At 42.0% G+C, this 59,463-nt stretch overlaps 4 protein-coding genes and 2 non-coding genes across 6 annotated transcripts; 4 read left to right on the top strand and 2 right to left on the bottom strand.

Annotated features, from left to right (window-relative positions):
• The first annotated feature begins 5,546 nt into the window (after positions 1 to 5,546).
• On the top strand, positions 5,547 to 5,618 carry BDB00DRAFT_t113. Its single transcript has one exon. It is a non-coding gene; the product is annotated as a tRNA-Asp (tRNA).
• A 4,355-nt stretch (positions 5,619 to 9,973) lies between these two features.
• On the top strand, positions 9,974 to 10,046 carry BDB00DRAFT_t114. The gene has a single exon. It is a non-coding gene; the product is annotated as a tRNA-Ala (tRNA).
• Positions 10,047 to 17,467: 7,421 nt separating this feature from the next.
• BDB00DRAFT_878252 (uncharacterized protein) lies at positions 17,468 to 18,680 on the top strand (the record flags this gene model as incomplete). The annotated part of the gene is made up of 2 exons (XM_053127713.1): positions 17,468 to 17,991; positions 18,107 to 18,680. 2 exons carry the CDS (start codon positions 17,468 to 17,470, stop codon positions 18,678 to 18,680), a joined length of 1,098 nt encoding a protein of 365 aa, XP_052973944.1.
• A 6-nt stretch (positions 18,681 to 18,686) lies between these two features.
• Positions 18,687 to 18,836, top strand: BDB00DRAFT_773996 (uncharacterized protein; the record flags this gene model as incomplete). Its single annotated transcript, XM_053120127.1, has 1 exon — positions 18,687 to 18,836. A coding segment is annotated over one exon (150 nt), but the record flags the coding sequence as incomplete, so codon positions are not given.
• Positions 18,837 to 23,088: 4,252 nt separating this feature from the next.
• BDB00DRAFT_852490 (uncharacterized protein) lies at positions 23,089 to 23,746 on the bottom strand. Its single transcript, XM_053125571.1, has 4 exons — positions 23,666 to 23,746; positions 23,429 to 23,588; positions 23,249 to 23,392; positions 23,089 to 23,189 (listed from the first exon to the last, which is right to left on the bottom strand). The coding sequence occupies exons 2-3, from the start codon at positions 23,583 to 23,585 to the stop codon at positions 23,322 to 23,324; spliced, it is 228 nt and encodes a 75-aa protein (XP_052973942.1). The 5' UTR covers positions 23,586 to 23,588; positions 23,666 to 23,746; the 3' UTR covers positions 23,089 to 23,189; positions 23,249 to 23,321.
• An 8,459-nt stretch (positions 23,747 to 32,205) lies between these two features.
• BDB00DRAFT_942803 (uncharacterized protein) lies at positions 32,206 to 33,278 on the bottom strand (the record flags this gene model as incomplete). Its single annotated transcript, XM_053129416.1, has 2 exons — positions 32,206 to 33,139; positions 33,176 to 33,278. 2 exons carry the CDS (start codon positions 33,276 to 33,278, stop codon positions 32,496 to 32,498), a joined length of 747 nt encoding a protein of 248 aa, XP_052973941.1. The 3' UTR covers positions 32,206 to 32,495.
• Positions 33,279 to 59,463: the final 26,185 nt, after the last annotated feature.

Raw genomic sequence — 59,463 nt, 5'->3', positions numbered from 1 at the left:
AAACCTTGCGGTCGTGTCCTCATTGATATTGTCGACTACTACCGCAACAGGCCACCTCGTCAAATAGTCCACCGCAACCAGGAGATACTTGTCTTGTTTGTTTTCGTACTTGATTGGGCCAACAGCATCACAGCCTACCATGTAGAAAGGATTGGACGGCGTGTCGATCGGCCTACCCGTATTGTAGCAAGTTCTTCTTGCCCGAGCGCGGAATTGACATGACTCACACGACTGTACGATGGAGCGCACCTTCTCAAATAACCCTGGACCCGTATATGCCATTTTAACTCGACGCCAAGTGTTGTTTATACCAAAATGACCTTCTGCATGGACCGCTCGAATAACCTCGCTGACTACACCTTCATGTAATAGTTCTTCACCTCGTACCTGAGGACTTTCAGTTCGTCGATATAGCCGCCCATCTACCATCATGTATTTGGCCGCATGAAATCTAATCTTGCGCTTGACCACTTCGGTGCTATCCAAGGGGTACCTCTTCCGCGAAAGGTAATGTACTAAGGCCAAATAAAACAGGTAATCCATACTGATAAATTCAGGAAGCTCCACCAGACAGCGTGACGCGTTACGAGACCAGAGACAAGGATGAACCGCCCAGAGTATAAGGTTTTTTTTTTGTGAGATAAAAGTGAGAGAGAGATGATATGATATCTTTATTCTGCTTTTCAGAAGACATGCTTATATATAAGAGAGAAAAAAAAAAAAAGGTACCAAAGTATCGGAAAGGGCATAAGTACTACATTGCTAAATGGAGAATAAGAAGAGAGTTGTTGTCCGACATAATTGATAAAAGGAATGACGAGATCGTTATTTTCCGGAAGGAAACAGAGGAAGAAAAGGAAAGGAGAATATACTGAAGCTAATATGAAAGGGGAATTAGAGTATATTAATAATAATAGGGCGGAAAGACTACAGCAGGCGGGACAAGGCATCGGCCGGATTTTCCTGTCCACGCATATACTCGATCATAAAATCGTATCCGAGCAAGGCGGCTGCCCATCTTTGAATTTTCGGATTTGGCGCCTTCTCATGCGGACCAAAGATAAACTGGAGACAAGAGTGATCCGTGCGCGCCAAGAAATGCCGTCCAGCAAGAAGGTGTCGAAACTTCTCGACTGCCCAAACCAAAGCCAACGCCTCGATGTGTGTTGCTGCATACGATTTTTCTGGCCCACGTACTACGCACGAAGCGTATGCAATGACGGTTTCTTCGCCGCCTTCGATTGGCTTTTGTGACAGGATGGCCGACAAACCGTGGGACGACGCATCAGTAGTGAGGATCTGCTGCTGGTCAGGGTCGGGGAACGAAAGTACAGGTGGCTTCGTCAGTACTTGCTCGAGCGACGCGTATGCTCGTTGTTGCTCTTCTCCCCAAACAAAATCGTTTTTCTTTTGCAGTAGTCTTGTCAATGGTTCTGCCAGCTTTGCGTAATCGGCCACGAAACGACGATAATAACCTGCCATACCCAGAAATGAACGTACTCTACCACGGTCCTTGGGTGCCGCCATTGCCAACGTCTTTTCAATATTTTTAGGACTTGGCTCTAAACCCGCAGACGACACAACGTGGCCCAGATACTCGACTCGCCTTTGCGCAAACACGCACTTTTCTCGCCGCAGCCGCAAATTCACCGCACGACACGCATCGAAGACCAGACGTAGATGTTTCAAATGCTGCTCGTAGGACCGGCTGTACACGACAACATCGTCAATAAAAACCCGGACGAAGTCTCCAATGTACGAGGAAAGCAGTGTAGTCATAGTACGTTGGAAGGTACTCGGCGCCGAGGCCAATCCAAAGGGCATTACTTTGAAAACGAATGTGCCGGTAGCACATGTAAAACCTGATTTTTCCACGGAATCCTCGGCAAGGGGAATTTGCCAATATCCTTGTGCGGCATCCAGCGTTGAAAACCACGACGCACCACCCAACGAGTTCAACAAATCATCGATTTGCGGTAACGGATAGGTCTCGAGGACACTCTGCTTGTTCAACCGCCGGTAGTCGATAACCATGCGGAGGCGCCTCCTTTCTTATGTACGAAGAATACTGGTGACGTCCACTTCCCCATTGATGGTCGGATTAAACTAAGGTCAAGCATCTTCTTCAACTCTTCGCGCAGGTAACAGTCTTCTTTCTAGGACAAACGGAAAGGTTTCGATCGGACAGGGACTTCGCTAGTGGTCAGGATATGATGTTCTACTCCTACTACTCGACCTAATCCACTATTCTCATAGAATACATCCGATAAAACGTCAATCATTCCTTGTATCTCCGATGGCGGCTCCTCTGGTTCTTCCTGATCCGACTCGGCCTTGTCCAGGTTACCCAGCTCCTTGACGTAATACTTCAGTGACATATCGTCGTTGGCCTGCACAGCACCACTCGCGCCAGTCTCGTCACTTGAGCCATCCGCGCCTACCGCGACAGCAAAAATTTCCTTAGCTTCGCCAAGTCCGTCATTGGCAGATAAGTTTTTCTTGATGGGGGGATCAGTTTGTAATTCCATGTAGCCACATCCTTTCTAGGTTGGGATGATCAGGGTTGATTCTTCGATTTTAGGAACGATGCCATACGCCCTAAACCACATCATACCCAAAAGACAGAGGTCACGGTTGTTCTTCGTCTTGGTGATGCACATATGTCCGGGCCACAGCTTCCCCGCCACACGAACCGGCACGCTCACCACGATCTCGCCAGTACGATCGGATTCCTCGTCCAGACCAGCCAACGCCAAACGATCACCACTTCCTTCGAGACCTAGCCTTCTTGCCAACGACTGGCTGATCACCGAGACAGCCGTACCCGAGTTGAAAACTGCTTTAACCACCTAGCCATTGATAACGACCGGCCTACGCAATGGAATGCTGCTTTGCATGGTACATAAATCATATGGGTAGTTGTATATCGTATCTTCTGATTCATATCCATCGAGGTCATCGCTTAGGCTTGCTTCGTTGCTTGATGACACCTCTGACCAAGTACTGTCCCAGTCTGTATCCGATCCGCCATTGCCACTAGCGCTGCTACAACTATCATCATCGCCAAAAGTATCGTCATCACCGCCAGTTTCGCCATCACCATCGCCATCGTAGCCATACGCCTCTCCAGCTGCCACCGCATGAATCATCGCCGACGGACCCGTCGCGATCGTCTTGTTGCCTCAACCATGTAAAAACTTGAGCCCATCACGGACGTCCGCGTACGCCTTCTTATCCAAGGCCAACCAATGAGCAAGGCTCAAACCAGAATCAACTTGCTTCAGCCGCTCCTAGATGTCTACTTGGTCGAGCTCAATCGGTAACTTGCGCGGGGGTTGCCGTTTCCTTGGCGCCTTGACTGCCTTCTCTTTGCTACTGCTGGTCCCGCCATTCTCGCCGCTCTTATTGTTGCCGCTGCTACTGCTGTTGGGTTGGAGGATGGGCAAATTCAATGGCGCTATCACATTCTTGCCTTTCTTGTCTGCCCGAGCGTTCGATACCAACGATGTTTCCGACGCACCGCGCTTCTGTCCAACGGCATAGACATCGACCGCCTCCACCATGTGCACGCCAGACTTGCCTTGACCCGCTGCAACGCCAGACGACGACGGAACCTTGTTTTCTTCATTATGTCTTATTGGGGGATGGGAATTCGATTGGACGACAGTGTTCCTGCCTACTGCCGCCCGTTGCCATTTCCCTGGTCCTTATGTATGAGACTTGGACACTGCGTCGATATATGGCCTTCTTGGTTACAGTTCCAACATTTGGGTGGGGGCCCTTAGTGGGTATTTGGGAGGGGTTCTTCTGTACTGCTGCGAGGGTCCAAGTTGTAATTGTAAGGCATGCAGACTTTCCGCCACTTGCGTCAACAATGTGTGTGTTTGCGACACCGAATCCTCTGGCGCCAAACTTAAAGGTGCCGCCCTGCCTGACGAAGCCACGCTGCTACCCACCACCTTGACTTCAAACTTTCTTCTTGATGCCACACCACTCGCCACCGAGACATCCAGGCTGCATAAATACTTGCTCCTTGCATTCTTGATGCATATTGCCTTATCTACCGCCACTTTCCATGACGTTGCCACCGCTGATTCTTCCATGCGAAATGTGATTTCTAGATCAATAGGTTGGATGAAATAATGGACTTGGTATGACTTCTCAGCTAACCCAACTAGAGAAAACAGCTCCTGCAACTTATATGCAACATCCTCGACAGTTTCGCCTTAGTCTTGCTTTACGCGTTCGATTTTCGCCCACCATGTCTCTCGATGTTCGGCTGAAATAAACCGCACCTTAAACGCCTCTTTGAATGTTTCCCATGTAACGATGCTATCTTCGAGCGGCACCTACCAGAGTTCAGCTTGCCCCTTCAGATGCGAGGCCGCGACGAGCAACACCTCAGCGTCGGACAGGTTGCCTCGTTGCCAGAGACGTCGAACTTGGCGAAGCCACACCATCGGATTCTCGCCCGAACCGGAACCAGAGAAAGAGCCAGGCGACGAGATAAACTTAAATATCTTATTGTTTACGGAATCGGTTTCATTCATTGTTTTTGATGCACGACACGGTCTTGTTCTTCAAATGATAATCCCAGTTGACCCCCCAAATTGACACGTGTGGTGTTTGGAAAAGGACAAAAGGTAGTATATAAAAAGGGGAAAAGGTAGAAAGGGTTCAGAAGAATAGGGTTGATATGCGGTAAAATACAAATAGACAGAATTCAGAAAATAAAAAGGAATCAGGGGTATGATGAACGCGAAATACAAATACACAGATACACGATTACAATAATGGCAAGTTCCACTTCCGATGTCAATTGTCAATCCACGAATATATGTCTGAAAACGCTTCATCTTTATTTTATCATGGGGTTAATCCCCTTTTATACACCTTGTCAACTAGGCGCACTCGGCCGAGAACGACGCCAGGCACAGAGGACACCGATCTCTATCAGGTAGTTTGGACGGAGTAGAAGACGGAAAAATAGGGAAATGGATATAGCAATGTCTATACGACGGATGGAAACATAAGAGAGGGAGTACGACGGAAAATAAGAGGGGCCATGAAATTACAGGGTCATGGTAACAAGGTGAGGGTAACGAGGGAAAAGGAAATGGAGAATAATATAAACTGCACAGGGCAGGTAGCATGAGTATGTGAGAGAGTATAATACGGAAAATAAGGACGGATAGTATAAGGGACAGGTCCCATTAAAAGAAGCATAAAGAAGAAATAATATTCGGCGCCTATGGCCGGCACGATTTAGAGTTGAAGGAATGTAAAATGATGCGAGAGGAAATGACACTAAGGGAAATAAGAAAAATAAAGGGAACTGACAGAAAGGGAAAAAGAAGTATGATAATCCCCGGATGGGGGGTGCGAGAAGAATTGTGGGGAGTTGGGGGGGAACCTGTGGATCGGATGACCATCACCGGCAGAAAGATCCGCCACCAAAATCGCCCATGATTGGCTGAAGCCAGAATTCGTTCGTCGGCAATGAATGAGGCCTAAAAGCTCCACACACTTCGTGTCACAATGCATTATCTCGGATAGTATAGTGGTCAGTATCCCCGCCTGTCACGCGGGAGACCCGGGTTCAATTCCCGGTCCGAGAGAATAATGTAACAATATTAGCTAGATATCTCATTTTTAACTATTGTTATGTGTCGTGCTACTTTTTGGCAGATCAGTCCATAGCCAATGAGAAGAGAGAGGAACAAAAGGGAAACAAAAGAATAAAGAGAAGATGATTGATACTATTTATTGTTTGTGATGAGGAGGGATATTTATATGTTTTGTCTAAGCTACTGCAGTAATGATGGATGATAATATAGTATACAATTGTGTTAACAACGATGACAAAGAGTAGCTATGCAGTAGTGTGAGCTGAGTAATGATGTAATAGTCGACTGTGCGACGAGAGGAAGAAGTTATAGCTGCGGATTGTGTGACTAAAGAAGTATTCCACCAAACGGGGGCAAGAGAGCCAAAAAAGGTAAAAGGAATTACTAGCCATTTCTGGCTACGACAATATCCTCTCCCTAGATTGTTGTTCATCCTCGAACAATACAGCAACATGACCAGTAGCTTGGAGGTATCGGCGTTCAGCAGCACAGGCAGCAGTGGGATCATATCATAGATCTGACGAAACTATAGAATTTACATGGATGGGACGTAACCAGTCAGTATGGACCCAGGAGGAATACGTTTGGCCATGCAGGTCTTGTAACTAGTAAATATTGGTCGCTAGGTTGGTATCAATGATCTTGAATGGATCCTTCCAGTTGAACTCCAGGCTTAACTTATTTTCATGACACATGAGAATGTGGTCGCCCACGGAAAATTATTGGGGTTTCAAGATGGCATCCCAATGGGCATTATCCTTGGCAGCATATTCTTATAGGCGGCTAGCAGCAAGAGCGCGTGCCTCATACAAGCAACGAACTTCAGGTACACCGCACAAAAAACCAAATGTCAAGTGGTTGGAAAACAGCTTGACATGTGGTGGCAAGCTATTGGGGTACTAAGTAAAAAATTAACCAGGTTGCATAGACTAAATTCAGTAGATATGCACTATTTGCCTGATCTGCATTTAAGGCTATACTATACCAGTAAATGAAAAGCGCGCTAATGCATGAGTGTGTTAAGAGCAATGCTATGGTTTTGGTTACTTTGCTTTCAGGAATTAGATGATAGGGGGTCACATCCGCACCTTTTTTTTACAATTTCATCTTACCCATGTAAACATCCCCTATAAACAGGGCTTGCAGCAGCAACTCTGTCCCCGATTCTATGCAAAATGACACATCTTACCGCTCTTCAGGTTGAAGAAAAGCTTGTATAATATTGTATGCTGTATATGTATCTACATTATATATATTTTTTAAAATGACGTTTATCTATGAGCACAACGCAATAATGCGGTGGATGTATAAACATAATATGTAACACAGTATAGAAGGATTTCTTGATCCTGTAGCAACAGGAGTAAAGAAACGAAAACTAACTACTTCAGAAGCCATTAAGGGACAACCGCAGGGGTGACTTTTAGAAAAGAAAAAAAATAAAAAAAGGAATTGTCTCAAATTGTTGTTCTTTGTCTAATTTGCATTCCCATCATAGTTTATAATCTAGAAAGGTCGAATGCTTTTGTCTGCAATGTACCAGAAGTAGCAATCTCAGTTCTCGCAAGGTTACTCATATACAACGAGAGCAGCACATTAAGTATGCTGTAAATTCTGCTAGAGAAAGAATATCGCACAATGGTATATTAATTTTCCAAGTGTTGACATTATTGTAGTAACCAGTTGATTCATGAATACAGTAAGCACCATCTATCATAGCCACTTTTGAAGGCGAACAGCCTTTCCTGTCTGAAGCATCAGATAACATGGATATTGCCGAAATGGAAGTTGGTGATGACATTCCAAATGAGCCTTCCACTTCCCGTTCTCTTAGTATGTCGAGATAATTGATTGATAATAGCAAGAGGATAAGGTAACTTATTATTAGGCGTATAGCTATTCATGATATTGATGCTGTTGAGTCATCTCCTTCTTCCTCTCCTGGTATGTTGAGATAATTAAAGGATAATGTCAAGGAAGTGCATATATGATTTATTGCTGAATGGTTGGATGGTATATAGTAGCTACTGCTGGTCATCGTTTGTCGTTCTCTGACGAGGAACATTGTCTTTGGAGTGGAGGAAAACAGAGACAGTACTGGCGGCAATGATCGTTTGCTTAATGTCGAGGATGTTGAATGGGAGGTCAAAGCAGACAATGTGAATGTAGATGAGACAGCCAGCATTGACGAACAAGGTGTGTGCCGTTTTTTAAAAGCCCATTTTTATTTCACTCATTCAAAGTTTCTCATACCTTTCTGAAGATGCTGCTTACCTTCATCCACAAACAACTGTGCTTCCAGGATATTCTCATCCCTGCGTTCTTGTCCTTGCTTTCTTTGTTCTGTTCTAGTTGCACTTCCTCTCTGAGCGAATGTCGAGCACACTTATCGAGTTCTGTGTAATCCTGCTCGTACTTCCACTTCCATCTTCTGACCGTCTTCCTCTCTCTCTTGCCACATTGCGCCATATCACCACCATCGCTACCCAAATCGATTCTTTACGACGTTATGGAAGCACAAGCACACCGAGTTTTTGTCAACAACCGGTAAAAAAAAATCAAGACCATATGCATTATAGGTCAGCTCCATAGGAGTAAAGAAGCACGATCACGTCGAGGTGCTCATGCACAGGTTGTTGTACCAGTCAGGGGATTGAGGCGAGCCTATATCTTAGCCATGCAAGATTGAGTACTTCTTTCGCCATGAGTTGAGAGTCAACAGCTAGCTGAAAGAGCACATTTTTGCTTATATTAAATGTTGCAGCATTTACAGCAGCAATGAGCCGCTCTTTGTTGATAGTTACCTAGAGACATTGCGAAGTCACTTTCTTGCTGAGGACATGGACTGCATCGTGCTGGTTCATCGTCTATATAGGCAGATGGCAGTTGTAAAGTATGGTAATCAAACACGTGCCAGTGGTAGAACTGTTGTAATTCCGTTGCCGAACAAGATGTTGGCATAAATCCAACAGTAGGAGCAGTGCCGCAAATCTTTATTGGGTTGAGGATAGTTCTATCTGGTGCTTGATCAGGGTCATTTTTTCTTTTGGTATTACAGCTACTGTAGTTATATTCCGCATCGATCTATCTCTCTATTTATCACACCTCTTTCTATTTCTTTTCACTTTACTTCCTCCCTTCTTGATGCAACACACCACTCTCTCAAAAATTCGTAATTACAGGTTCATGAAGCACTTTTTACTCTTGTCGTGGTCAAACTACTTTCAACATTTATTGCTTTATCTAATACTACTTTATTTTGGGTATTCTTATAGCTCTGGACGCGATCATCTGTTCTCCTATCCAACAGTGTAGGCGGCGTCATCATAGGACAAAGATTGTAAGTTCTTCATTCTTTCTATCTTATACTCTTCTTTTTTTTGGTCTTTTTGACTAACAGCCTTATAACCACCTTACTACCACTGCTGCTACGATCTCCTGTGCCAAACATCTAACTGGATCCTCTATACACTTGCTCAATCTCACGTCATTCCTAGTGTTGCTGTGATGGTGGTCAGTGCTGCCACACTTTATATGGCGCTTTTAGAAAAATGTAACACTTCTATATTCACTTTGACCTAGTTGTAGTACGAACTTTTTGAGTGGATCGTTGGTCATCAACACACACAGCATTGTTGCGATTCACTCTTGTATTTTTTAGCCCCTTTACCAGCTAAAGATTGTATGCATATTCACACACACACACACACACATAGAAGGCTCTCTCTGCTTTTGCTTTTATATTTTTTGCTCCCGTAATTTTGTTTTGCTACTTTAGTAATATTGAAATAAATAAAATTCGGTTGCTTATAACCATACCATCATAATCATCACTAGTATATAAAAGTTGATACCTACTGCGGTCATTTTATTCGTTTGGTATATGCACAAAAAATAACATGCTAAGATATGCTATGCAGACCTCTGTCAGCTTAATACAGCTCTAGTATGGAAAATAAGAACGAATAGAAATATAAGGGATGGGTCCCATTAAAAGAAGCATAAAGAAGAAATAATATTCAGCGCCTATGGCTGGCACGATTTAGAGTTGAAGGAACATAAAATGACGCGAGAGGAAATGACAGAATTATTTACAGAAAAAGAGCTAAGGGAAATAAGAAAAATAAAGGGAACTGATAGAAAGGGAAAAAGAAGTATGATAATCCCCGGATTAGGGGTGTGAGAAGAATTATGGGGAGTTAAGGGGGGGAACCTGTGGATCAGATGACCATCGCCGGCAGAAAGATCCGCCACCGAAATCGCCTATGATTGGTTGAAGCCAGAATTCGTTTGTCGGAAATGAATGCGGCCGGAACACTCCACATACTTCGTGCCAATAATATATTGGGGATGTAGCTCAAATGGTAGAGCGCTCGCTTAGCATGCGAGAGGTACTGAGATCGATGCTCAGCTTCTCCAGTTACTACTGAGCTTGTTCAATTAGCTGTAACATTTAGTTTTGTGATTAAGTGTCGAATTCTTTTGGCAGGTCAGTTCTGTAGCCAATAGAAAGAGAGTGTAAAAGATGACTTCGAAGATGATCCTTTATTGTATATACTGAGGAAGGGTATTTATATGTTTTGTCTAAAGTAATACGAAAATGATGAATACTACGATGAATGCAAGATATAGTGGATAACGTATATAAGGTCGGCTGTGCGACAGAAGAAGATAGAAAGAATAGCTGTAGCTAATGTTGGATAGTGGATTGAGCTCTAGCGAGTGAATGGAAGAATTAGGAAGAAGTAGCTATAGAATAACAGCGAAGGGATGATTGAGTTACAATATGAAGGAACAGAAACAGGTAGAAGAAATGGCTATGAAATACAGCATTTTGCATTTGAAACTATAAAATTTCTAGGGGGCGTAATATAGAGATGAACACTGGTGCGAAATACTGTATTTGATTCGTTGGAGAATAGAAATGATTTGTGATAAACAGACTCTCCCTGGTGAGAAATTAAGGGCGTCTAATGGCTCACTTCCTTTTTTTCCATGGGCGATGGATGCTGTCTAAGAACGCATCAGGCTTATTTTCATAGTATGAATCAATCTTATTCATCACAACAAAATTTCATTAAACAGAGGTCTTGCCTCACAGCTAACTTCCTTTTCCCAGTGGGCGATGGAGGGCATTCAACAGCGCACCGCGCTTACTTCCCTGACACCAATCGAGCTTTTCCATCCATAACAACAAGACATTCAATAAACAGCGTGACATGTTCCACTAGTACGCAGCCAATTTTTAGAGCTTCAAATCTATTTTGTGACAAGGCTTTCTGAATCTACAGTAGATCAATTCCTTCCTGCATCTCATTCTTTTTTTTTTCGTTCAACAGGTAAACTCGCATTGCTGGCCATACCAGCTGTACTGCTATAGTTCAAGCATGAAGACTGAAAATTTTAGCAAGTACACAAGTGATGTATATGACCTGATGCATTTCATCATAGAATTTATTCATTAGCTGGTGAGAGTGATTGCTCTGTAACAACTGCACACTGTACAAAATGTTCTAATAGGTGGACAGATCATTTTTCTCTGGTATGGCCTACTCGAACATTGTAGCAAGCTAAAATCACTTTTAATACGAAGCTTCCCGAAGCAGGCGTGCTGTATGTAGCACCTTTGAGTGGTGAATTTATTATGTGGAAGGAAGATAGGAAGTCTGAGAGTGAGGATCTCTGATTTATATGTAGAATCAACTCTACTACAGCAGAAGAGTGATAATACGAACGTGATTTACTGTAACCAACGTCCACGTCTAGCTACACTATCGTTCTAACGGCATAATTATACTGTTCCAAAGCGTGTTTTATATAATCTTAAGGGTGAAATGTATTGGTATTACAGTAAAAGTAGTAAAAGGAAGAGGACTAAAATCAGGGCTATACCTATATAATAGACTGCTTTGCTAGGCATGCAGGAAAGTAGGATTGCGAGTGATCGACCCAGTGTTGGCAATTGGTTTCGGTCACTGTAAATGCTGCTTTTTCGATTCGTCCAATAAGGTCATCTTCAGTTGTCAGCGGTTTTTTTGTAACATGGCCCTTGATCTTTGACCAGCATTCTTCGATGGGATTTAAAAATGGTGAATATGTAGGGACAAAAATTATGCGATGGCCGCCTCTTTCAATTGCTTCTTCGATCTTGTCCCACTTGTGGATCCTTGCGTTGTCCATAACTAGGCACATGTTTCGAAAGCCCAACTCCTCCAGAATGTCCACCAAATCGTTAATGAAATCCAAAAAATGATCGCGTGTTGTACCATGGGCTGTTCTTTTTTGTTTACGAGATGACTCTGGTGTCGTTTACTTGTATTCTTCTGGTGGTGCATGCCTTGAAAGCAATATAACGCCTTTGCTCGACATAGCGCCAATAATACTGACGTTGATGGATCGCAGTGCTGGGACAGCAACAGCTGCTGGAGTGCCTATCTTTGACCAAGCTGAAGGACGTGCGTATGCCTTCGAGAACCCACACTCGTCAATGAAGACACAATTTGTACTATAAGCGATTCCCTAGGTTTTTAGGTCAGCAACAAAGGCAGCTCGCTCGTCAAGGCCCCTGGTGGAATTACAGTCGGCAGGTATTCTTTTAGTGCGCTTCAAGGAGTATTTGAGTTTTTCTGTAATATGCCGATATACAGCACTTTCACTAATAGTAAGATCTTCAATATAATTTAAGCGATGTAGACTATGCAACAAGTTTACTTATACATTCCGTTGATATTTTGCTAACAAACCATTAAAAGTACTGTATAGTTTTCATGCACGTCCTTCACAGCTATAGTGGGACACTGGTCAATCTTGGCTTTGATAAAAGCGGAATGTAGGCCGTTCAGCTTCTTGTTGTTTCCTCGTTCAACATCGGTTGCTGGTAGATATCCAGGGAGCACCTTTCTGTCGTTTGCTGCTTCCTTTATGATGTTGTATGCCGACGCTTGTACAATACCAGCCTTTGCAGCAGCTGTACGAACCGGATCACCTCGGTCGATATGGAGATTGACGAGTTGACCGACTTGGCGTGCAGAATATTTATAACGCGTCCATGTATAGTTGACTGGCTCTGAAGTCATGATGATATCGTCGTCAAATGTTGGTGCTTCATCGATGTCCATGTTACCAGCTTCGCCTGCGTCACCATCCTCAGGGACAACAGTCATCCTGTACACGGTACGAACACATAAATCTGCCTCGGTTTCTGGGCCGTCGCGCACGTAGTAATCACCATCTGGTTGATAGTGATACATAGTGATAGTAGACTGTGAATCAGTAGCGACGGTGGCAGGTTGTTCTTGTTGCATGTTGTGATCCTTAATATTAACGATAACGAGTTGTTTAGAAAAATAGATAGAAGTGAAGAGTTGTGTATGTTCAAATGAGAAAAAGAGAGACTATATATATCAACTATAAAAAGTGCAAGCCACTTTGGCCAAGAACATAGCGTTGGCCATGTAAATAAGCCAGTAATGTGTATATGGTATGCACCTACCAGTCACTTGCAGCAAAATTGAACTTCTATGTAGTAGTTCATCTGCAGTAATAGGATCACGTTCGTATCATTTCATGGTCACTATCTTAATTTGTTGCCACTAGGAACAATGAGAATAATTGGATGAATATATTTTGTTACAGTGCTATTAGAACACATACACACTCAATCTAAAAATACAACAGCGTATTTTATAGAGGGAAAATCATAAATAGTATATGGGTATTGATCACAATTATATACATGGGTGGCACAAGCAGCGTTGTGCTGCAAGTGCTACATGCGCACAGACATGGTCGTTAAATATGAGTCTAAAAATTTCTGGAAGACTTTTACAACTATGGATAATAGAGATATGTACATCATAATAAATAAGATTAAGATGGAAGCCATAAAATATAAACAGATCATCAATCAAAGGGGGTGCTCAGATGGTATGAAAAAGGGGGTGATAGATTTGCTACATACACTGTCTATGCCATACTGTTTTTGTTACCTTACGATTTTCATGATTTGATACTAGGGGTCGCAATTGGATGGGTCGGGTCGGGTCAAGGGTCTGACCCGTTGACCCACAGGTCAAGAAAACACTGACCCGACCCGACCCGTTTAACCTGACGGGTCAAAACTCGATTGACGGGTCACTACTGATTTTGATTTGGTGACAAAGGAGGTGTCAATCAACCTAAGCTTGAGCACTGGAAGTGCAAAACTACATGTATACAGAGCTCTCTAAGATGATGGCACGCAAATTCCTAGCACTGCTAGCAATATCTACGTTTTGTGTGATTATTCTTAAAGGTAAAGGGTTTGTGCTATAACAAAAGAAATCGTTTGCGCTCACATGCATTAAAGAAAGCATAATGGTTAAAGTGTGGTTAAAAATCGACTTCCTTTAAATGCCCCTAATCCTTTTCCCTTTTCCCTTTTCTTTTTATTTCTTCCTTCTTCTTTCATTTCTCTTTTCTTAATTCCTTCTACGTCTTTTGTCAAATCTCGTCTCTCACTGCCACTCTCTATTGTCTATTCTCATTGTACTATTGCTACTTCTTTACTACTATTACATATATTGCTTATAGCTTACTTATCTTACACTTTTGAATATAAAATATAATCCCACAATGAAAAAGAATATAAGTACGTTTTATGTTACAGTTCTATAGCAGACATATTGACAACTACATCTTTAATATAATGATCCTTTCGAACAAGAAAATTGACTACTTGAATACAAGTACCTCATAGATATCATATGTATACACGGGTCACAACGGGTCAACGGGTTGGGTCAAGGGTTAGACGGGTTGACCCGCCGGTCAGAAAAGCATCAACCCGACCCGTTGACCCGTCCTCAACCCGCGGGTCGGTTTTGACCTATGGGTCAGATTGCGACCCCTATTTGATACACGCGTGCTATTGCATCTCGAAAACCATTTACGTACAATCGATATGCTCGTTGAGCAGATTCTATTTATTACCCTCTTGTCATCAGTATACCTTTCTTTTGGCAAATGTCAGTCACTAGTGGACTGTTCACTTCTCCTTTTTTGTATGTGTTCTTTCTGTGCCAGTTCGCTCTGTGCAACTGTAGGCTATTATGTAGTTTGCTTAGAATGCATTTGAACTATAATTTTATATGCCAGTACGTCCAATATGGCGATTTATTTCGATATATGTATCTATTTAAAAAGATTATTCTTCTCTCTCTGTTCTATTCATTTTTTTTGTTTCCCTTTTAGGTTAATTTCTCCGTGCAAAACGATAGTCCTGTTCCTGTAAAGGAGATTTGAATCGTTTGCATAATAGATTTTTTGCTAGTATACATATAATCGCGTGCTATAATATTTGCATGGAGCACCATTTATGCATTATGTTTGTCGGATCAATGATTTCGTTTTATTAATTTATTCGCTCTGTACGAATGGTTCATACATCTGTTAGTTAAGTTCATTCTTTTCCTAAAATAGACTATCTGTACAGACTATCTGTTGCATACGTTTTGATATATGTGCTCACTCGTTTAATATATTGGATCACGCATTCGTTCTGTTCATTTCGCTTTTTAATTATTTGCTAAACAGTTTATTACATTTGCTAGCTTCATTCTCTCCTTTTACTAAGCTATGTTTGCCCCCTGTGTATGTTACATTTTGTAATGCTTGCTTGCCATGATCATTAAATTCGTTAGATTCGCTCGCCACATTCATATCATTCGTTAGATTTGCTTGCCATGTTCGTTTCATTTGTTAGGTTTGCTCGCCACGTTCGTTTCATTTATTAGATTTGCTTGTCACGTTCGTTTCATTTGTTAGATTTGCTCGCCACGTTCGCTTCATTCGTTAGATTTGCTTGCCACGTTCGTTTCATTTGTTAGATTTGCTTGCCACGTTCGTTTCATTTGTTAGATTTGCTCGCCACGTTCGTTTCATTCGTTGGATTTGCTTGCCACATTCGTTTCATTTGTTAGATTTGCTCACCACGTTCGTTTCATTTGTTAGATTTGCTTGCCATGTTCGTTTCATTTGTTAGATTTGCTTGCCACGTTCGTTTCATTTGTTAGATTTGCTTGCCACGTTCGTTTTATTTATTTGATTTGCTTACTACGTTCGCTTTACTACTATTATGATGCTTGTTCCATCGATCATGTATGCTTCTATTATTATGGTTAATCGTTATATCTATTCATTCGTCGTGTTTTTTGCATTCATTCAACGTTATGCTCGCTCATTCTATAGCTATTCTTACTCTATTTAGCCCCTTTTAGATTAGCTTAATGTTTTATTGGGCTGCATGGAGTTTTCTATACGATCTAGTTCCCTGATTTGTTTCGTAGCACACAACAGAGTACCACATGGAGCTTTGCTGCTGTAATTCGTTTTGACAGCATGTTAAAATAACAGAAGACCATGGTTGCATGTATCTTTCCGACCTAATAGCTATTTTAAGCTCAATAATATTAAATTAGATAGTGCTCCAATACATTCGCTGCTGTATCATGGTTAACAAAACCAACTTCATATTCGACTGATGCCAATACAGTAGCCACCATTCAAGGAGAACGTACATAACCAGAAAACTTCTTTATCGATCATAACAGATGGATCGACCATGCGACGAGTATTTACTGCATACAGTTTAATATGATTTCAGATAACATTTTTACATAACTACATACCTATTATATTTTTTTTGTTATACTATCTGCTATCCAATTTACTTTTGACGAAATCATCGATCTCTCCTATGCACAGTATGAGGCGCAACCACACGTATCGTCGTACAGACAATGCCCTTGTAAGCTTCTCATTAGTAGTACAAAGTGTTCGTTAGTGCTGTTTCTGATGTCGCATCGTCAGCTCGCAATATATTAAGGAACCTCGCATTCAAATCTTGCCGTGTTTTATGCAATTTCGATATAAAAATCCGGCAAATTTGATCATTCAAGCCCGTTAAATGTTTTACATTATCCATACGCTTATTTCTTTGTCGCTATATATCATCAACATAATCTTCGTCATTACCTACCATCAAGTAACCAGTAAACGTATCATGGAGCGCATATTGAACGACCCAACTATGCAGAGTATGATTGTAGCGCTACATATAATTTTGTTATTACTCTAATTAGCCAGGTGATATTAACTGTATTTATTAATAAGGATACCTAGAGCTCCGTGAGGAGTATATGTGGGACAACCCAGGTGTTCTCGATGATTGGGATGCCTGACGAAGGTTCGACTACACAGGCCGCCTACCAGAAAGGCATCAAGTGCCCCTAGGTACTCCACACCACCGTCGCAGGGTAATCTCTTTGGAAGAAAGGGGAACGATGATACATTTGTATCAGGCTGGGCATACAATAAAAAGCATAGCCGAATACATTAAAGTGTCCACAGCCATAGTGCATTGGACATGGCACAGACGGCACAGGTTCCTTTTGGAGCTTGAGCAGCAATATCAGCACCAACAACAACAAAATTTCCCAGAGCATGACAGCGATGCAGCTATTTCTGTTCAATTTCAAAACTTACATTTATCCAATCCACGTAATTTTAGTTTTTAATAAATCTGCACTTAATATCTGTGATGCCAAAACTTGTTTAATTCTTTTTTTTGCATGGAATAATGTGCTTACTATAATCGTAGACTTTGTGACGTAAAACCGTGGTATCAAGCTGTACAGTAGAGCACGGACACTCTATCAATATGTAAATCTCAATGATAGATGCGCTATATGAGCACAATATTCATGATGTATACGCAAACACGTTTCCAGAACATATATAAACGCAGTAGATTTTATTGATTTACTAAGACAATCTATCAACAGCATCCCATTCCATTAAACATGATCTCTACCACTTTCTACTACTACTACGAAGTCAGCAAAAACACCTATCTGCGCGAAACCAGTGCTACCACCTCGACCTCTGGTGACGATGCACAAAATATTACTATTGATATTGACTGCACCAATGGCAATGGCCAAAACACCATGGCTGTTGACGACATCTCACGCAGCGATAATAGCGACGACTACGATTTAACGTTCGAACCTATTGCACCGGCTGACCACGTGTGGACGTTGATCAAGTATACTCCTCATCAGGTGGCAAAGATGATCGGTTTGGTGGAGTATAAGAGGCTGTCTGTGCGAAAAGCAGCTGAATTGACCAACATCAGTAATTCACGCACCCATCAGTTGTACAAGCAACACAAAGAAGATAGCAGTGTGACTCCAGGTTATAACGCCAAGAACCAGATAAAGAGACCGCGCAAGATCGACCTCACCGACGAACAAAGGCAAATCGTGGATCTCTACGTCAAAAGCGTAGCTGACCAAAATGCGAACGTCGTAAAGGTCAAGGATGCGTAGGATGATCTGTGCCAGCAACTAGAAGGTGAGCTATTTATTACAACATGCAACATGACTTGAATACTCGTTTTATCATACTAATACTACAAATTTAAAAGGTTTAAAAATTAGTCAAAAAACTATTAAGGAGCGAATCCAGCAAACAGTTGCATTCACGCTTGTACTACCAGCAGTCCCTCCCTACACCGCCACCAGCGATATTCTGGAAAGTCGTAGCAAGTTTGCTGGTGAGCTGATGTCCCGTAGTCTAGACTACATCGAAGGCTGCATGTTCATCAGTGAAGGAGCGGTTGCCATGTCGGAGACCTTGGTCGTTGAAGCATACACAACAAGGTCTGAGGCCAAATCCTACGATTTGAACATCTTCTTGTGCCTCACTGCAGGGGGTGTTCTGGCCGTTTCCCAAGAGGCAATGGTGGCTGAAGCTCAAAGGAAGCAGCAACAGATGGAGAAGGTCGGCAAGGCAAAAGGCACTGCACCGGACCACTTAATCCAGTTTGCCAGTGAGGTTTTCAAAACCACCAATCAAGGCGAGTTTCGATGCAGTGTTGTCATGGCAAACAGACACTTGTTCCGGGAAAGGCCGTTTGTGAACGCGGTACGGAATGCAGGCCATTTCCCACTTTACATGCCCAACAATTCTACGTTCCTTGACCCGTGCCGTCCATGTTGGGAGGCCATCTAATCGCGCATACGACGAACGCCTTTGACGGATGAAGATAGCTTGGCAAGCCGTATTAAGGAAGCTGCGGAGACGATCACAGCTGCAGAATGTATTCGTTGGGTGAGCGAAGCCAAGTCATATATCGATCGCTGCTTAGCAAAAGAGCAAATCCAGTAGGAATGCTATTATGTTTTTTCTGTACCCATTACACTCCTTTTTTATGCCCTCCTTTTCCACTTCTTTCTTCATGTACGCTAGTCGTACCTATGTCAACTTATTTTTTTCCATTCCACTCTTTCACTATGCACCTGTCCTTCTACACTAGTTATACTTATGCCAAACTTTTTTTTCTCTGTGCAATAAATATTATATTCAAGTAAAAAATGATGCCCTTTGAAGAGTCTAGATACCTGTGGCAAAAATGCACTTGCTAGAATTTTCAGTCTTCACGCTTGAACTATGGCAGTACAGCTGGTATGGCCAGCAATGCGAGTTTACCTGTTGGACGAAAAAAAAAAAGAATGAGATGAAGGAAGGAATTGATCCACTGTAGATTCAGAAAGCCTTGTCACAAAATAGATTTTGAAACTCTAAAAATTGGCTGCGTACTAGTGGAACATGTCACGCTGTTTATTGAATGTCTTGTTGTTATGGATAGAAAAGCTCGATTGGTGTCGGGAAAGCAAGTGCGGTGCGCTGTTGAATGCCCTCCGTCGCCCACTGGGAAAAGGAAGTTAGCTGTGAGGCAAGACCTCTGTTTAATGAAATTTTGTCGTGATGAATATAAGATTGATTCATACTATGAAAATAAACCTGATGCGTTCTTAGACAGCATCCATCGCCCATGGAAAAAAAGGAAGTGAGCCATTAGACGCCCTTAATTTCTCACCAGGGAGAGTCTGTTTATCACAAATCATTTCTATTCTCCAACCAATCAAATACAGTATTTCGCACCAGTGTTCATCTCTATATTACACCCCCTAGAAATTTTATAGTTTCAAACGCAAAACGCTGTACGTCAAAAAGGGAGCAGGAAAAATCCAAAAAGGAAACAGTGTGTCACTGTCAAATCTTGCTACGACATAAGTCATATTTGTCGAGTTGCTTTTGTCGTTGTTTAGTAAAATGATATCACAGAGAATAGAGACGATCCACAAAGAATAACCACTGAGATAGAAGTACACTGAAATGACCACGAAGAGGGATAGGACCATAAAGATAACCACAAAGCACTGCACGAAAAATGAATTATCAAGTTCTTTAAAAACAGCTTGATAATTACCTAGCAAGGGGCCAGATTGAATAAAAAAACTGATATGTACCCTATGGCACCTCTAGCTGCCACATTCAGTAGTTCTGTGCAGAATTTTACAAAGCAACCTGGTATGTAATTGGGAAAAAAAATTTGATGCATGAATTCATATAGTAGATGTCACTGCATCCTTTGTGAAGGCTTTAGCTTCCTCAAGATAGTCCCCCTCAAAAAGATAGTCAGGTCACCGTAAGAATTTACCCGGTGTGACTGCTTTTATTCGAACAGTGACTGTTTTTCCTCGACTACCATATATAGAAAGGCAGGTGTGAAAGTGGTTAAGGCATCAGCTTTAGAAACAGGAGATCAAGGATTCCAATCCCTCAGCAGTCAATAGGGATCTGTATCAGAACTGTAGAACCGGAACCGAACCGAACCGAAACTGAGAAAATATAGTTCGGTTCCTATCAAGAACCGAACCGGTTCTATATAAGTAGAACCGAAGAACCGAGAGGCAGAAGATTGCATTTAGCGATTTTGGTAATTAGTATAGAGGACTAATCGGTTTATTACTATATAACTTGCTATCACCAAATTTTTAAGGGCAGATCTATTTGCACCCCCCCTCATGCACCCCCCCAGTCACTGCCTGGCCCGGATTTTAAGTTTGCAACCCCCCCTCCCACCGAACCATTTCGTACACCCCCCTTCATCGAACCAATTCTTGCACACCACTTCATCCACATTCCTCAATTACAGATCGAATTGAAGCAATTCAACACAAGATTGAAGAACGAAGCATTAGCATCGTATCAAGTAACATAAAATGAGTAGCTATAAACTAAATGTATGCATTTGCCTTTTTCAACGTAAGTTGTCAGAAAGGAGACACACACACGCACAATGAAATATAGCACCGGCAACTGCTACTTGCTTGTATAAAGAAAAGTGCCCTCGATGCATGGACAGAATATGCGAGTAATATGCTAATGATGGAACTGAAAAATAATGTAGAAAAGAAAGTGAGGCCAAGAGGATTATTAAACAAACAAAAGAAAATAAACTTTTTGATTTGACACGTTTTACATAATGCATATGAAACTGAGACTGCATTAATGCAAAATCCTTCAAATAGCAGTATATTTATCTACATAGTCTATAGACACATTGACCTCTACATTATCGTGTCGTTTGCATCATATTTGGTACTACATAGTACTCAGGAAGTGACAATGGAAATTGGAGCGTATCTTAAAAATTGCTTCTTTTACTTCCTATAAACAAACAAGCATACTTCTCTAAATCTCTCAACTCATTTCCATCGCAATGTCAAAAACTACAAGTGCAATTCCTGAAGAACTGCGAGTCACTTATGACGACTTTGACTCTGCCAAACAAGCTTGCGTCGACTGGGGGAAAAAGAGCAAGGTTTCCCTGTGTACCTTGAAAAGTACGCGTACAGGAGAAAAAAGAGTCCTCCGTCTTGTTTGCAAGCACTTTGGACAACCTACCAATCAAGAGGTATATGACGATGGCAAAACTACGACAGTAGAAACCATATTAGCGAACGACAAAGGTGATGTCATTCGATCCAACAGCAAGGACAGCAAGAAACGGCGCGAGAAAGACTCCCAGCGAATTGGATGCGAGTTTGAGATCAAGCTGCGGCCATTGAGCAAGGCTAGCCAGCAATGGCACGTTGTCTCTTTTTACGACGGTGAACACAATCATGAGATTGCAAAGGAGCTCTCGTCGTATCCAATGCTTCGTCAGCTCGATGGGAAGCAGCACGAAATTGTTCTTAGCATGATCAAAGGGCACGCTAGTAATACTGCAATTGTGTCATACCTTGCTGCTAACAAAACGGTTGTCAGCCCCAAGGACATCACGAATATGCGACAGATGGTATTCAACAACGATCCCGACCATACCATGTTCAAGCTTATCAGCAAGCTATAGGACAAGGACTACATCGTTGAGTGGGAATCGAAGCAAGATGGCGAAAAACGGTTCTTGCACTCTCTTTTTTTTGCGCATCATTCTACAATTTCACTTGCTCGCCAATTCCCTGAAACCATAATCATGGATGCCACGTACAAGACAAACAGACATCGGCTCCCCTTTGTAAATGTCGTCGGTACAGGCAATGTTGGTTATCCAGACTTGAAAACGTTCTGTATTACTGGCGGATGGGTGTCTGAAGAAACGAATGACAGCTACGACTGGTTTGTCAAAAAGCTTGAGCAAGTTGTCTGGCCAGCTGAGCAGCCAGTCTCCCTGAAAGTCTTTGTAACTGACAGCGAATCCGCGTTGATGAAAGCCTTGGATCACGTATTCCCCAACTTGAAGAAATTGCTCTGTACCAACTGCATCAGACGCAATTTTCAAGTCAAGCTGTAGAAACTTTTTGAAGTTAAAGAGGACTTTGAGGCGCTCCTGAAAGCCATCAACTACTTGATGGCTGATGAATATGATGATAAGTTCCAGAACAAGCGGCTGGTTCCAGATGAGGATTTCGAGCAAAAGGCGATCGGCATGTACAATGAGGCTGCAATGAAAGCCAAAAAGCCGAAAGAAGTGAAAGCATATCTCGAGAGGTAACTATATACTGGATTTTAAACGGAGATCGTTTGCTTGGACACTATACTTATGTGTAATACTTTCGCTTGCAGTAAGCTTTCTTATAAAGAAAAATGGGTCGGACGGTACCTCGCAGATGTCAAGCATCTTAGAAATAGCACCACCAACAGAGTTGAAGGAACGCATGCCAATATAAAGAAGGCCATACAGTCCGCCAGTGGTAACCTATACCTTGCTTTTGAGCAAATCGATGAATTCTACAGATTAAAGGTACAATACATTCGTATATTATATATATATATACATATATATATATATATGGTAGTTTGATATTTACCTACAATCCTATTCTACGCACATTAATTGCTAATCGTATTCGCTGTGTGTTGATTTGCCTGTGCAGAATCTAAGTTGGGATCGTCAATTGGATAGCGAACATTTCGGTGTAAACTCCCATATCCCGCCAAGTCAAAAGGAAAGGCTGGTAGATTTACAGCGCCACATATCGAAGTTCGCGTTCAATGCAATTCGCAAGGAGCTTGTATATCCAAATCCACTAAGAACCGACAACAGTCGATGTGCAATCAAAGCTCATTACGGAATTCCTTGCTGTCACATGATACCGTCTAAAGGAAAAATTCCTTTGAGCATTATCCCTAGACGCTGGCATCTCCATCCTAAAAAAACAGCTCCTGAAGGTATAGATAGTTTAACACCACTCTTACTCGCTATACTAAGCTGTAGTAACTTTATGTAGAGGAAGAAACACTCCACAGTAGCAGCAACACTCTAGCGATCTCGGAATCATATTCTGCTCCCACCATGGAGAGTCAAATCGAGGCTGAGCTCACGCGTATCACCACTATGTTGCATCGATTTCCTGACCAAAAGCAACGCTCAACTCTTCTACGTCATTTGCAAGCCATCAGCGATGAACTTTTTATAGACATCAAGCAACTGGAGCAGCCAAAATCTCTACCAACGAAAGGCAAACGTAAGCGCAGCTCAAAGCGCGATCTTATTGCTTTGGAACACCAACAGAACGAAAGCAACAAGAAAGCCAAAACAAACGCGGGTCGCGAAGCAGCCGACATTTGGTAAGTAACAGTATAATCATTGCTGTAATTGATCTTCTATTGTTATTAGATATACAGTACTGACCAGGTTTACTAAGGGAGGGCAAGCATAAAGTTAAAGCTGACATCACTACCATACCACTACCGCCACCGCCACCACAGCAACAGCAACAGCAACAGCAACAGCAACAGCAACAGCAACAACAACAACTTACAATGCCACCTTTTTGGTCATCCTTTTTGCCCACTTCTTTACCATCACCTTTTCCGTCTGCTGATCTACCTATTGTGCCAAATCTGGACATGGTCTGCGATGCAATTCCACGCTCTACTGTGAATTTAGTGCACAATCCGAAGCCAGATGGAAATTATGGTTTCCGCTCGTTGGCTGTTGCTTTACTTAGAGATGAAAAACGATATATTGATATCAAGGCTGGAATGCGCGAGTTCTTTATCAAAAATCGCGGAAAAAGTATTTATGAGAGGTTCGACGCTGAAAGAATGCTAAGTGTCCTTGATCCAAATGTGCATCATTGGTTTTACTATCCATAGTGTGCTCAGCTTGCCTCGGATGCGTTCAATACGCCTATAGCATTCTTTGGCACTGAATCCTCGTTATTTTGCCCCTTACTAAGCACCCCATCCCAAGCGATACGTACAACTCCAATCGTCATGCAGCTCATTCACAACCATATAATTTTCATCCAGCTCAGGCCGGGTGCATTGATTGAATGGCCTGCCTGCTACCCTTATGCTCGAGGTAAAGGCCGCAAAGATGGTGGTGCCAGAATCCGAGGTGATCAATGGTATCCCTTATACCAAGACGCATTTGAAAGCATGATCCATGTGGATATTCCCCTTCCAGAAAATTTGGATGCTCATTCTCTTTCATCTGGATCTGAAGCAGAACACTCTGATTCTGAGCCAGTTGACCTAACTGGACCTTATCAATTTTAGTAGCACAATGTCTCTTCTTGCCCGCTCTTTCTTTTCTCTCTCTTCTCTTCCTTTACTTTTCTCCCCCTCTCTTTTTCTGATATTCATATAATTAATCCGATATACACATGTTTGAACCAATGGATACATCGACCAGGAAAAGGTGAACCCATGAGGCTGCAAAGTACTAGGCCATTCAATTATATGGACAGTCTGATGATACCACTTCCTTTATTATTTTTCTAATTTTTGTTTACAATCCCTTTTTATATCAGCATGAACAGTCAGCTGCCAATGTGTGTATGCAAAAGAAGGAGCAACCCCTTTAGCACCTACTTAGACTCTTTGGTTCCTTGAATATATCGGACCATCCATATGGCGTCTGTTCAATGTTGGAGTTCATATTGCCGTCCTGATAATAGCCAAGGGAAAAACAGAGATACACTCGCATAGTTCGTCAAATGTATTTATAGTGTACACAATGTTTCGAGTGTAATGACATTCAATACCAGTTGCAGTCATCAATTTCATCATCGATATTTGCTTCGTCGTTTTAAGATGACTATTAGAAGAAAAAATGAGAAACGACGACCACAGATACTCCTCTCCTTAACACATAGTCTGCTACTGCACCAGCGGACATATAAAGCCCACCCACACAACGGCCAATCGCCTTCGAATCACACCACTCTAGTTATATTTTTTTTCGTCTAGCACAATGCTGATTTATCTGTAAGGGAACTGCCGTAATACTGACAGAGAAGCCAAAGTACATAAAGAAATAAACAGAAAATCAGGTTTCTTTTGTTAATTTACCATCTTTACATAGTAAATTCCGATTGTCTCTTTGTTAGCTCTAGTGAAAGCATTGAACGCTTGCATATTTGTTCAAGTCTTGTCAACTACATTATAAGCAAAAGAAAGCAAAACAATTTCATTTTGTTCATCCCAGTTGAAATCGTTGCTAAGACTATTAGTCTCGTTGCATAAGAATTACCTACTCGCCCACACATGGCCTAGTTTAGAGTGTTTTTTGAAAAGAAATCTTAAAAGGAATCGCTGGATAAGTGCCTTGAATGTTCCTGTCGTTGCATGGAATGATTAATAGTATGGGCTTTATGAATGAAAAAGACTTGTCAAAAATAGTAATGATTTTTTCCACAACTCCTTCTCTGCTTAATAAAGGTGTTTCGGTGGGAGGGGGGGGTGCAAACTAAAAATCCGGGCCAGGCAGTGACTGGGAAGTTGCACGAGGGGGGGTGCAAATAGATCTGCCCATTTTTAATTATTAGCTGAATTTTAAAAATCGAAAAAACAAAATTGAATTTTTTTTATAATATAAAAATATAATCACAATGATATTAATTAATAAGAAAAAATGGTGATCCTCAACGCAGAAATCCTTGTATGTAAACAAACTATGATCAAAATACTTATTCTGCCCCAAATTTAACTTTGAAAGTCAGTTGGGAGAGAGTGTAAAGACAGTTAAAAAAATGTTAAAGTGTACTTGTCATCTTGTTTCATAAGAGAATTATATATTTCGGCCGTATGAGATTGTAAGCAAAGAGAGAACAGGAGAGGCAAGATCTTACTACTACAGTAAGAAAAACAAAAATGGAGGTGAAAAAGGAAGTTGTAAAGAAGTAATAATAACAAACCGAGTTTATTTCTCGTATGAAAAGTGGTTTGTTATTCTCCTCCATTTTTGTTTCTCCTATTGTAGTAGTAAGATCTTGCCTCTCCCGTTCTCTCTTTGCTTACAATCTCATACGGCCGAAATATATAATTCTCTTATGAAACAAGATGACAAGTACACTTTAACATTTTTTTAACTGTCTTTACACTCTCTCCCAACTGACTTTCAAAGTTAAACTTGGGGCAGAATAAGTATTTTGAGCTATGATAAGCTCAATGAAAGATATCATGACTCAAGTTATGGATAAATATTTTGATGATGAAATTCTATGTAATTTGAAAGAAGAAAAATAAAAACTAATGAAAAATATCATAAAGGAAAAATTGGAAGAAACAAAAACAAATAATTTTTGGTATACCAATAGCAGTAATAATATACATTCATATGTTTATAAAAGAGGAAAAAAAGAAGGATATATGTGTCATCGGAAAATAAGAACAAATATTGGTGACAATAAACCTGATTTTCTATGTTCTCAACATAGTAAACTACATGTACCTAAAAAAAAAAGAGAGAAAACAATCTATAAATATCAAAAAAATTAAAAAAATAAAAATTAAAAATATATATATATATGTAATGGAGGAATATTAGATTTAGCTATGGCGATAAAAGTTTATTACAATAACAGCTGACGTTATTCATTAACTTTTCAAATATAGGGGTCTAACTGGTAAGCCTTTATAGCTATTTTGTTTTATAATTGTTACCGACTATGTAGCAGTTAGTCAAGGAACCTGGGCCCCGGCCTGGGTTGTACAAAGCTTATTAGGCCCAGCAGTATATAAAGGCTGGCTGGGTTGGGAAAATAAAAAGTAACCTCTTTCCCACTGAATCATTCACTGACCTGGATAAACGTTCCCTATAGACAAGGCCCTAGTCTATAACACTTGGTAGCGGAAGTTTCGATTCATCAATCAACAGTCAATAAGTTATAAGCAAGTCAGCAAGAGCACGTGCAAGGACAAGGCAAGCTGAACGAACAAGACCAACGTCAAGAAATAAAGCAATTCTGGTCAAGCTTTCTATCAACACCAGCAGACCAGCTATTGGAGAAATTTGCATCTCAGAACCAAGAGAAGAGAGTGTAAGGCCTATATACTAGAGTAGACTCGTCTAGTCAAGCAAGTACTAGTAAATAGATTATTAGACCTAAGCCGACACAGTCAACTTCGACTAGGAGCAGGTATTTCGACGCAAGTGAAGCCATAGAGCAAGAAGTTCTGGACCACGAAGTAGCTCCCGGCAATACGGAAAACCTAAAGGAAGTAGGACAAGTTCCCTCATTGAACACAAGTATAATGAACGAAGCACAAGAAGTACCTATACCCACGGATCCAGGTGCCGAGCCCCACACATAGGTGACACAGCGGCACTAGCCCTGCAAGAAGTACACCACCTCTGGGACCAGCTCAATACTCAACTCCCATCAGAAATGCATAAGGTCTATGTTGCCCAGGACAAGATTCAAGAATAAGTAACAACCTTGTCGTCTACTATGTCGCATGTAGTAAGCAAGTTACAAGAGATCACAGCAAACCAAGAAAAGGTGACACAAGTAATGTCGGACAAGGCGCAGTATGAGAACCCCATGGAAAAAAGGCGCACAGATCCCACGGTCAGGCACCCGATCTACACAGGCATATGATGATCCTTCTGACTCCGATAAGGACTCATCTTCATTATCTGATGATGATGCCTCGGACCCAGGGATGGAACAGGTGAACAAGTCCTCAGACGAAGACTCCACTGGTGAGGGTGACGGCAAGCAAGGATCCCACTCACACTCACGCAGCCCTTACAAGTTCAAGCCACCAGAAGAAAAGTACTCAGGTAGCCCCTACAAGATCGAATCCTGGCTATTCAACCTCGAGGAGTATTTTACCAAGGCCAACATCAAGAAGAATATGTGTGTCGCCATCGCAACAAGTCAAATGGTAGATGATGCGACCCTATGGTGCGTATGTTAAGACAAGCAGACCAGGCCCCTAAAACATGGCATAAATTCAAGAAGGCGATTCGCGAACGATTCTTACCATTGAATGTCTATAAGACCAATCGCCAACGACTCGAGTCCTGTCGCCAAGTTGGTAGCGTGACCAAGTATAACTCGGCATTCCAAGCTGCATTTGTTGAGTGCACTGACGTGAGTGAGGCGGAAGCGCTCAGCCGTTTTGTCAATAATCTCAAGAGCCAAACCAAGAAGTATGTCGAACTCGAGGAACCCAAGACTCTTCGCAAGGCAATGAAGCTTGCTGAGAACTATGACAATGCCAGTTTGAGTACCCAAGGTAGCCAACACCACACGTCACATAAGAATAGCTCACCTGGTAAGAAGTTCAAGAAGCATTTTGGCTCCCGCCATTTCAAGGACCGCTCTCGAACATTCAAGAATGACCCCATGGATGTGGACCAGACTGAACGGATTCCCACTAAGCTTACCTGGGAGCAAGCTCGTAAGGAAGGTCGTTGCCAATACTGTGGCTCCAAGGAACATATCAAGAAGGAGTGCCATCTTCGCTCCATGTTCCACCCAAAAAACTAAATTTGTCAGTATGTAACACGCTGCCAGGTCGTGCTGACAAACAAGATATAAACCCTGGCAAGGATCCTGACAAGAGTCCTAACAACTGTACAAGGCTCGAGGACAATTCGGCACAAGGCACAAATAGCAACAGAGTAGTGATCATCGCCATCAAACAATAAGAATTACCGGACATTGTCAATCTTATCCCTGTTGTTTTTTGCTTGATTCTGGTGCTACCCACAATTTTGTCTCCTTGGACTTCATCAATAAGCATGGCCTCCAAGATTTGCTTAAACCAGATACTGGGTCGATGACATTTGGCAGTGCATCTCAGGCAACATCCACCTACTTTGCAGACCTGAAGATCACTCTAGGCCCAAGTTCTTGCGGACTATCCAGGCTTATACTGGCATCAAGAGCTCTAAGCACGACCTTATCTTAGGCAAGCCATGGCACTTCGATGAAGAACCCCAGATTGATTGGTAATCACATAAGGTTGTTGTGGCGGGGGAGGAGATCCTGGCTCAAGGACATATTAGACCCCATCAAGTGACCCCAGAAGTACAATTTATCTCGCGCCGACAATTTAACCGCTTATGCCGATGGAACGAACTCGAACTATATGCACTTATACTGACAGATTGCAAGGATGAAGGAATGGATATAAGGAAGGCAGCTCAAGGAGCTGAAATGCATAGCTCCAATGCTCTACTCAAGCTAGTTGACTCATATGCTGATGTGTTCCCTGCGGAATTGCCCTCAGGACTACCACCACAAAGACACGTTGATCATACTATTCCAATGGAACCTGATGCTAAGATCCCAGCACAGAAGCTTTACCGGCTCTCTAGTCACGAATTGGGTGAACTCAAGAAGCAACTTGACGAGTTAATCGCCAAAGGATGGATCGAGCCAAGCAAGTCACCCTATGGCGCCCCGGTACTATTTGTTGCCAAGAAGGATGGAAGCTTACGAATGGTTACGGACTACCGTGCATTGAACTCAACAACGATCAAGGATGTTTACCTACTACCTCGCACAGAAGAACTGCTCGACCAATTACAAGGTGCCAAGGTATTCAGCAAACTGGACCTACGTTCCAGATACCACCAGATTCGTGTGGACCCCAAGGACATTTATAAAACGGCGTTTATGACCCGATACGGACTATATCAGTATACTGTCCTACCATTTGGATTGACTTCGGCTCCCGCGACCTTTATGTGCTTGATGAATGATATCTTTAGAGACCTCTTAAATGTCTGCGTCATTATTTACTTGGATGACATTTTGGTATATTCTAAGTCCGAACAAGAGCACAAGGAACACCTGCAAATGGTTTTGGAGCGTTTACGTGAGCACAAGCTATATGCCAAGTTGGAAAAATGCGAGTTTGGTGTCAAGCGGCTTGAATTCCTAGGACACTACGTTGATGAACAAGGTTTACATACCGACCCAAGCAAGGTCCAAGCGGTTGTGGATTGGCCACCACTCTGTAATATCAAGGATATCCAATGCTTCCTCGGTTTGGTGAATTACTACAATCGGTTCATCAAGGGTTATTCAAGCATCGTGCACCCCCTGACTCGGTTGCTATGCAAGGATACTCTATGGCAATGGACCAAGAAAGAACAACATGCTTTTGATACACTGAAACAAAGTTTGGTTTCTGCGCCAGTGCTGGCACTGCCGGACCCAACGAAACATTTCTTTGTCCATACCGATGCATCATCAACTGTAGCAATTGGAGGTATCTATCGCAAGAACAAGAAGATGGGAAGCTGCACCCTATAGCTTATACATCAAGATCTATGACCCCAGCCGAGTTGAACTATTCCGTTTATGAGCAAGAAATGTTGGTGCTCAAGCATTGTTTACTGAAATGGCGTCATCATTTGGATATGCAGAAGTTTACTGTTTTTACAGACAACTGGGCACTATCATCTCTCAAGACCAACACCAATCTGAATAAACGACATATTCATTAGTTAGAGACACTTATGTCCTTCTCTTGGGATGTCCATCATATCCCCCGAGAAAAGAATCATGGGGCCGATGCTTTGAGCAAGCGTCCTCCATCAAAACCGTCGAACCCAGATGCCAATAAGGAGTTACAAGAAGTCTACTGGGTCCAAAAGCAAGATACTATAGAAGCCGAGATCAAGGACAAGTACGACAAGGATGAGTACACTAAGGATCTTTGGGACAAGCTCTGTTGTGGCATCGATGTACCAAACATCACGTTAGTAGACCAGTGGTTGTACCGTCATCCTGAAGGAAAAGATCATCGTCAACTAGTAGTACCAAGGATGCCACAGATCCTGAAAGACATTTTGTATGATACCCATAATGCACCATCAGCAGGCTACCGAGGAATAGATGCAACTATTGAAAGGATTGAACGCCAATTCTATTGGCCCAACATCGCCAAGTTGGTTCGTCAATACATTGGTGCTTGTGACAGCTGTCAAAGGAACAAGGGTACCAACAAGAAGCCAGGAGGTTTGATCCAGCCATTGGAACCAGCCCAAGGTCGATGGGAATCAATATCAATGGACTTCATAACCTAGTTACCAGTAACCAAGAATGGGTATGATGCCATCATGGTGATTGTCGATCGATTTTCCAAGAGAGCACACTTCGCACCATGTTACACAACAGATACAGCCGAAGATGTAGCACATCTATTTTTACGAGAAATATATCGTCAACATGGGTTCCCCAAGGAAGTGGTATCGGATTGTGACCCAAAGTTTACATCAAGGTTTTGGAAGGCATTATTCGAACAGTTACAGATCAAGCGTAAACTTGCAACCGCGCGATATGCAGAAACTGATGGTCAAACCGAAAGAGTGAACCGAATACTTGAAGATCTTTTACACCATTATGTTGCATTCGATCAATAGGATTGGGATGTATAGCTACCAGTTGTGGAGCATACATACAACAATACATACCAAGCGTCAATCAAGATGACTCCATATTACTGTGACTTAGGTCGTCATATCCTCACCCCAAGTTACCTGGAATCTAACTCAAGTAACGAAGCTGTGGCGTACCTCGAGTCAAGACTCAAGACGATCGGTGAACACGTAACTGACAATATCAAGGCTGCTGCAGCCAGGCAAGAGCAGTATGCCAACCTACATAGGCGTGATGTTGAATTCGAAGTTGGATAAGAAGTACTTGTGGATCAACTATACCTAAATCCACATAACTTCCCACGATCAGCCAAGAAGAAGCTTGCAGCCAAGTATGCAGGTACCTATAAGATTACTGAACGCATTGGCAAGGTATCTTATCGTCTCGAGCTCCTAACAAATATCAAGGCACACAATGTATTTCATGTTCGAACGCTCAAGCCGTACACTCAAAGTCAAGACCACCGGACCCCGGCACGACCACCACCTTTAGTTATTGAAGGCGAACCCGAGTATGAAGTTGAAGCTATCATTGACAAGAAAACTTACAAACGACGCATCGAGTATCTAGTCAAATGGTTAGGCTATCCAATTCATGATGCTACATGGGAACCACTCAAGAACTTGGACAATTGTCAAGTTTTTATTCAAAACTATAAAGATAGACTTCACAAAGGAGCTACATCAACCACACCATCATCGACCCAAGACAGGCGATACGGCATACCAGGTGGCAGCATCAGGACCACTAAGGGCCGACCCAAACGATCTTGATCCTATAAACCAGGGAAGAGGTCCACCTGATGTGGAGGGGGAGGGATACCTGGATTTTGCTATTGCTGTTGCTAGTGAACACTAGGAGACCTAGGGTCTTGTGATTGCTCCATATGGTCCACTGCAGGCGATGTCACAGGAGACATAGAATCCGAACGAGCAGACCCAGGGGAGCTTGGCAGAGACACCAAGGGAGTAGGAGGGGTATGCCCTGTGGTAGTAACCTCAGGTGCACCCAAGGAGCCCTCAAGAGGTGACATGGACCCAAGGCGGAGCTGGTAGTCAGTTTCATCACTAGCCAGCTCATCTACCTCTTCAGCATACTCAACCTCATCATCAGTCTCTACCAAAGGACGAACACGAGCACCAGCCAAACGACCAGAACGACGCAAGCCACCAGGAACTGCAACTGAGCCACCACCAGAAGCCACTGAGCTATCACTAGAAGCCACTAAGCCACCACCAGACCGAACAGAACCAGGAGGACTAGCCTGAAAGACAACAGGACCAAAGGTACCCAAATCTAGGACACCACCAGTAGGACCAAAAAGTGGCAACTTAGGAGGAGCCAAGGAAGGGTTCACCTCACTACCAGAACGCAATTGGCCCAAGGAGCAGACCAAACCCATTGGCTCATGATTGCGCCGAGACTGGAAGACCCGGGACAAATACCAAGAAGGCACCTGCAGCTCAGGACCAACAAGGATGTTCTGGCCTAGGAGCCAGACATGACTACGGGGAACATCCTTACCTAGGAGGTACTGCTGATCAGCACAGTGACCTCTCTTGTAGAGTCTGCACTGATCACAGTAGTGTGGCGACTGTTCCATATCTTGCAAGCCACCATCGGGCATAAAGTTAAAGCAGATCCGTGACAAACAAAAGCAGCGCTAACAGACATTGGCCGGACGTTCAAAGCCATACAAAATCTCTGGATGCAAATTAGTAACATGACTAGTGATGCAAGTGCATCCAATACAGTCTCGAGCAAAGGCAGGTTGAGCAAGACCACCAGTATGAGTAGTGGTGCTAAGGTGCGAAGTAAAGACGGACATTGGTTGATAAGGAAATAAGTGAAGGCAAGGACTAGAAGTAGATAAAATATGCAACTGGAAAAAGAAGCAAGGAAATGGTATACCCCTGCTCAATGTTTGTAAAAATTTTACAGCGGTGTTTCACATTAGGTCACTGCTAATACCTTCACCCCCGCAATATTAATGCATGTTTATTCTCCTACCCCCATGATTTTCCTCATAGCACCCAAGTACCCCCAATGTTTCTCATGACACCCAAGTACCCCCAAAGTTAAAAATCTGTAAGCCCTATCACCTCCACCCCATCATACACTTCCCTGTTCCCATTATTATTATATTACTGTATTCATTGATCGTTGTAAATTATACTCCCTAGTATTAGAGGGGGAGAATGTTACCGACTAGGTAGCAGTTAGTCAAGGAACCTAGGCCCCGGCCTGGGTTGTACAAAGCTTATTAGGCCCAGTAGTATATAAAGGCTGGCTGGGTTGGGAAAATAAAAAGTAACCTCTTTTCCACTGAATCATTCACTGACCTGGATAAACGTTCCCTATAGACAAGGCCCTAGTCTATAACAATGATATTATATATTTTTTATAAATTTCTTATAGTCGAAGTAATCCTTTTTAGCTGAAATAATATTTTTTATTAATTTTACTTTTTTCTTAAAAATTGAATTTTTATTTATTATATTGAGTAGTGCTCAAAATATATATAATTATTATTATCAAAATTTAACATTAATCTAAGGTTATCAGATTTCCTGGATTGCTCTACTAGAGTTAAAAGATCAAACAAAACAATGGACACTACTAATTTTCAAGAACAATTACAATCAGAAGTTTATAAGTTGGTAGAAAACAAATAGATGTTTTTAAATATAGAATGTCCATATATACAAAATAAATTCAATCACAGAACAGAAATTAAAAAAACTAAAAATAATAAAATTGATATTATAAAAGATATTCTTTTAAAATAGTTGGGTTACATTCCTATATTTTACTTTTTAAATGTTTTATATGGAAATAGAGAATATCCTGGTCCTTATAAAGAAATTAAAAAGGGTTTAATTTTATTATACTATATTGTATCAGGTAAATCTGGAAATGATATGCATAAATTTATACCATATTCTACTTTTTATGATATATATAAACGTTTTTGGATTACTAATTATAATAATATTAATAAAGTTGTAAAAAAAGATTTAGATGAACTATTTTCAAATATTAAAATTCGTATTTTAGCAGCAAAAGTTAATAATCCACAAGGATTTAAAAATGTTACATTATTTCTTGATGGATATGATTCAAAAATTAAATATTATAATCCATCTGAATCATCCAAAACATTATATTCATATAAATTAAAAGGAAAAGGAATTAGAACACAAATTATGTCAGATATGAATAATATGATCAGATATGTATCAGATAGTGAAAAATGTGCTATAGGAAATGATGGTATAATGTTTTTGAATATGAAGCTGTATAAAAATAAGATATCAGAAGCAGATTGTATTGGTTTTGAGGATATGATTTATTTATTGAAAAATTTATTGATTATGCTGATAATTATAATAGTAGTAATACATTTAATAATAGAAATTTTATGTATCCTATACGGAAAGAGCAAAATATAAATAGAAGTGTAACAGAATTAGATTATAATAAAAAATTTGGGTCATTTAGATCAGGAATAGAAAATCATTTTTCAGTTTTAGTATCTAAATTTGATCGTTTTAATAATAATAGAGCAGCAATTCAAATATCTGATATGAAATATTATAATTTACAATTAAGAGTATGTTGTATATTAAAAAATATATAGAAAATGGTAAATGATTATCAGATAGAAGTTCAACCACATCATATATTATGGTATAATGATAGTTTTGAATTTCCAACTAAAGAAACAAAATTAAATTATATTTTTAAGAATAAATAGTTAATTGATACTGAATATAATGAAATGTTAGATATACAAGAAAAGTTTTTAAATATCAATATAAAAGATATAAATATGATATATGAAGAAGATGAAGTTATAAATAGAGAAGAAACAATAACCAAAAAAAGAAAGAAAAATAAAGACAAAGAAAAAGCAAATGAAGAAAATATATATGAAGTAGAAAAAATAATAGATCATTTTGATAGATGAGAGAGGAAAGTTTGTATTTTATGTTAAATGGTTAGGTTATGATGATGAAGATAATATATGGATTAAAGAAAGTAATTTTAATACAAAAACTATTATAACTGATTATAAAAATTTGAATAATTTATAAATATAAAAAAAAAAAGAAATTAAAAAAGGTAATAATGGATCCTAATAACTTTGCTCTTAATATAGATTATGATTTTGATTTTCATAAACTTAATACTTATGATGAAATTTTAAAATATATTGGTAAAAATTTATTAGCAAGATATATTGAAAATAAAAATAATAAGATTGAAAATTTTAAATGATATTATATATATAAAAGAGATTGGTATGAGAAATCATTGTGATTTTTATTATATTAATGTTAATATTTCTCTACTAACTTATTATATAAAATTAACTGCTAATTAATAAAATTTAATAATGAAAATCAAATATTTTAAATTCCTAATATAATTGCTTTTTCAAAAATTATTCAAACTATTTTATATGTAAATAAGGACTATGAAGATTATGCATATTATGTCTTATTTAGAAATAACCGAATATAGTGTACTGATAAAGCTCCATTTATTTATAGAGATGAAATAGTCAATAATTAAAATTAATTAATAATTATTTATTACTTGGTAATAATTTTTTTATCAGAATAATGTCATTTTAGTCAACTGCTATTGTGACTATTTTAATAATATAATTATTTGATTAATAAAAATTATAGATTAAAAAAAATTATAATGGTTCAAATTAGCCGCTATATGCTACATAAAATAAAAATAATTATAAGGGGAGACTATGTCTTTTTTGGTTTTGAAATTAAAATTATTTCTTTATGAATTAATAAAATCAGAATTAATGAATTTATATATTAATTAATTTATAACTTATTGTGATAGTTTTATTGATTATTTTGTTGAATATAATTATGTTTTAAATCTTTAATAAATGTATAAACATGAATTTAAATTTTTATAATGTTTTAAAAATCTATTTATTAAAATCCTTCAGTTTTACGATTTATAACTCACAAAAAAGGAAATCTTTTCAATCTCCTCCTCCTTTCTTTCCTTCACAGTCTCTTTACGCGTTCGATACGAGCTCATCGAAGCTATTTACAGCAGCCTTGACGCACCACACGTGGATCGCGATTACCTCATCAGTCGCTCCATTCTAACTCCAAAAAATGTCGACATTTCAGCAATCAACGATCTGATACTCGACCATTTCCCAGGCACTATCCACGAATTCCCGAGTGCAGATACTGTGGATGATCCAGAGGATCAAATCACATACCCACCAGAGCTGCTCAGTTCCATGAATCAATCCAACCTCCCACCACACTTGCTAAAACTCAAAGTCGGTTGCCCAATTATGCTTTTGAGAAACTTGCACACCCAAAGTGGTCTCTGCAACGGGACATGGCTGATTGTACGCTCTTTTCAAAGATATGTACTTGATGCTGAAATAGCCACTAGACCTCATGCCGGTAACATCGTCTTGATCCCTTGCATAACTCTCACACCTTCACAAACACGTTCCCCCATTCTTTTTTAAACGCACACAATTCCCTGTTCACCTGGTATTTGCAATGACCATCAATAAGGCATAGGGTCAAACTTTCAACACTGTCGGCCTCTACTTGCCTGAACCTCCGTTCACGCATGGTCTACTCTATGTAGCCATGTCGCGCGTCCGCACCCCTTCATCCATCAGAATCATGTTAGATCCTGAGAACTCACGTAGCGTGGGTCAGCAAGGCCAAAGCACAAGAAATGTTGTTTTTCACGAAGTTCTTCTATAATTCTTTTTGTCACCTACTCTATTTTTACATCGCCCATTCTCTTTTTCTACATCGCCTATTCTCTTTTTCTACATCGCCTATTCTCTTTTTCTACATCGCCTATTCTCTTTTTCTACATCGCCTATTCTCTTTTTTTATATTGCCTATTCTCTTTTTATCAATATCACTACATCATCTTTGTCAACACTTCTTTTCGCATTGCATTCTAAACTGGAGATAGTTAAGTATCCAACTTTGACGACTTTCTATGATAGACTACTTCGCACTACACAATGATCTTGCTTTTGTTTTTGAAAACAGACAATTAGTATCTAATACCAAAACATTGATCCAACCTCGCTTGACAGGGGGGTTTGGGGGGCTTGCCCCCACTTGGGGGTCAAGGGGGGAACCCCCTTGCGACGCGTTTCCGTTGAATGACACAGAGCGAAGCGGAGGGGCTCATTCATCCGAGCGAAGCGAGGAAGGACTGCTAGTTATATTATAAAATTTTAAAATTTAAAAGTTAAAATTTAAAATTAAAAAAAAATAGTTAACAATTTATATTATAAAGTATAAGTTTTTAATTCTCTTTAAATATGAATATTATATATTTTAATTATAACAAAAACTTTAACGTAAAAAAATTATTAACACAAAATTCAAAAATATTACATTAATATAAATATCTTTAAATTTCTAGAAATCCTTTTGATACCGACTTGTCCCTATAAAGTAGGCTATAATGGAAGTAACAAACAATGTTATTCCGAAAAGACCAAGAAGTAGTGTATTTGCAAGCCGTACTTTATTTAAAAACTTAACAAAACATGCAAAAGCAGAAGGGAGGGAAAAATAGTAAAGAAGAGAAGAGAAAATAAATAAAAAAGCAGAAAAAGGAAGCAGGAAAAGAAAAAGAACTAGGGAAAAGAGGTACAGAAAGAGGTACGGAAAGGAGATACAGGAACGAAGAGACGGAAACGTTTTAATCGTGAAAGTCGAAGGAGCACCACGAATCCAAAAGCATTAGTATTTCGATGGTGTGCGGTTGGAGGCGGTTTCGTGTGTACAGCAGGAGAAGTCGAGTTTGGGAAAAGCAACGTTCCGATGGTGTAGAAGTGACTGGGACCGCTAAATATTTTGCAGCCATTGCAGCCATGTTTGGCCACTGGGGCTGGAATTTACAGTATGAAAGGACCAGTGGTTCTTATCCTTTCTGGTTTGGTACCAGTCTTCTTAATTGCTCGTTCAAGTAATCCTCTAATTCGTCACCAGCCGTGGATGTCATATATAGGCTGTACAAGCTTTGCATCTCGTCATTCACTTCGGGCCTCATAGCAGCGCCTTTCGGGAATGCTGCCCAGGCCTCGTGCACCATCTGCTGGCTGAAAACTTGGTATTCGTCTTCCCACCCTGCTTGGCGCCACTAAGAAAACTTCATCTGTGGATCCAATGCCGTCGCAACTGCATATACATCTATATCGTCTACCTTGCAATAGTACCTTTGCAACTTGTCGAGGCCACATCTGGCCGCACGTTTTAATTCTGGTGGATAACCATCGCTGACAACGTCCTCTAAGGTATCCATCAACTTGTTATAATAGACAATCGCGGTGTTGATGGTAGGGTGGCTCGTACTGGTGGATAAGGCTTTACTCGACTTATAGAAGGGCGCCAAAATTTCCTTCAGCTGGTCGATATGCTTCCATTCTTCCGTTGTGAGCTTGAACGGTAATAACTCATCATTGGTACTATTCGAGCAAAGTACGCTATATGGTACACGTAGTAAGGCTACACGGTCAAGCATGTCATACGTTGAAGTCCAGCGGGTGGCCACGTCGAGATGGAGGGTGAGCTGAGTGGAGCAATCCGAGTTTTGTTGGTGCATGAACTGCTCCATGCGCTGAGGCAAAGAACTATGTAAAATCAAAGGTATAATGAGTAAATGGTGCCAATGATACCATCGAGTAGGGAATACGTATTTGATGATAGTAATCACTTACCGAATCTTTTTGATTCCTTTTCGTAGCTTGACCAGCACATTCATTGCTTCGATCTCTTGCTCCTCTAAAGCGCGTTCTGCGTTTACCTCGAAGGTTGCATTGACATCGACTTCGTCATTTTCGTCCTCAGCATCACTATCACCAGTATTGTCGCGCAACGTTGGACCTAGGCCCCAACGTAGGATGTCTTGGACCGCCAAGTTCAGCACATAGCCAAGGCATGGGATATGGTGCTGGCCTGCACGGAATGACCTAATACAGATGGAATTGTATAAGCTTATGAACCGATATTGCCAAATATTTCAAATTCGCATTTATACTCTCGATACTTACCATCCATTGTCAACAGCGTGCTGCTCAACGATCTGAGCCATCTTCTTCATATTTGAAGCATTATCCGTCGTGATAGTAAATAGTTTGGGCCTGGGCCAAACTCATTCAAGACACAGATAAAAGCATTGGCAAGATTTTCTGCTGAATGGGGCCCCTCCAGTGGTACATATCCGAGGATGATTTCATCCATGGTCCAAGTCGATGGGGAAATTCAGTGGCCAGTAACAGAAAGGAAAGCATCGTTGTAGGGGCTGGTCCAACCATCAAGTGTGCATGAAATTGCAGGAATCTTGTCCAACACGGCGCGCAATTTTGTTTTGTACAGGCCGTACTCCTCTTTGGTCTAAAGGTAATAAATGGGATAATTTTTTATCTGTATTGTGCATGGAAAAAATGTATCTAGTACTTACCTTATTCGCAATTGTATCGGTACTTGGGAGCTGCACCATTTCCGTGGCAGATGCAGATTGTGCAATCTCCAAAAGTTCCTGCAAATCGTTGTTCTCAGCCAAGGTAAATGGCAGTTTGCTTTTTACGATGAACCTGACGAAGGCCTTCAGAAATTGCTCGGGTGTGAATACACGGGCACGCTTCGTCTGGACAAAGGAATCAAGGGGAGCACCAGAACGCTTGCTTCCAGTGTGGGGGCCGCACTCCCTAGTGATACTATGGACCTTGTTTAAGTGCTTGATTAATCCGGACATATTGCTTTGCTCGGCAGCGAAAGTTTTGGTGCAATTTCCCACCAGGCAACGGATGCGCGGCTTACCGTCCTTGTCATCATAGCGCTTACTGAAGCTATACTTAAGTACCCAACTGGATCCCTTGCCTTGCGATTGGTTAACAGATACGGAAATAGACTCGGAATCAGTGCTGGCACCGCCGGCATCAATGTCTTCATCAGTAAGTGATATAGTATCGACTGACATGGCAGAAGGCACACGAGAAAAGGTTGGGTTTTGGATAGGAGTTTCTATGCCTTAATAGAAAAATATTATGGAGATCAATACACGTTTGAAATTTGCAATAGAGTTCACCACAACACGACATAACACGACACAACACAAACCAATCGCATAGTGATATTTACCCCATTATGAAGAGCAGCACGGACATCGCGGGAAGAAGAACCAATTTGATAAACCATGATTGAAATGTACGAAGGCAACAGAGTTTTGAGGTAGAGTAGTATGTTAAGTGTACGGTAGATACAAGGATCGATGCTTCAAAAATAAACGCTTTTATATAATTTTCAAATGATGCCGCTGATGTCATTTATTAGACTTCTGATGGACGGATCCTTACAGATGATATCATCGACTTGTAGTTTACTCAACTAAATTTTTCCGACAAAGCAAAACGATGATGATATCATATAACCTCATCCTGAAAAAGGCTTACATTATTGCTGACTGTCAATGCTTCTATGAATGACGCGTTTCGGGGTTCCTGGACGTGTAGTAATGAGGATCAGCAATAAAAGAGCAAAATGATATCATCGTTTTCTTATATTTAAGCTCACATCTTCCAATGACCTCATTTGTAACCACTTATTCCGACATCAGATGCGCTAATAATAGAAGGAGTTCTGCTTCGGCTAGTGGAATCTGTGATGACAACCATTATCATCCATTTTATCCATAATGCAACTGTTTATCATATGTGCGAACATGTAAATGAATGATCTGGATGTACTTCGTTTGTAAATTCCTTACTATTAATTCAATCACTTAACTTGACGTGATTGGAAAAGAAATGATCGGAAAAGAAAAAATACACTTATTTCCTTTGTTACTTCTTCTGATGGCAGCTTGCTTTCTCCGCCCATGACGCGGGTCATTACTTGTTCATCTACTTTGCTACCCACAATGCATTTTTCTCCATGACGTACTACTTTACTAGATTTAGCATAGCTTCTCAATCAGTTGTATCAAGTTTGTGCATTCTGTCTGAGATTGCGCATCCTGGGGCGCATAACAGAATTATCTTACCGTTCACCCTTTGCCTTTTATGAGACACTATACACGCGTAGAGTCGCAGTAGCTGTGTGTACTGCCGGTTGCGGTTTAATTCCTCCATATTACGATAACATATTGTATGATACTAGTAATACTACGTCGCTCTAACTACTATAAGCACCCACTTTTTTTTGTAAAAACTGTGCTTTAATCTTCTAACGATGCAATGACCCACATCGTATAAAAAATGTTTACATTCTGTTTCTCTTATTCATTTTGAGATCGCTGTTCAATGTACAATAATAAACTATTCTTTTTAACTGCAGTATTCAAGTATACCAAGATATTTGAACATACAGTACATATCAGCTTTCATTTAAAGATACCGAATTTCGCCTTTTTTATATACATGATGGGTTCGGTTCTTCGGTTCGATTCTCGGTTCTATGGTTCTTGTCGGTTCTAGTCAGTTCGGTTCTTGCTTTGGACGGTTCGGTTCAGTTCCCTTCAAGAACCGAACCGAACCGAGCCGTACAGAACCCTAGTGGTTAATAAGTATAAACCTCATTTCTGACTTACCTAAATGTTTCTAGAGTGTGGGAAAAAAAATTATATATAGAGTCACATATAGACAATACTCTCAGCTAAAGAAATAGGTCATATTTGTAAAAAAAAATTGTTATTTTATTTATGTTACTTTAAACATATATAAGATAGAGATAATAGAGTGATATTTATATAAGAGTAAAATATAGAATAGATAAGATAGAAAAGGGTTTGCAAGGTAGTATAAGTAGAGAGAGAATGAAAAGGAGGAAGGAATAAAAGTAGAGAAAAAGAGAGAAGAAGGGAAGGAAAATAAGGCTAATCTTCTATATTAAACTTCCTCATTACTACTATTTTCATCCTCATCACTATTAATAGTAATAATGTTATTATTACTTATTTGTTGTACTTGCTGTGCTTGTTGCTGATGTTGTTGTACATATAGCTGATTTAGCTAAAAATCAACTGCCATTGCTGCTGTAAGAGCTGTTGCTGTTGTTGGACCTATTGTAACCTACCTTGCTATCCCTAAAACATTCGTATCAATAAACGGGCTCTTCCCCTTAGTATTGGCTCTGTAATCTACTTGTATTACTATCTGTCAGTTTACTCTCTATCATTTTCATCACAGACTTGGTGTAACTATGAGTGCAAACTTATCTCACACCTGCAACAATACGCTTACTACGCAACACCACTCTTACTGCAAGTGCAAAAACAACTCACACCAGGTGCAAAACTATTTCGCACTACTGCAGTATCCATTGGATCAAGCACCAATTAGATTAGATATAGATAGTGTATTAGAATTAGTATAAATAGACTAATATTTTGTATTAAATAATCTAGAGTTCAGTTCTTTAGCTTCTCTTTCTCTTAACTTTAGCTTTTCCCTTTCCTATCAAGAGGATTGTCTTTTGTAGCTCCAGACGTAATAATTCCTGGTTGTTGAACTCCCACACTTCTATTTCATCTCTTTTGCTTAATACTTAGCATTTCATCTACATTTATCAGCTTCTCTTATACTATCCATCCTATTAAACAGGATTCGTAACTCTTACACAAACTAAGACGTTACACTATTGGTCTTTTTGCTCTAATTCCGATTACAGCTGTGTTATTTGCTGTTGTTGTTGCTGTAAAAGCTGCTGCATCTGTAAGTGTTGTTGCTGTTGCCTTTGCTCTTACTGCTCATACTGCTGTTGTGACTGGCGTTGTTGCTGTCTATGTCGTTGTTGTTGTTGCTCGCGTTCTTGTTGTTGTTGTTGTTTTGCTGCCGTCTCCTTTCATCCCAACGCTCCATATGCTGTAGGACCCTTTGTCTTTGCAGATTAAGAAGGGCCCTATTTTGCTGTTCTTGCTGCTGTTGATCTTCTTCTTCTTCTTCTGCTTCTTCTGCTTCTTCTCTTTCCTCTTCAAGGTTAAGGGAGTCTATATTACCCTCCTCTTGGTCTAGATCATCTCCTTCTTCTACTGGTACTTCAGAGAAAGGTTCTAAGGGCCTAACAGCATCATCAGTACTACCCTCAAAAGGTAGCTGCTGATCACTAGGATCTATGAAATATGATTCCCTTATAATACGGAGAACAATGATTCCATAGATCATCAGCAAACCGCCTTTGCCAAATGAACCAAAAAAGCTGTTTCTTAACTAGCTTTCTAGTTCTATAGTTCCAGGTAATGAGCTACTTTATCCCACCCCAATTACCTAAAAGTGAGTATTAGATATTATATAAAAGGACAATATTTTTTTTCAAGAGTTACCTGCAATAGTGTTGGTATGGATTTGTGTACTAGGATTAACAAAATATAGCTCATGGTTTACCATATGATAGGTATAACCCATCCTCTTTAACCATTGGGTATTATAGACTGCCTATCAATTAGAGTAAATGATTGATCCAGGAAGGATATACTGTTGGATCAAGTGCTCTAATGTAGGGCGGTTCCGCCGGTCTACATTCGCCATCACAATACGTCTTTCTTGTGTCCATTCTACTGCCCCCCAAACCCAAACACCTTTAACGTGGCTACTAATACCATTGGCGGACCGCTTTCTTTTGCCAAACTTCGATTCGTCGATCTCTACAATAATTCCTGGGTCACTAATTGGTTTACCTATATTATTATTAGTTATAAAATACAATAATCAAAGTAGAAACAGAAACATATATACCTTCGAATATACTCTCCATATCTTCAATAATTAGTTGAAAGTAATCATATTTTATCTGGCGAACTGTCTCCCAAGTTAGTTTAGTCTTATTAATATTATTAGTAGCACTAGTATTAATTAACAATTCTAAACCAATTTGTAACATAACATATGGAGGTACATTCCAGTATTGAAAAAAGGAATGAGTCCGAACAGTCTGCTCTAAATTACAGCTAGTACATCGGGAAGTGCCATTTGCTCCTCTAGACCAAGAAAAAGGCATATTTCGGTCACAGTTAAGGCACTTCATACTACAGTAAAGAATGCCTTCTTCATATACATAGATACTGAATACAGGCCTCAGTACTTAAGAAGTAAGGCTCAGTAGGTGTAGGGATGTTGTTGTAGATTGGCATACTATTATAAACTAGTTGGTACCTTTATTTTTATACTTAACTCTCCTTTAAAAGAATACCTTGTAATAGTTTGTTTTATGTATAGAGATATAGTTGTATATGTGTATAAGTGTTTGAATAAAGGTATTTAGATATAGGTAGGCGAAAGAGTAGATGTAGTAGATGTAAATAGTGTAAAGGGTCCAGTTTATTTTTTTCTCGTGGGGAAACTGGGAAGACCAAAGAAAAAAAAGAATTCTCAAAAAGATATTGTATTTATACCTTATAAATGTATGTTACATAATTCAAATTCAGCTCCTATTTATTCTGTAAATAAAAGTATAGCAGTGCAGAATAGTGTGACTTGTGTCACTTGGTGAGTCGACCATTGAGTAACAAGCCTAGCTATGCATGATAGAAAATTATAAATTCTCATCCCATATGCACAATAAAAAAAAACCCCTTTTTCTCTCGTACTTTTCGTTTACTATCCTTTTGACTCCGTTTAAGTCAAACCGACCGTACCCATTGCATACTGTATGTAACGATATAAGAAACCAGACCGCTCGTTCAAGCTTGAGAACTATTATTGATGGATTTTACGGACATATATAGCTTACTATCGCTTCACAACTTTGTACCTCGCCCTAGCTTGTAAACCTCATATATTTTATATACTTGATTGATTCCACGGTACTTATACGCTTTTCTACCATCGTACATCCCCTTTATGCTGTATATGAATCTCATGCGCTATATGTTTTGTGGCATGTTTAGTCGTCTATTCCAATCTCAGACAATACAATAAAACTGGTGGAGAAGCTGAGCATAGGCCATCCACATTGCCACAACATCGTAAAACCTCAAAGAACAAAGCCAACCGGCGAAAATACAAAGCAACTACTTCTGCCTGTGCGGTGGTGATAATGTCAGACCAAACAGGAGACGAAACCGCGCGTGACCAAAACAACCGCATTGTCGTGCATATGGAAACATCACGCGTAGATGCACCTAAATTTGGAGGAGATCCCAATCATGACGATCCCTTGAAGTTTCTTAACGCATTCAAAGATGCTGCAGTAGCGAACAATTGGCAGAGCGACAGACGACGTATCGAAATGGCAGGACTATCATTGTATGCCCATGCGAAAGACTGGTTTGAACATGATCTGAATCTCGAACGTAGCACCGCTTTTGACGACGAATCCGACGACTGTTTTGTCCAACAATTCAAGAACGAATTCCTAACAGCACGATGGCAGGAGCGCTATCGGTGGGAATATCGGCAACGCATACAGCTGCAACATGAATCCGGACTACAATATACAACAAACAAACTTGCCTTGGCGAGTCGATACGAAAAGGGGTGCAATACCCAGCTATTGGCCAGTGACAAGATCGCTGATGTCATTGAAGGCCTCAGATTGGAATATCGAGAGCAGCTTCGCGGTGCGGCACCTACCAGAATCAGTGAGCTCAAAGAAGCCGTCCGAGCAGCCGAGCGGCATATGGAGGTCATACGACACACTGTCGGTCTTGGCAACTTGCCTCAGCAGGCAGCGCCACAACATGACGGACGCCAAATCGTTCCTGTTAATCAAACCACTGCTCGTCAGCAAACGAGGCCACCCAGAGGCGACCGCTCAGACACATCGACTTTGCAAGACCATTTTGATAACAGTTTGGCGAATGCGTTAGACAAGATGGAGGCGATGATGAGGTCGTACGCATCATCACAAGCACCAAGGCAGATTCTAAAACGACCTGAGGCCGGAGGAGCCGCACATGCAGGAAACGCATACAGTGCGGCGCGTTGCTACAATTGTAACAAGACCGGTCACCTAGCTCGCCAGTGTCGAGGCCCTTGCAGCACATGTCCAGAACAAGAGCACAATGCTATGAACTGTCCTAGAAGACAAGCAGGAGCACAAGTAACTGACGCCAAGAGCGCGAACAGAAACAATGCAGACATTCAAGGCGGAAACTCCACGACGGATTTTCAGGGCGGCCGCCAGTAAAGGCAGGCACTGCGGCCGAACCCTCATCAATGACAAGACCTGTCAACTTTATACAAGGGGTGTACGCTACTGGCGACGGCGATACACCTGCAACTAGCACCAGAAGTCGCAAACGAGAACATGACAGCAACATGGAGGTCGACTCCTCGCAACCACCCGCTCAACACAACAATCAACAAACATCACCAAATGTTCATGTCAGCGACGAAAGATACAACAAGCTGTTGGCAAATCTGGAAAAAGCACGTCAAGCAAAAGCACAATACAAACGAGCCGATGATGAGGCGCGAGCGCGAGGAGAGATCCCGCCATCATTGCAGCATAAAGCATCATCTGAATTCCCCTTGATCGTGGATCAGAAGGGAAACGTACAGCAATTCGATATCTGTCAAGCCCTCAAAAACATGAAAATTGAAGTGCCATTTCCTCAATTGATGTACTATGCACCGGTCCTGCGGCAAGAAGCGTTAAATGCCATGGGAGCCACCAGCAATAGTAGTCATCGACGCAGGCAAGAGCCTCTGGTATCAACAGTAAACACCACTATCACCGCGAAGAAATTGCATTACGATACCACTGACAAGCAAGAAATGCGAGCGCTTCAGGCAATCTATGCAATCATCGCAGATGAACAGATTGAGGCGTTGGTTGACTGTGGGTCCAATGTGTCTATTTTGCCGATATCACTGGTCCAACGAGTGAAGCTGGATATGAACATTCGTCCGACAGAAAGAGTCATCCGCTTTGGTGGAGGAAGTCTCGAGCATCCCGTTGGTACCATTGACCTGAACATCACGTTGAGCAAGGAGCTTGTTGTCCACCACCGGTTCATGGTGGTACAAAATCACAATACTCCTCTAATTCTTGGGCACGATTTCTTGTACCACACTTGCGCCAGCGTTATACCGTACCAACAACGCATCACCTTCCTCAAACCAGACAGACATCCAGACGACACGTCAAATGATGCTATTTGGGAGGTACCAACGCATTGGGGGTTTGGGCCTGAACCCTGTCGAGAAGTGCTACCAGTTTCGGACGAAAACGTCGAGATGGAGGCGGTCTATGCACATATGGCCATTGAACGAGAAAGCGATAACAACAATGCGGACAGAATAATCACGCTGCACAATGATCTGGTCCTTGACAAAGGTGAAGTCCTGGCGCTAAGACTCAAAATCCAAGGAGACTCAGCAGCAATTGGCGAACACCTCGTCCTCGAAACTCACCCTGTCGGGCACCACGACATAGTGATTTGGCCATCAAAGATTGAATCAGATCAATCTGCTTTTCTGTTTATCGCGAACCGTGGGCAGCAGCGTCTTGGGGTAAAAGCCGGGGATATCATCGGTGCCGCCAAGAATATGTTGACATTGCCTCAGCGGCCCACCACCACTGACTTGGATGAGGTAATGCGGCAACTACAAGAACTGACGTGGTACCCAGATGCACCAACACCAAGCGGCGACAGGGTGCCAATCTACCAACAAGATGTCAACGAAAGCATTATAGTGCGCTCAAATATGGCTATCGCAGAACCACCCAAAACACCTGCGACTAAACGCTTCAACATCAATCCAACGCTATCATCCCACGAACAAAACCGACTGCAAGCCGTTTTGGACAAGCATGAAGATCGATTTGCAACATCGCTATCCGAAGTGGGAGAGCTTAACGTGCCACCGTACCATATTCAGCTGAAACCAGGCGCGAAACCTACCAAGGTTGCACCGTACGCAATTCCTTTCGAAGCAAATCAATGGTTAAAAGGGTACCTAAAAGATTTGGAAGCCATGAATCTGATTGAGCCCTGTTCAGGCCCTTGGGCAGCAGGCACTGTTCTGATACCTGCTGATGCTGAGAAGCGTAAGCCGAGAGTACGACGAAAAGCCAAGGCCCTGCATAAAACGCCACGTGTAAAATTGTCCCGACAAGGTAAACCTATGCCGGTTTGGTCGCTCCTTGCTGGAGAAGAAACCAATCGCGACCCGAGTGACGACGAGTTGAACGGCGATAACTAAGAGCTATACATGCCGGCATTTGCAGCGAAAAATGGTCAAGAACGAATTGGCTACGATGCGCATGGGAACGCTGTGCAGTACAGTTGTGCCGCGCCTGTTGCAGATCACGCAGGAAGCAAGGATCCCTACCGGCTATGCCTCAACTACAAACCTGTCAATGCCGCTTGCGAGGACTCAGCGTATCCAATACCCAACACGAACTTTCTGTTTACTCTACTGTGGGGATCAAAATACATATCGATATGTGATGCGCTTCGAGGATACTGGCAGCTTCCAATTCAAGAAGACGACCGTGATCTCACCGGTTTTGTGACACAGTACGGGCAATACAGGTGGACTCGTTTGGCGATGGGCTTGAAAGGTGCTCCAGGCGCTTGGCAATCTATTATGGACGACTGTTTCCGAGAAGTGTTGTATGACTATCTCTTAGTCTACATCGATGACCTGATCATCTTCAGCAAGACTTTTGAAGAACACCTGGAGCATATTGACAAGGTCCTCTCAATGGCGGCGAAGATAAATCTATCACTCTCCCAGCGGAAATGCAAGTTTGGGTATCAAGAATTACGAGTCCTTGGGTACATCGTAGGCGAACAAGGATTTGAGATGGAGCAATCGAAAGTCGACAAAATCGTCCAATGGCCACCGCCGAAAAATGTTCATGAACTAAACCGGTTCATAGGCCTGATTCAATACTACCGTCGGTTTTTGCCTAACCTGTCAACTAAGATGGCACCATTGAACGCGCTCAAAAAGAAGGATCAGCCATTCGTGTGGGGTGATCAAGAACAAGAGTGCTTCGATTTATGCAAGAGCCTTGTCAGCACCGAACCTGTTCTTGCACATCCTGACTTCACACGACCGTTCACCTTGTTCACCGATGCTTCTAATACCGGGATAGGCGGACTCCTCAGCCAAGAGAGCAAAGAGCATCCAGGCGTGTATTTGCCTATATACTTTGGAAGCCGTGCCCTTTCTGATGCCGAAAAAAAGCTGTCCACATATGAAAGGGAGTTTATGGCCATTGTATACTTTACTCATTTCTTTCGCCTGTATCTACTTGGTCGTCATTTCCACGTGGTAACGGATCACAAGGCGTTAGAGTTCATTGCCAATCTCAAGGAAGGAACATCTGCACGAGTCGCACGTTGGCTAATGACCTTGGCCATGTACGACTTCACCATTAGTTACAAGCCAGGCAAAGCGAACGTTCAAGCAGATGCCTTATCAAGGCTACCCCAGAATGTGATGGACAACATTGATCTCGATGAGGTCATTGTTGACGACTACCTTCCTGTACACGTGATACAAGATCTCCCCGAAGAAGCTCGCAGAAAACGCCCGCGTATTCAGGATGATGGTGAACAATGGGGTGGAATGGCTCGGGATCGTTATGCATCATTGGTCAAATACTTGTTGACGTTGAGCATGGATGAAGGCATCAGCGAAAAAGAAAAGCGTGCGATCCGACAAGCTGCGCGGTACTACTATTGGCATGATGACAAACTATATCGACGATCTTCGAAAAGTACAGGCGTGCGTATGGTAGTGCGACAAGGCGAAGTACTACAGATATTGTAAGAAAATCACGATCACCTCCTGGCAGGTCATCAAGGGGTTGGACGGACTTTCGCGCGAATAAAGGACAGATATTATTGGCCCGGCTACTTTGCCGATGTGAGGAAGTACGTGCTCTCATGTCCGACTTGTCAACAATATGGACCACGCAAGCCGCCTACACCACTGCACCCTTGGGCTCCTGCAAAAGAGGGTCCCTTTGGACGACTCTTTATTGACTTCCTGACCATGCCGACATCGGAGCACGGAAACAACGCCATATTGCTTGGAGTCGACAGCTTTAGCGGCTGGATGGAGGCAATGCCTACAGCAACCAAGAGTAGCGATGCTACCCTGGTGTTCCTATTCGAGTGGATCTGTCGATATGGCCAGCCTGAAATCGTGATCAGCGACAATGCAAGCCATTTTACTGGGCACGACTTGAATCGACGCATGAAATATCAGTATGGCTTAACAATCAAAACGGGCGCAGCACATCATCCCCAACGTCAGGGACAAGTAGAACGAGCAGTGAGAACGGTGCGCACAATCCTACGCCGCCTTGGCACACATTACCTCGGATCTTGGGAAACTTGGCTTTCAGCAGCGTTATTTGTCATCAGGACATCGGCAAGGCGTGACCATGGTTGTACCCCGCTCTACTTAGCTTTTGGGCGAGAGCCACGATTGCCTATAAGTATGACGGCAGCATCTGAGGAGATTGCGGCTCCCTTGGATGATGTGGATGAAGAAACGGCATACGCGGTTGTTTCCGAGCGCATGGAGGATTTTACACGGATGCAGGCGACGGCGCTAACTTTTGCCAAACAACGCATGAAGGAGTACAAGCAAGCGATGAAGATCCAGTATGATGCGAAGGCCAAAGCGAGGCAATTTATGGTGGGCGATAAGGTAATGGTTCATAACGAAGCATTATCGCCTATGAGCACTGACTTAGCACCGCACTGGATCGGACCCTACGCTGTGGACAAGAGATTGGGCTACGACACATACAAATTGCGCGACGAAGCATTATCTCTTCCTGGGGTATTCCATGCAAACCGGCTCAAGTTTTATTATACTCGTCCTCGATTGGAACGAACATCCATCCGCCATGAACATGAACTGTGGTATCAGTCCTAATCAGCTGTCGATATATCTTCTTATCTATGTCTTTATTCTTTTTCTTTTCTTTCCCTGACGTCTCTCCTATTCTCTTTCGTTTCAACATTTCTTCTACTGTGGATTCCATCAAGAATTTACTTATGCGAGGTTCTTATGTCAATTTCCCCCCCCCCTACGTTCGTATTGTTCCCTATATGTTGTTTCTACATGTTCTATTCTTACCATGTATCTATCTGCCCAATTCTGCCCTTCTCTTTAATGATAACTCGCTTGGGGACCATAGCGAGTCATCAAGGCCCTCTTTATAGCAGTGCAGAATAGTGTGACTTGTGTCACTTGGTGAGTCGACCATTGAGTAACAAGCCTAGCTATGCATGATAGAAAATTATAAATTCTCATCCCATATGCACAATAAAAAAAACCCCTTTTTCTCTCGTACTTTTCGTTTACTATCCTTTTGACTCCGTTTAAGTCAAACCGACCGTACCCATTGCATACTGTATGTAACGATATAAGAAACCAGACCGCTCGTTCAAGCTTGAGAACTATTATTGATGGATTTTACGGACATATATAGCTTACTATCGCTTCACAACTTTGTACCTCGCCCTAGCTTGTAAACCTCATATATTTTATATACTTGATTGATTCCACGGTACTTATACGCTTTTCTACCATCGTACATCCCCTTTATGCTGTATATGAATCTCATGCGCTATATGTTTTGTGGCATGTTTAGTCGTCTATTCCAATCTCAGACAATACAATAAAAGCTACAATCTAAATTTGGGTATATTAAAGTATCTTTATCACTGAAGCCTTATCTATCAACTAGGGGTCGCAATTGGACAGGTCGGGTCAGGTCAAGGGTTGGACAGGTCGACCTATAGGTCAGAAAAGCATCAACCCGACCCGTTGACCCGTCCTCAACCCATGGGTTGGTTTTGACCTATAGGTCAGATTGCGACCCCTACTATCAACTACTGATATTTTCTATCATCAAGTACTCATATCTAATCAGATACTCATTCGTTTCAAATAAAACAAATAGTTTAAAGTTTGCTCTACATTATACTACTACAGATGCTCTTTATAATTTTTTAAAATATCTAAAAAGTATAATACCATAAATGTATAAGCAATGGGATCATCTATAGACTTACTATATAAAAATATATACTTTTATACTTATTGGAGCGAGGAAAAAAAGCTGTATCTGATGGTATATTATTTATATGAAAATAATAAGAATTGGTTGGATAACAGCAAAAACCAGTTTTTGAGAAAGCCACTGGGTAAATTCTTACAGTCACCCCTTAAGTAGAAACGAAGGGAGCCAGTACATTTGCCAGTTGACAAGGCGGTGGCGAGCGAGGTTTGCTGCTGGCAGGAATAGGATCGGATCCCAGCGCCGTTCTGGCAAAGCGCGTCGCACAGTCGGAAACTTGTGCTGTCTCTGTTGTAGCTCTTGTTGATGACGTGCTGCATAGGATTGTGTGGCAGTGGGGCTTGGCGTGTTAACTCCTTGTGGTCTTTCCATAACTTATTTTGTGTCAAAGTTCGCCAAGCTTCGACTGGGTGGTAATGACGCAGCAAGGACGACACAACACAAGCCAGTAATGTTGATGGCGGCAACAAAAACTTGAACTGCAGCACTCGAGTACGTAGCTGCATAGATAGTAGGTTGGCGAGGTAAAGAGGGACAATGGTGGGTGTGGTGGCAGCAGGGTCGGTAACACTGAGAGCTAACCAAATGCAACGAATTTGTGCCTTTTCCAACACTTTCATATGGGTCGACGAGACGGTGACGATGGCCAGCCTGTACTCTAACACTGGACGGGCGAATGTGCGACACAATTGTAGTGCCAAACCGAGACCAAAGTTGTATTGTGAGCACTAATACCTCGTAAAACCATCATGGCGCTTGTTGTTTTTGTTGCTGTTGATTGGATCATATGTTCGACGTCGATGCCGTCTCGTGCGAACGGTACACCAAGATAACTAAACCAGGCGACCTGTGCGATATTTTTGCCGTAAAGATGATAATGGATGCCCTCCTGGCCATTGAGCACTTTGCATTTGGCAGGGTTCCAGCAATACCCGTATCGTTCAGTGTGTAGCTGGGCTATTGCGAGCAATTGACGTACATCATCAGAGGTGCCTATGATGGCGACGTCGTCAGCATACAAGAGCGAATTGATGATAGTGATGTCGGTGTCTTAGCAGCGTGGATTGCGTAGTGTGAGGCGCTGCATGTTTTGTGCTGATGCTTCTGTGTGGTCGGCAAGTGGAACAGTACGCAATAGTGGTGGATTGCGACTGCCTATGCGAAGCATCTTTGGCAACGAGTCGATAAAGATGGCATACAAAATCGGACTGGGGATCGAACCTTGCAGCACGCCACGACGAGGACAGATAGTGCGCGATTGGTGGTTTTTGAGGATGACTGAGATCGACACATCATTGAACATATGTTTGATCAGCTCAAACAGTACTGGCTACAGATGGTTAGTGAGAACGCTCTATATCACGTTGCGATCAACGGAATCGTACACACCAGCGATATCCAAAAAGGCGACAGTTGGTGGTGTATTGTGTTCGTGCTAGAAGTGATGCATCAGCATTTGCAAGTTGAACGCCTGGTCAAGAGCACTACGACGAACACGAAATCCGCCTTAGGTTACGTCGAGAGCAGGCATCTGACGAAACAGGATCGGCAACAGGCAACACTCAACAATCTTATGAAACATGCTCGTAAGGCTGATCAGTCGGTAGTTGGCAGCAAGGGATGGATCGCCTTTCTTGTGGATCGGTACAACCTGTGCAGTGCGCTAAGCAATAGACAAGTACGACTAGGACCAACAAAGACGAAGAAAAGGTAGGACCACTGATGCGAGTGGACGAGCAATCGGCTTTAGCATCTAACCACGAATATGATCTGATCCAGGCGCTTTACGACCTAGTAGCTCCTTATGGATCACTGTGACAATGCGCTCGATATCAAATGGATCGTCACCGACATCATCCAACTGATCATATCGCGGTCGTAGTGGACCGGTATCGTTACCACCGAAGACACCAGCAAGATGGGTGATCATTGTTTCTGCAGCTTGGGCGGGACCAGCAGGATGTGAAAAGGAGGCGGCTTGTTGCCGGCCTCATCGGATGCGCTTGATCACCATGTTGGCCTCGGAGATGTTGTGCCGTTGCATTTTTGCACAAAAGTCACGCCATTGACGGGTCCGTGCGCGTCGGATTGCCAAACGCAGGGTCTCACGAGCAGTGTGTAAGAGTCCGGTGTAACAACTGACTTTTATTGAATTGGGGGATATTGATATATATACTAAGTTATGGAATAGGGGGGATGTGACTACGACTATTACATTGCTCCCCCTTCAAATAGCTTCAGATTATTATTGAATGGATATAGCTGTGTACGGTTTGCGGTTGTAGTTTTTGTCTTTTTGTTGGTTTCATGTCGTAGTGTAAAACTTGTCCCTTCGGCATTATTTTTCTTTATAATACGCCATGGTCCACTAAACTTGGGCTGAGGGAATTTCCAGCTGTCCTTAGGCTTGATGCGCATTACGAGGAACCTCCAAAGAGTTGTGCCATCAGAGAAACAGGTCTTGTACGAGTCTTCTGGATCCATTGGTATTTGCCAATAACCACTTTTCATGTCAAGCAACGTCATGCAAGTAGCGCCGTGCAATTGATCTAGCAGATCTTGAACCAGAGGTAGGGGCGTCTTGTCTTTTACTGTGCATGCATTTAGTCGCTTGTATGAGACACAAAATCGTAGACTACCATCAGGCTTAGGAACCAGAATAGGAGGTGAGCACCAGGGGCTCTTGCATTCGACAATCACACCTCGCTCCTTTATCTTCTTCACTTCGGCATCCAATGCTCACTGTTCGGCTGGTGATCTTCTTGGACATGGGGTGAAAACTGGCTTTGCATCCCCTGTATCGATTTTGTGGGTGATTGGTACACTCGTGATTGTCTGATAGGGAGTATCATTGATCAGATGCGGATATTGCTTAAACTTTTCTTGCACTGGTGCTGGCAAGTTGACCCATATTGCTTCAGCTGCATTGGAAGCTACAGTCCTTGTTACTTGTTCTTTTGGTATGATTTCACAGTTATCTGGGTCAAGATACACACCCAACCCCTGTAACCAATCCATTCCCAATATCACCTTTGTGTTTTGCTGCGGTACAATGCAGATGCTGATCTGATATTGCTGTTGATTCATTTCGAGTGTTGTGTCGACGACGCTTTCTGATAGTGCTTGAGATTTGTTGCCGTATTGGATAAACACCGGTTCTCCAGGTTTTGATGTTAACCCTGCGTGATTTAGTGTTTCTTGATCCATGGTAGTGATTTCTGATCCTATATCGACGAGGGCGTTGATGATTGATTGTCCAAGGCGAATGTTGACCATGAAACGCATCCCATCACGGTTTTCGTCATCAATTTGAACAGATTGTTTAATCGGAATCTCTTTTGGCAACTGTTTCTGACTGTTTTGACTGAGATAGTCATACAATGGTGCTGAAAAGTCGCGGTTGCTGCTATTGTTGTTATCCGTCGTCGTCGTCGTGTTGCTTTGTTGTGCTGAGATCATCGACTGTGTGTTGTTATTCTTTGGTTTGCTCCAGCATTCAAATGCATAGTGGCCAGCTTTGCCACAATTGTTGCAATTGCCTTTTCTTTTTCTTGTCGGCTTTTGGCGATTCTTGTTTTTATATTGCTGTTTTTTTTTATAAAACTGTGGATTTTGCTGTTGCTGAATCTGTTGAGCATCGATTTCCATTGGTGTTGCTGCGTCGATTGCTGAACTGACTGATCCGTCTGTTGCTGCTGGCTGCCGTGTTGCTGCTGGTGTATATGATGGACCAATTGCTGGAGTCGTGAGGGATCTTTTCTGTTGGGCTGCTGCTGCTTTGTCTTGTCGTTCAAGATGAATTGCATAACGGATTGCTTCATCTAGACTCTTTGGGTTGTATCGCGAAACTTCCTTTGCGACATCTGGTCTAGCATGGACATTGAAGAAATAAAGCTTGAGTTCTTCTGTCATGCCTGATTGGACCCGTGTCAGGGCTAACTTGAGTCGTGAACCAAATGTCACCATGCTTTCTTTGTTTTGCTTCAGGTTTGGCAAATCTGACAAAGCAATTACTGCGGCTTCTTCGCCTCCGCCAAAGTAGTTTGTGAATGCTTGCTTGATACTCGCATATGTTTGTTTTTCGGTTGCGCTAAGTCCATCCCACCAATAGACTGCTTGGCCTTGCATTGATACTATGAATTCTTTTCGCTTGTCCTCGTCATCCCAACCATAGTATTCGCTGGCCTTTTCAAAGGTAAGCATCCATGAAAAAGGGTCTTCAGTTGCTTGGCCTTTGAAAACTGGAACATCCATTCTTCTTTTGGTCTTTCGGGCTACTGTCTCGTTCTGTCGAGCCACGCGCACTACCGTTCGACGATTACCTGATGAGCCGTCGCTATCTCTTGTTGCGTCATCTCATGCTCTGTTGCTGCATCGTCGCTGGGTGTTTCGAAGCGATCATCTGGCTCGCTTGATGATTCAATAACCATCGCTGTCGGCCTATTCGATTGCGCCGGTTGCTGATGTTGATCGCCTTGTGATGAACTGGCTGCCAATTGATTCGTACTTCTTTCTGTGCGTTGCTGCAGTACGAGTGTTAACCTTTCCATTGCTGAAATGAGGGGTTGCTCTACTGTTGCATGTGTTTCTCCTTGCGAGATTACGGATGCAGCTCCTGTGTTCGTGTTTCTCCACTCCTCAATTCGACTGAAAAGTTGCTGTTGATTTTCCTGCCGGCGAAGTTCTTGTTGCTCCAAAGCAGTTAGTAAACTGTGGATTTGTGTTGTTACTTGTTGATTTCCAGGTGTTGGCGACTGGTGGGTGAGGTTCTCATACATGGTATGCATGTGCCGAGTTAGTTGTTCAATTTCGGCTTGATGTCGTCGCTCTTGCTCGACGAGTGCTTCGTCTCGTGCTGCCTGCCACTCACGTTGACGTTCCAGTTCTCGCTCTTGCTGATGGAGAAGTTGTTGCTGCATTCTTTCCATCTCGCGGCGATTATTCAATTCACTTTGAAGAAACTGGAATTGCTGTTCAGGTGACAGGAGGAGTTGTTGTGGAAGCTGCTGTTGCTGTTGCTCAGGTTGTTGCTGATAACCTGGCGGCAAGTTCTGTTCGAGCGACCAAGGATTGTTGTCTTGGTTGCTTTGATCAGTCTGATCCGTAGGACGATTATGCGGAAACATTGTAGTTTTTTGCTTCTCCACCAAATGTAAGAGTCCGGTGTAACAACTGACTTTTATTGAATTGGGGGATATTGATATATATACTAAGTTATGGAATAGGGGGGATGTGACTACGACTATTACACAGTGATATATTCCTCCCACAGATGTGTTCGGTCAATCGTGCTTAGTGCTGCACGCCAACATGTGTATCTGTTTTGTCACTCATTTGTCATGTGCTGTAGCTCGTCCGTCCAAAACCACTTATACTGCTTGGGGCGAGCTTCTCCTCAGGTCGTGCTACGATCCAACACATCATAGATGGCACGGCTGATATGTTGGCCGAGTTGTTCGAGTGCATCCAGATTCAGGTCATTGTGAACGAGATGGTGTTGGATCTCGTCACTAAGCGCCTCTATATTGCGTGTAAACTCATCAACATAGAGTGCTTGGACGTCTTCTTCGTGGATTCGCTGCAATTTCCAATCTAGTCACGGTGCGTTGGGAGCTGGAAACCAGTCTATTAGTGTGTGCGTGTAGAATTCAAACTGGCAAAGGTGATGGTCTGATCCAAACGACATGTCAGCTCGTACAGTAAGCGATGGTGCAATCACTGCAGTAGGCGAGGAAACAAATAGGTCGATGATGCTGGAGCCAATGCGCGGTTTGTAGTAGGTGGCGATACCAAATGCAAGTGTTTCGTTCCAAACAACAAGGCCGTGGTCAATGAGTCACTGAGTAAAGAACTCGGCTCGCTCGTTGTTGGCGCAATCACCAAGCTGTGTACCAAGTCGAGTGTTGAAATCGCCAAGGATGATGGTGCTGTCGTCAATAGTGAGTTGGTGGATGGTGTTACGAGCGTTGGTTGTCAAAAGGGAGGGAGGTAGGTATAGGGAATGAATGGTGCATGGCCCGATCGTACAGGTGATGGTGTAGCGATTCAGATGGTCGTGAGGGTGAACATGATAAGGAAAATCAGGGCGCACAAGCAGCGTTAGCCCGCCAAAGCCGACTCGTGCGTTGCCTGACCTCCACACAAGATTTTGTGAATTTGCGTCCATGATGTTGTGAGTCGACCAGCGAGTAATTTTGTTTCCGTTAGCAATAAAATATCAATATCATTTTCAGTATAATAATTAATTAACACATCTAGCGATCTTTCGATACCATTTGCATTAAGTTGAGCGATCGTGATGGTGACACTTATTAATTATTGTCTTTTGCTGTGGCTTCGATGTTTTTGAGGTGGTAGTGGTAGTAGAGTTATTTGCAGAGATGTTGCCCATGTCAACATCCTCTCCCTCTCCCATGTTGTTGTTGCTGCTTTTGGCGCTGTCGTCCTTGCAGCCGTCGTCGTCCTTATTGCTTGTTGCTGGTGCTAGGAATGCTGACGCTGCTTCTACTGGTGTCAATTCCCTACGACGACGGAATTATAGTGCTGGGCGCAGCTTCTGGAACTCAATCAGCATTTCTGTAGGTAGCTTATGGGGCCCGTCATAGCTGTCGGCACAGAAATAACGCATAATTGCGTTACCAAGATAGGTGTGCGGCATTTGAAGGCATGTGCGGTAAATGCGTCTCTGATGGATATCGACTGCCTTTGTTGTTTTTTCCATTGCTATCATGGTTTCGAGCTTTTGATCCTTAATAACACTAGGTGACAATGGATCAA

Source organism: Zychaea mexicana, assembly GCF_025766255.1.
Source record: "Zychaea mexicana strain RSA 1403 chromosome Unknown BDB00scaffold_130, whole genome shotgun sequence".
NCBI lineage: Eukaryota > Fungi > Mucoromycota > Mucoromycetes > Mucorales > Lichtheimiaceae > Zychaea > Zychaea mexicana.
Note: the sequence above shows the minus strand (reverse complement) of the source record. Positions and strands in the feature narration are given on the sequence as shown.

What these genes read in the sequence shown, in the direction of transcription:
- BDB00DRAFT_852490 (XM_053125571.1), bottom strand. Translation starts at nt 23,585, where the DNA reads ATGTCGGCTGCTTCGCGACCCGCGTTTGTTTTGGCTTTCTTGTTGCTT. An exon ending in TTGCTTGATGTCTATAAAAA is followed by an intron (nt 23,393 to 23,428) that starts GTTCATCGCTGA and finishes GACGTAGAAGAG; the next exon opens with TTGAGCGTTGCTTTTGGTCA.